Below are 72089 nucleotides of genomic sequence, written 5' to 3'. Positions count from 1 at the left end.
GCATACGATTGAAGCTATATGTAAAAATCACAAATATCTGTTTTTGCAGTCACAAATTGTTAGTCATTATTTTCATAAATATCTGTAGAAAGATCTCACAGTGTTGAAATATCATAGACTAGCTTGGGACTGATGAAATCTATAATTAAACATTCCTGAAAGGAGTATTTGTAGGTGTGATCCTGAAAGAGGGGAGAGTAGGTCAGGGAGAGTACAAAGTTAATTTCCTTTCAAAAGAGATGAAATAACTAGTTTACTTTTAAAATTATTATTGACACTAAAATTTAAGAAACCAAACAGTAAAAAATATATAGTCTGCTTTTTGAGGACCAATTTCAAAACAAATGAAAAATCTAAACTCTTTGCACTGAGGTTTTTCAGCTAGAACTAATAAGGCTTCCATCTATGTGCATATTTCATTTCATATTTTAGGATATTTAGGTTATATGCATCTCATCCCAAATTTTTATATCTTACAATTATAGTAATTATAAGTATATTGCATTACATATGATATATACTAACATATCTCTTAACACTCAAATAACTAGGCATCTCTTTTACTGGTGCTTATAATAATCAGTAGAACACAGAATTTTTACTGCTCCTTTGACTACTGGCTAAACTTAAAGTACTTTCTGACATTTGCCAAATGTGCAATTTTCCTGATTTTCATTTAGCATATAAGATAAAACTTAAATCATTACTTTCTTATGGCTATTCAACCTCTACTATTATACATTTTTATTTGAGACAAGCACTCTGGTTGTATCTGGCTTATGCCTCTCCAATGACTGCAGGGAAATGAACTTGAGCCTGTGCCAGTATCTTACTGGTATAATTTTTAAAAGGCAACACATTTGAGTAATAGGCACATAGCCATGAAACTAAACCTAATTAAAGCATTGTCAGTTACAAGTCCTTATTTGATATATAATGTCAGATAACACCAGATTTGCAAACTTGTCCAATGTCAGGCAGGTGTTAAATCATGAATTAATATTGACTGAGATTGAAAATGTAGTTTTTTATTGTCTCTAAGTGTTTATTTCTTAATTATGTAATAAAAAAGGTCTGTCTAATTTAGAAGCATATTTGTACTTTACAAGTTATAGAGATTGAAGTTACAATGATCAATAAATAAATAATTTACCTATAAAGAGAAGAATAAAATTTAAATATCTATCTACTTTGAAAAGTAAAATGGCCAATCAGTTAGTTCATATATAAATATATTTATTTATACATATAAGTATGAAATATTTTTATTTCCTTTGTTATGCTTAAGAAAAACATAATACAGATTTTAAAATATTCACTATAATATTAATTTAATTGACTTTGAAGTGTAATAATATTTTCACATTTTATATACTAGAGTTACCCATACTTATAAATTATTAGGAGAAATCAAAATAGCATTTAATGATATCAATTTTAAGAAAGACTACAACATTTACTGTTGGAGTAAAGATCAGTTTTACTTATTAGCTTAATCAAATTAAATATTTATAACTTTTTTCAAGTGTGACATCACATCATGATACTTTTTATAGTATGCATTTCCTCCTTTATTACTAATATGGTATATTTAGAAATTCTAATCCATACAATCATGTTTAGAAGATATGTGTACATATCATCAATGTAAACATACATAAAGCCTGTGAGTATATCAAATGATATTCTCTGGTGATTTCCATTAGATTCATGTCATAAAGAATAAGCCAACATAGGATCATACACACACACTAAAAGCTTTTATACTTTTGAACTAAAATAGTTCTGAAAAACAATTTTTTTTTGTTTTTTTGGGCCACACCCAGTGACGCTCAGAGGTTACTCCTGGCTATGCACTCAGAAATCACTCCTGATGTGAGGAACCATATCGAATATAAGATGTCAGGAATCAATCCCAGGTTATCATGGGTCAGCCACATGAAAGGCAAATGCCCTACTGCTGTGCTATCGCTCAGGCCTTGTAGTTCTAAAATATTAACTGAAATAGCTAATGTATAGTTACGTGAATGAACTCAATGCATCCATTTATGCATTCTTTCAAGGACTGTGATATGACAATGCATTAATGACATGAGAGTTTTATCCCTCCCCTCCACTTCATTATTAGAAACCAAATCTTCAAGTTGGAAGTATTTAGGGCTGGAATAAACTTGGAGATGGGGATCCAGCATTTATTAATAAGATTAAAACTCTTTCAAAAGAGACAAGGAAGATCTTTGCTTCTTTTCTTACGTACACTATGTGAGAAGACAAAAAGAAAGCAGCATATATTAAACAGAAAAGGCCCTAAACAGAAACTCGTCCATGCAGACACCTTTTTTTATTCAAATCCCCAGCCTCCATAAGCTGTAAAGTATAAATATCTAATGCAAAAAGTTTCATAACAATACTATTTTATGGACATATAAACTTAAGAAAGTGGGAATTATGAATAGTACTTGAAACATATCAGCATTAAAATAATTACTTTTTTACAATTCTACTTTCAGTAAAATATTAACTTGGATTAAGATAGAGATGTAACATTTCTTTTCAGCATAAATATATAGACAAGTATATAAATTTATTTAAAGTCATTTTGCTCTTAAGCTGTTATATTTGGTTTGGGGGGAAGGCAGGTATATTTCAAATGAGGAATTGTATATTTCAAGTGTATTTTAAGGAGGAATGGGGCATTTCTGGGTGTTTCTTACCCAAGTAACTCAATGAAAGAACCTCAGTAATCTGTGTTGCTCAGATCTTGTTTTATAAGAAATTTCCTCTGCCACTCTGGTAGTTTTGGGGTACCTCTGAGGCCACATCTATAGAGAAAATCTGGCTGGGTCTTTCATTATATACACCCACTGATGTAGGGACAATGTAGTATAGGATAATAAAACCTAATTAGCCATTCATGCAAAGAATTCACCTTATCCTCTGTACCATCTCTTCAGTCATTTTGTTTCTATTTTTTTTTTTTTTTTGGTTTTTGGGTCACACCAGGCAGTGCTCAGGGGTTATTCCTGGCTCCAGGCTCAGAAATTGCTCCTGGCAGGCACGGGGGACCATATGGGATGCCGGGATTTGAACCGATGACCTCCTGCATGAAAGGCAAACGCTTTACCTCCATGCTATCTCTCTGGCCCCCATTTTGTTTCTAGAGTAGTTTTTGTATAGTTCATAGACATTCTGTTTTATTTTCTAAATATTTTTTCTGTTTATTATTTGCTTGTTTATGTATCCATTCATATTAAATAATTTTACTTTCTAATTATTGCTAATATTATTCAGATTCAAAGATTTCTATTATTTGATGATTTATATCAGATTTATTAAATATAATTTTCATTTAAATCACATTTCATGAAGAAATGGCTGACTGTGGGGACTGCCAGGTGAAGTGCTGATTGCTTCACCTACAGAGTCTCTGCCCTGCTGTGCTTCTTCTGAGAAAACTGAGGACCTAAAGAGAACCATGTCCTATGCTTCTCTGTCTTTTCTGAATCCTTGAAGCTCTCCTCAGAGCCCTGCGAAGCAAACCCCCAAAAGTCTGCATTCTGAAGCTACTCAGCGAACAAGTGAGTGAATAAGGAATGGCTGACTTTACAAGCCCAGAAAGGGGAAGCCGCTGAATTCTGCTGAAACTCAGATGCCAGCACCCCTATCTGCCTGACTTCTGTGCTATGCACCATTTTCGGCCTGATTTCATCGTGTGTGTGGCTCATCTGCAGACGGCTTGCCTTCCCTGGAGCCTTCCATGGAGGTGAGCTTACACACCCAGAAAGGAAAAGCCGCTGAACTCTGCTGGAATTCAGATGCCAGGAACCCTATCTGCCTGTCTTCTGTGCTGTGCTCCATCTTCGGCCTAATTTCATCCTGTGTGTGGCCCATCTGCAGACGGCTCACCTTCCCTGGAGCCTTCCCTGGAGGTGAGTTTACAAGCCCAGAAAGGGTAGAGCCAGAGGAGCACGGCCGCTCCACTTCGCTTCCCATCCATGCACATCATTTAGCCAATGAATACAACCACAACACGTAGAAAAACCCACAATACAAGTGTGACAACAGGGAAACAATGCAGACCAGTGCCAGACATAGAGAATGACGATGGTAACTCTGATAACTTAAACATGACCAACCAACTAGTCAGTCTCTCAGATAAGAAGTTTGGAATTGAAATATGGAAGATGTTCAAAGAACTCAAAGAAAGTATAGAAGAGAACATTAAAAAGAATCAACAGAATATAAAGATAAAAATCAGAAAACTCCAAACTGAAATTTCAGGTCAAATAACAGGTTTGAAAAACTCAGTAGATGAATTGAAGGAAAACATGGTTGAGCTTTCCCATGGGTTAACAGCAGCTGAGAATAGAATTAGTGCACTGGAAGATGAGATGAATAACAATTCCATACAGCAGAAGAAATTGGAAAAAAGCCTTAAAGCAAACAATCAAACAATGGAAAAATTATTCAAAGAATGGGAACAGATGAAAATAGAAGTCTATGATATGCTCAACAAAAAAAACTTAAGAATCAGTGGAGTTCCAGAGAACCAGGAAGAAAATCTCCAGGAAGAATCAACGGTCAAGAACATCATTAAAGAGAAACTACCAGAGCTAATAAATACACGCAATCACATCCTGCATGCCCAAAGAGTACCAACTAAGAGACCCCAGAAAAAACACCCCAAGAGACATCCTAGTCACAATGACAAATCTCACAGATAGAGACAGAATTCTAAAAGCAGCAAGATCAAAAAGAGAAATTACATTCCAGGGAACATCCTTGAGATTTACTGCAGACCTGTTACCGGAAACACTCAAGGCCAGAAGGCAGGTGGGACATAGTGACAAAACTCAATAAAATAAATGCTTTGCCTAGAATACTGCACCCAGCAAAACTCAGTTTCAGATTTGAAGGAACAATACATGGTTTCACAGACAAACAACAGCTCAGAAACTTTACAGACTCAAAACCATTCTTAAAAAGAAATACTGAACGGCCTACTTTAAGACAAGACTGACCAACAGGCACACCAAACTTCAATATAAAGATGGCACTAATTCCAGGACAATTCTTTCTCTCAATGTCAATGGACTAAATGCACCAGTTAAGAGACACAGAGTGGCTAAATGGATCTAAAAACTCAATCCAACCTTCTGCTGCCTACAAGAAACACACCTGAATAGTCAGAAAAAACATAGACTCAAAACAAAAGGCTGTAGGAAAATCTTCCAAGCAAACAACACCCATAAAAAAGCTGGAGTGGCCATACTAATATCAGATGATGCAAACTTTATACTTAGGAAAGTTGTAAGGGACAAAGATGGACATTTTATATAATCAAGGGATACGTACAGCAAGAAGAAATCTCTCTCCTAAACATATATGCACCGAATGAGGGGCCAGCAAAATATTTAATACAATTGTTGACAAATCTGAAAAATAATATCAATAACAACACAATAATTGTGGGAGACCTCAACACGGCATTGTCAACACTTGACAGGTCAATCAGACTGAAACCCAACAAGAATATACTAGACCTGAAAAGAGAAATGGAAGAAAGAGGCCTAGAAGATATATACAGGATACTCCACCCCCAGAAGCCCGTACACACATATTTCTCTAATGTACAAGGGAAATTCTCCAGGATAGACTACATGCTAGGACATAAAACATACCTTCATAATGTCAAGAGGATAGAAATTTTGCAGGCTACCTTCACTGATCACAAGGCCCTGAAATTATATGTGAACCACAATGGGACACAGAAGAAAAAAATTGATACCTGAAAATTAAACAGCCTAATACTGAATAACCAATGGGTCTGAGATGAAATAAAAGAGGAAATCAATACCTTGCTAGAAACAAATGACAATGGAGACACAAACTATCAGAACCTATGGGATACAGCAAAAGTGGTACTGAGAGGAAAATTTAAAGCTTTGCAAGCACACATAAGGAAAGAAGAAGGGGCATACTTGAATAACTTAATGATGCATCTCATAGAATTACAAAGTACTAACAAAAGGACCCAAAAATAGGGAGAAGAAGGAAATAACAAAATTGAGAGCAGAAATCAATGAAGTGGAAACCCGAAAAACAATCCAAAAGATCAACGAAAGCAGAAGTTGATTCTTTGAAAAAATAAACAGATTGGGCCCGGAGAGATAGCACAGTGGCATTTGCCTTGCAAGCAGTCGATCCAGGACCTAAGGTGGTTGGTTCAAATCCTGGTATCCCATTTGGTCTCCTGTGCCTGCCAGGAGCTATTTCTGAGCAGACAGCCAGAAGTAACTCCTGAGCACCACCAGGTGTGGCCCAAACAACCCCCCAAAAATAAATAAATAAACAAGTTTGATAGACCACTGGCAACATTAACAAAGAAAGAGAGAGAGAGAGAAACTTGATAACTCGTATTAGGAATGAAAAAGGAGAGATCATTCCTGATATGCTAGAGATCCAAAGGGTAATCAAAAACTACTTTGAGAAACTCTATGCCACTAAAAATAAAAACCTGGAAGAAATGGATCAATTTTTGGACTCTTATAATCTTCCATGGTTGAATGAAGAGGATGTAACATAATTAACACACCCATCACTATTGAAGAAATTAAGACAGTAATCAAATGTCTACCCAAAACAAAAGTCCAAGCCCAGATGGATTTACTAATGATTTCTTTCAAACCTTTCAAGAGGAACTTCTACCAATCCTGGCAAGACTCTTTCATGAAATCAAATAACAGGAACACTTCCAAATAGCTTTTATGAAGCCAACATCACCTTGATTCCCAAACCAGACAGAGATGCTACGAAAAAATAAAATTACAGACCAATATCGCTGATGAAAACAGATGCAAAGATCCTCAACAAAATCCTGGCAAATAGGATTTAATGCCTCATTAAGAAAATCATCCACTATGATCAAGTAGTTTTCATCCCAGGAATGCAAGGATGGTTTAACATCCGTAAATCTATCAACATAATACACAACATCAACAACAAGAAATATAGAAGTCACAGGATCATATCAATAGAAGCAGAGAAAGCATTTGATAAGGTCCAACACCCATTCTTGATCAAAACTCTCAGCAAGATGGGAATGGAAGGAACCTTTCTCAATATAGTTAAGGCCATCTACCACAAGCCAGAGGCAAATATTGTCCTCAATGGAGAAAAACTGAAAGCCTTTCCTTTAAGTTTTGGCACAAGACAAGGCTGTCCTCTCTCAACACTCCTATTCAATATAGCACTGGAAGTACTCGCTATAGCATTTAGGCAAGAAAAAGATATCAAGGGAATCCAGATAGAAAAGGAAGAAGTCAAGCTCTCGCTGTTTGTAGATGACATGATACTCTACCTAGAAAACCCTAAAGTCTCTACGAAAAAGCTTCTAGAAACAATAGACTCATATAGCAATGTGGCAGGCTACAACATTAACACACAAAAATCAATGGCCTTTCTATACACCAATAGTAATAAGGAAGAATGGACATTAAGAAAACAACCCCATTCACAATAGTGCCACAAACTCAAATATCTTGGAATCAACTTGACTAAAAATGTGAAGGACCTATACAAAGAAAAGTATAAAACTCTGCTCCAAGAAATAAGAGAGGACACACGGAAATGGAAGCACATACCCTGCTCATGGATTGGCAGGATTAACATCATTAAAATGGCAATACTTCCCAAAGCATTGATAGATTTAATGCGATCCCTCTAAAGGTACCCATGACATTCTTCAAAGAAGTGGATCAGGCACTTTTAAAATTCATTTGGAACAATAAACACCCGAGAATAGCTAAAGCAATTATTTAGAAAAAGAATATGGGAGGAATTACTTTCTCCAACTTTAAACTGTACTACAAAGCAATAGTTATCAAAACAGCAATGGTATTGGAATAAAGACAGGCCCTCAGATCAGTGGAATAGGATTGAATACTCAGAGAATGTTCCCAGACATACAATCACCTAATTTTTTTTATAAAGAAGCAAGAAATCCTAAATGGAGCAAAGAAAGCCTCTTCAACAAGTGGTGTTGGCACAACTGGCTAGCCACTTGCAAAAAATTGAACTTAGACCTGCAGTTAACATCACGTATGAAGGTTAAATCCAAATGGAAGAAAGACCTTGATATAAGACACGAAACCATAAGATATATAGAACAACATGTAGGTAACACACTCCAAGACATTGAGACTAAAGGCATCTTCAAAGAGGAAACTGCACTCTCCAAGCAAGTGAAAGCAGAGATTAACAGATGGGAATATATTAAACTGAGAAGCTTCTGCACCCCAAATAGAAATAGTGCCCAGGATAAAGAGCCTCCCACTGAGTGGAAAAACTATTCACCCAATACCCATCAGAAAAGGGGCTAATCTCCAAAATATACAAGGCACTGATAGAAATTTACAAGAAAAAACATCTAATCCCATCAAAAAATGGGGAGAAGAAATGGACAGCCACTTTGAGAAAGAAGAAATACAAATGGCCAAAAGACACATGAAAAATGCTCCACATCACTAATCATCAGGGAAATGCAAATCAAAACCACTATGAAGTACCACCTCACGCCCTAGTGATTGGCACACATCACAAAGAATGTGAACAAGCAGTGTCAGCGGGAATGTGGAGAGAAAGGAACTCTTATTCACTGCTGGTGGGAATGCCATCTAGTTCAATCTTTATGGAAAGCAATATGGAGATTCCTCCAAAAACTGGAAATTGAGCTCCCATATGACCATATGACCCAGCTATACCACTCCTTGGAATATACCCTAGGAACACAAAAATAGAATACAAAAATCCCTTACTTACACCTATATTCACTTCAGCACTATTTACCATAGCAAGACTCTGGAAACAGCCAAGATACTCTTCAACAGATGAATGGCTGAAGAAACTGTGGTACATATACACAATGGAATATTATGAAGGAGAGATGAAGTCATGAAATTTTCCTATACATGGATGTACATAGAATCTATTATGCTGAGTGAAATTAGTCAGAGAGAGAGAGAGAAAGACTGAATTGCAGTATGGTCTCACTCATCTATGGGTTTTAAGAAAAATGAAAGACATTCTTGCAATAATAACTTTCAGACACAAAAGAGAAAAGAGCTGGAAGTTACAGGTCACCTCATGAAGCTCACCACTAACAGGGATGAGTTTAGTTAAAGAAATAACTACGTTTTGAACTATCCTAATAAAGAGAATGTGCGAGGGAAATAGAAAGCCTGTCTGGAGTACAGGCGGGGGTTGAGTAGGGAGGTTGGAGATTTGGGACATTGGTGATGGGAATGTTGCACTGGTGATGGGTTGTGTTCTTTACATGACTGAAACCAAAGCACAATCATGTATGTAATAAATTTGTTTAAATAAAAAAATTTAAAAAATCACATTTCATAAGAATAAAATTCTATGCATATTTTTCATATGTAAATACACTGGAATACCCTCAAGAAAAAGTGACAAACCATTTTCATCATACTCAAACAAAAAAAAATCTAGTACACCATGCAGAAATTCCTTCTACTTCTTTGTGCCACAATATGATTTTTGAGAAAAGTTATCATCGCTTCTATCAGTAGTTTATTATTATTTTATTGACTAGTGTTAATAGCATACAGAATTCAGTTTTTTGTTTAACCATTATATTAATCATTAAGTATTCTCTTTTTTAATTATTATTTGTGAGGCAATACTGATCTAAACATTATTGGATGCTGGCGAAGGAATAAGTAAAAATTAACTATGTATAAATTTGTAAATTGTTGTCTTAATGAAAAAAATAGAAAGGGATTGAGATAATGTGTGTTTTGATTTCTGCAACTGCAGGACATATATTAAACTAATTGTAGATTAAAAAAAGGACTAACTCATTAAACATATGGTTTACATACTTAGCAGGCAGGTTCTTTGTCTCCAGTAACTGAAGATTGGAAGAAGCAGGACAAAAGATCTAGATGAGATTATACCATTAAGAAGGGAATAGATATAAAGGAAACAAGTAAGAAACTCCCAAGCTGAATACAGAGAAAGTTGTCAAGGATTTCTCCTTCAAATTTTACTTTGCGACTAAGTCCGTGAGCAGGCATATTTTATATTTAACCCTTAAGCAAGGCATCCTTGTTAAATCCTGGCAACCTCTTGACCTTGTTAAGCCTGAGGCCTGCAGGATGTTATACTGGGACAGGCCCATTAGACAAGAAGGATCTCACTTGACCTTTAAGCAGGTCTGTCACTGAAATGTTACATTCATTTTTATTCTCAGGGCAAAACTATTTTTTTTTAGTCTAATTTTTCCCTGCCTATTTTCCCTGTCCCAAATTACTCTTTTTAGATAACTTTTCAAGATCTTGACTAATGGATTCATAAAATAGTAATTGAACCTTATTACATTCCCACCATATTTCTATGGAAGATCTAATTTCTCTGTCCTTTCATTATTTATTGCCACTGATTTTATGAAGTTACTTTGTTGTGAAGATAATGATCTAATGAACACATTTTTTGTGTGCTGATATGACACATTGAGATTGAACTAAGTTTTAGACAAATTACCACTTGTTTTAAAACTGCTTTGGAAGACTATATATTTACAACAGTATCTACTTTTTCTACATTTTAAAAATTAGGTAATAGAAGTCTTAAGGTTATGAGAAACATTGAAAACATATAATAAAGGCAAGTACTAAATGGCTTGGAAAAGTTTCTGGAAATGCGATGCTGTTGTTGAGAACTAAAAAGGATCATATTCCACCAAAAAATGAGTGAAAGAATTGTTTTATAGAGTGACAGAGGGGCATTTGCAATTCTGTTGCCCCAATATCATGGAATATACGTCCTTAATGAAATATTTATTTACATATGTATGGAGCTTTGTAAGCCAAGTGTTGAAAGCACGATTGGATTTCGTTTTGCTGTTTATAGCAAAGCTTGAAAATAAATGGTTCCGATGTCTTTAAAAAATGAACCTAAACTTCTTAGTTATGAAAATGCTCATCTTCTAAAATAGGCAAAAGATGTAAAGATTAACAAATCACCTCTGAGTCAAGTTCAAATTGAGGGCACTGTAATAAGGGTCTGAAATTTGAGTGTTCCTAATCAAAATTTTACTCATTTCTCAGAACCATCTAAGACTTTTACTTCTGAATGTCTTTAATTTAGTAAAAGGATTAGATGTATGCCCTGAGGTTCACTTAATCAAACAATAGGCTCTCAAGTATCTTTAATGATGTTATCCTTCAGCCATTTCAGAAGGGATACAAGAAGTTGATTTATCTCAAGAAAGTAAGAGAGTCTGCCATTTCCCTTAGTCTATCCCAATGTGATTGATAGGCGGTGAGTTAATAACATAGATACTTAAGATCGAATTCTTCCCCTTTGGGCAACAAAGAAAAATATTATTTTATTACTCATTTTCCATCAACTCTTTTGGACTACATATTTGCAATTCTTTTATATGCTAACTAGCTTCAATCTACATATTTCCTCTTTCTATTTTTATGTTTGTGTGTGTTTATACTCTATTTATACCTGTGAAAAGTTGGAAATAAAAAAAAGAATAAAAGTCATGCTGAAAACTTATTCTAGGCATTGCAATTGTGATAATAATTATGATTATTTGTCATTACAACTTATTTTGTGAAATAGAGTATAAAAATAATTCAAACTTACTAGGATTATCTATATAAACACCAAGCATGAGCTTTTAAAATACAAAGCAGTTTTCAACTATAAACATCAAATAATCCTGAGCAGCCATAATATGTCTTAATGTTATACATATAAAGCAATAATTTGGTCTTGAGAAATAACTATATTTTGTATTTTATATTACTATTTTCTTTTTAACAATATTGATTAATTTGAAAATAATAGTCATTTATCTGTATTCATTATCTTTAAAAATAAGTTAGGATTTTATTACTGATTGTGGTTTAGTTATTTTGCAGATTCAAGTAGCTTTATAACATTGTGCTTTAAATCCCTTTTGAATTTGGTCATATTGTTAAACAATTTACAATTGCCTTTTTTCACTCTGTCTCTGATGCTTTTAGAGTGATGTAAAAAAAGGCAGAAACTATGAAAAATAAATAAAGTACTTTATGAATAAGACATAATGTTCCTCATTTTGCAGCTTTACAGTGGCAATATACAGGGTTTTTAAAGAAGCCTTTATAGAAAAGAAGAAATCATATAATTTGTTGCTTCATAGATAAAATTAGAAAGTATCACATTTACTAAAATCTGTCAGAAAGAGAGGGGCAGACAAAAAATTTCCGTCTTTTATGTGGGATATAAAGAAACAAAGCAATGGTCAGGGACAACTGAATAGAAAGTCTGTCTACTAATGAGAGAATAGAAAGGTAGGCGGGATTTAAGTGGAAAGAAACAGGCATTTGGAAGTGACCATGGAGTTGACTGTATACTATATGCATAAAGTATATATACTGATATATGAGGCATTGTCACTTGTGATACAACAATAAAAATGAATTAGATACCAAAATTGTGAATACCATTTTTGTCTACATATACAAATTTTGAATGTATGTTTTGTTTTATAATTGATTGTTTATTTCTCTTATAAAAAGATATCTACTCAGTTACTAACTGAATAGTTATTGGGGCCAGAGACCTGGAGAGATTATGGCATTTAAGAGTCTTGCTTCACCTGTGCTAATATATGATCACTAGAACCCTCTATGTCCCCTGATCCCTGATAAGAGTAATCACTGAGAACAGAGCTAGGAGTCATGCCTGAGTACTGCTGATTGTGAAGCCAAAACAAACAAACAAATATATATATATAATATTTTAAGTTATATTGTTTCCATGCCATGGTATAAACAACTAAAACAAAAAGCCATCCAGAATTTTCATTTGTTTCACAATAATAGACATAAAATTTTATTTTATAAAAATTAAGCATTTATGGTGGCCGAAGCCATAGCACTGTGGTAGAGCATTTGCCTTGAATGCGGCTGATTCAGGACAGACCTTCATTTGATCCCATATGGTCTTCTAAGCCAGGAGCCATTTTTGAGCACATAGCCAAGAGAAACCTCTGAATGTCATTGGGTATGGACCAAAAACCAAGAAAAAAAATTACATTTATGGGGCCAGAGGAATAGTACAGTAATAGAGTGTTTGACTTGCATGTAGCTGACCCTAGAAGGACCTAAGTTTGATCCCTGGCATTTTATGTAGTACCCCAAAATAGCCAAGAGCAATTTCTGAGCACAGAGCCGGGAGTAATTCTTGAATGTCAACTAGTGTGGCCCAAAAATTAAAAAAAAAAAGTAGAGCTAGCTAGTAGAATAACTCATTGTAAGGAGTACAAGTCTCATATAAAGAAGACCCTGGGTTTTATCCCTAGCACTACACTTACTCCAAGCCACAGAAGTACTGGGTGTGGCTTTTCTGGCCCCAAAGTACTGCTAGTTGTCACTCTCCATGTCTCTTTATTCAATGATCTACTGTTGGGAGATGCTTTCTCTAATTAATTATAAAACCTCATAATATATATGATATGAGCAAAATGATGATTATATTAATAATTGTACAGATTACACAGAGAACTTATTGAAGAAAAAAAAGACAGTCGACACAGGGCCAGATAATAGCACAGAGATAGGACATTTGCCTCACACGTGTTCAACTCTGAACAAATCCCAGTTAGATTCTTGGCATCCTCATGTTCCCCTGTGCCTGCCAGGAGTGATTTTTGAGAGCAGAACAAAGAGTAACCCCTGAGTACTGTAGGGTGTGACCTAAAAATCAAAAAAAAGAAAAGAATAGAAAAATAGTTTACAGTTGTTCCATATTTTACAGCAGTAAGACAAATATAAAATAGATTCACATTAGAGAAATAAAATAATTCTAGAGCTCTAATACTGAATGATATTTAAGAAAAGGGACTGGAGCAGTGGTACAAGCGGTAGGACATTTGCCTTGCACATGCTAATCTAGGATGGACCACAGTTGTTTAATTCCCCGGTCTCCCATGTGGTTCCCCAAGCCAGGAGAGATTTCTGAGAGCATAGTCAGTAATAACCCCTGAGTGTCACAGGGTGTGTCTCAAAAAGCAAAATAAAAAAAAATTGCTTAACCAAAGCTTAAAAATATAATGAGCTTAAAAAGGATTTGAATATTAAAAAATCACTTAACTATATAATTGCATAATTTTTATTTAATTTTTATCTTAAATAGTATTTCACTTACACATAATAGAGTTTGTAAATAATGTTGACTTATATTTTAAACAGAGCTATGAAAATACTTGAAGTAGAATTTAGTGTACACTTATGTAACACTTTTTTAAACTTATTTCAACAATGTGAAGAATGTCACTTCATTCAAAGGATGCCTAGATTTGAAGAGATAGATTAAGAAGCAAATCACATGAGATTGAAAACACTTTATTCACAACTCAGCCCAGCACTGCTATGTGTGATTCCCATAAGAAATGTCTGTATTGAAGTTAGAAATACTGTACTGCAGAGAGGACACTTGGCTTTAAAGCTGCCAATCTGGGTTTAAACTTGACAATACAGTGAGTCCCCTGAGCAATACCATGAGTAATACTTGAGCGTAGAGCCAGGAGTATGCCTTGAGCACTGCCTGATGTGGCCCCAAAATATATAAAAATTGATATATATTTAAAGATTCCGAATGATTCCATGTACCAAATAATATATAAATGTCAAAAAATAGAACATGATATTTAAATGTGAACATTGAAAAAAATGATAAACTTTAAAATGTAATTAGCCCAAAGGAAAAATACATACATATATATAGATATACACATACAAATGTAGTATTTGTCATGATATTTACTGTCACTAAGAATGTGTTTACTCTTAAATAATATATACATAAAGTTTTATACACATTAAATTGCTACAATTATACAAAAGACTTAAAGTAAGAATTTTTTACTAGCAAATATATGAGAAAGATATATTTAATATATTTCTCTTATAGTTGAATGACACATTGTATTTAACATCCATACTTTTTTGTCAACATTAGAATTGATCTAAAACATGCATAGGTTGTGACTAATTTACTTTGAATAAAAAATTGTGTGGACAAAAAGATTAATCACTATCATAGATTTTGATTAACTTTATAGAAGAGAAAGTTTTTACATTGTCTCAATGCACTATTGACACTTGACAACATTTTTAGATGCAGTTTCATTACTATTTGAAATTTTCACACTACTATCATTAGTATAATATGATACCTAATATGGTGGTCTACTACCTAATTGAATAGATTGTCTTTGTGAGTAGTTATTCAAATATGCATAAACCAAGGAAAATGTATTTCAATATTATAGATGCATTGAAAAATATTAGGTACTTGCTTTCCCTGATTAAGTTTTAATTTTTGGGGGGTGTCAAAGTATAGTGTATAATATCATTTTTTTTACTGTAGAACATAAATTTTAAAAATTAAATCATAAGGGCCCGGAGAGATAGCACAGCGGCATTTGCCTTGCAAGCAGCCGATCCAGTACCAAAGGTGGTTGGTTCGAGTCTCGGTGTCCCATATGGTCCCCCGTGCCTGCCAGGAGCTATTTCTGAGCAGACAGCCAGGAGTAACCCCTGAGCAATGCAGGGTGTGGCCTAAAAACCAAAATAAATAAATAAATAAATAAATAAATAAATCATAAAATTTATACAAAATAATTAAAATCAAGAATTAATATTAAACTCACAAATCATTTTAGTGATTAAACAAAAATTCAAAACGTACAAATGTATATTTATATCTAAGTACATATATGTAAGTTTATATAGTTTAGAATAAGATTTAGAATAAATTACATACTTAAATGTACTTATATTTTTGTGTGATACTTTCTAGGAGAAGAATGTGCAGTGCTATATATATGCCTTTCAGTTCAGTTTTGTCCTAACTAGTTCTAAAAAGTGCCATGTTTCATAATAAGGACTAAAAGAGATCAAGATTAAATGATATGGGTCACAGATTATAAAACTGCCAACCATGATATCTGAGTTTAGTATGGTCACCTCTGATTCTGAGGCTGTTTCTGGATCAAAGGTGGTCTGAAAAAGTAGACACATGATTTCTTAACATCAAATTGAGACTGTCAAGAATTTGAACTACATATTTATAGTTAAAAAAAATAGATGATTGACATAAACTAGAACATTTTTACATTAAAAAAATATGTTCCTACAGATTCTTTTATTACTTTAACTTTGGCTGTGTCCTCTACAAAAAATTGCGCATCATTTTGAGTACTTTTATAGTTTAATTTAATAAGTCATCTCCACATTGATTTCTTTAGTACTCAAATATAATTAAAATCATTTTAATTTTATTTGCCATATTCTTGCAATTATGAATAATGGGCTTGATTTAGATTTTACTCTTTACCATATATGCAAAACTAATTACTCTTTTAATTTCTAATTGCATCCCTTTTCTTTCATCATTATTGATAGTATAAACATTGGAAGTTCAAATAATTAATGAATTATAAAACTATACTCTTGAATTTCTCTCCTCCTCATAAATTACTCTATTTAAAAAATGTTCTTAAGTATATCATCTGAATTTTTTAAACAATAAATATGTTACTTAATCCAGAGTACTTTTATTGCATGATCCTGTAAGTCCAATATACCTTTACATTTCAATCATGAGCTTCATTAATATTCCAATTTAGAAAATGTATACAAATTGTTAATAAAATAGTTAGGAATTCAATGTACTTTGTGATATACTCAGAAATCACTGCTCACTTTCTTTTTTGCTGATAAATCATACACAAAATTATATTATTACTTATATGTTTGTGTTATTCTGGAGCATATCTGGCAGTGTTAAGGGCTTCCTTTTGACAGCACTCAGAGATCACCATTGGTTTGCTCAGGGGACAATATATATCATTATCCAAGTGCACAGAAAGTATGTGCCTTATATTATGTATTATGTATCGAAATCCTCAACTCGAATTTTGACACGGATATAATATCAGTCATATACATAATGTGAAACAATTTTTATATAGATCTTTTAGGAATTATAATTATTTGAAAATTCCACAAGTCCCACTATAAACACATTTAAATGAAAGTTGGGGCCAGAGTGATAGCACAGCACTAGGGTGTTTGCTTTGCATGCGGCTGACCACGAAACTTGATTTAATCCCCAGCGTCCTATATGGTCCCCCCAAGTCAGGAGCGATTTCTGACTCATAGCCAGGAGTAACTCCTGAGCATCACTGATATGCACACCCCCAACAAAAATAAATAAATAAATAAATAAATAAATAAATAAATAAATAAATAAATGAAGGCTGTTGCAAGTCAGCCCCTGAAGAGGTTGACTGATGGAGGGATGGAGGATGAGTTCTTTCCCCTCCAGCTCGGATGCCATCCCATCCAGCGACGGTTCTGAGGTGAAATGGTGGCTAAACAGCTTGCAGATAGTCAGACTTGTGGAAATATTAGCTTTATTCGGTGGACAAGACTGAAGTCCAAAGTCTCAGTCTTAGTTCCAACAAAAAGCCCCTCGCCTTCCACAGACCCTTGTTTTTATCCCCCAGAATCAGGTACCACCCAATGGTGGAAGCAGAATCAGGTACCACCCTAGGGTGGGGGCCGAATGCCAGGTCACACCCTACGGTAGGGCACAATCACCGATCAGGGTAGGGTCAGTAACATAATAATCCCATAAAATATTTACATACACAACAGAAGGCTTCAAAAATTAGTGTTCTATCTTGTATCTTGTCTTCTTTGCTCAAAGCAATTTGACTGTCGTAAGGAGGGCTTATTTTTCATTTCATCATGTTTGATGCCATCTTGCAGTGGAAGTTATATCTGCAGAGGAATATAGAGGAAAATTTTATAAAATATTAAGAATTATATGTCAAATAAGCCATGAAACAACTTTTTTATTACATGCTGTGTGAATTTTCTTGAGAAAATTAAGTCCTAAGCAAGTTTAGACTATAATAAACCCACTCTGATTATAGTACAGCTTTGTGGTTTTAAGTTTATAATATTTAAGTTTAAATTAAGTTTATAATATTTAAGTAAGATTAATAATTAAATTTATGTTATTTTGTAACCATATCAAATATAATTGCTCAGACACCTTGCACTCAGTAGTTTGAAGATTATACAATCAGAAAAATTACCTGCTAATATTTAGCTACGTATATTCACATATATTTTTTTATTGTTTTGGGGCCACACTTGGTTCACAGGTTTCACAGGTTTCACAGGTTCAGGAAACACTGAGGGATGTGCAGATTCAAACCTAGGTCAGCTGCATGCAAGATAAATGCACTACCTACTATGCTATGGCTCTAGCCCTTAAGTATATTAATAATCATGATATGCTTTATTTCCTTTAAAAATTATATTAGACTATATTTCATTTATTGCATTGAGGAAAATATAGCAGAATGCATAGGATTTGTATCTTAAAAGTTCTTTTTCATTTTATGCCTCTATTGGAAACCAAACAGAAACAAAAATAAACAAATGAGACAGTTTCAAAAAGTTTTGACACAACAAAAAAGAAATGCAATGAAAGACACATTATTTAATGGAAGAAACTATTTGAACGTATTTTATCTGAGTTAGTATCCAATGCATACAAAGCACTCACAAAGATAAACATTGAAATCTAAAAACTCCATAAAAATGAGAATGTGAATCAACAAATATTTTTTGAACAAAGACAAACTAGTGCCAGTAGGCATAAAAGAAAATGCTTATGTCACTTATTAGAAAATTCACTTAGACAACAATGAGACATCATGTAACAATGGTGATAACAGCATACATCATAAAAAGGTCTAAAAACATTACTTTAGCAAGTATGTGGCGAAAAGCAACTTGCATGCACTGCTAATATAAGTATTGGATGATCCCACATGGTGAAAATATGTATATCCTAAAATATCAAAGAATAGAGCTCCTACATTAACCAAAAATCCTACTTGCTATCCACCTAAAAGATACAAAAGCATTCAGTAAAAATATATACGCATCCCAATTTTTTGCAACATTTGATGTAATAGACAAAATATGCAAATTAGCCAGGTGGCCAATATATGTGATTAATAAATGTTTGGTAAATATGCATAACAACACTATATGGTTATACCAAATGATGCAATCATTTGATTCAATAACTTTGTGAACCTGGATAATCTTGTTAAATGAAAATAGAAAGCCTAGGACAAATGCCAGATGTTCTCTCTAATAGATTATATATAGAATAACATGTATACAAAATGGAGACTATTAAAGTTGGTAAATAAAAATTCCAGGGAACAGAAGTAAGGAAGGAGGTGAACAGTAAATGACGTCACATAAAATTCAAGATCTGGGACCTTGGGTTTTGTTGTGTTGTACAGATGACTTGTTTATTTATTTTTAAATTAACAATTTTTCCAAACACAGACACAAACTACAATAACTAGACATCAGAAAATATCAGTCAAGGAGTAGTTTGAAGAGTGGGAGGAAACCAGATATCATTGTTTTTTAAATGAGTTAAGGTGCTGGAATTGGAGTTGCAAATAATATATATCAACCACTCACTAGACTTGGTCTCTTCCACTTTGTTTCAGAGCTCTGTTCAGAATACTAAACTACAGGAAGCTAACTGTCTTTTATGATTTGGTCACATAAAGATCAATAATCATCCCGAGTAGTTTTGCAATTTTTTCCAAAGCACATTAGTTAGAAAGTATTGTCTTCATTTAATATCATGTCAAATACTATTTGAAATTAACAGCAAAATCACTCACTTTTACTTTAATAATTAATGTCATATATAATAAAAATGATAAAAAGTACATCTGTCCTTTTATCTAAAATTTAAGATTTTTTTTAAATTTTTGAGCCATATCTGGTGGCACTGAGGGGTTACTCCTTGCTTTGTGCTAATAGTTTTCTCCTGGCAGGCCTCATTATCATGGCCCCATATTATTTCCAACATGCATCAACTGAGGAGGATAACCAGACCAATCCACCAAGCCAGAGCTCACTATTAAATAGGATTAGCCAGTGTCCCGCTGGTCAGATAACTAACCACCAACAGTAGGATAAGGAAAGAACTCAGCTATGTTAAAAGAAAATTACAAAAACCCAGGAAGTTTCCCAGTAGCATCAGTTTTATCTAATCTGCTAAACATTTTAGAACAATAATCTTATCAGAGTTTAAGAATCTAAAAGCTACATTTTAAACAGAGAATCAGTACATTTAGTTGAACCTGATAGCTGAAAGAAAAGAATTCATGGGAATAAAAGGAAGGAGCTAAGGAATACAGTTGATTAAGCTGTAGAATAAAGCTGAAAAGTTTATCAGTGATAAAAATGAATTAGACACGAAACAATGAGAATATAACACATACTATTGACATTTGTATAAAGAAAAACTACAGAAGCAAAGGCATTTTTGAAAGATAAATAAAAAACAAAAACAGAAAACAGAAGGGAATGGGGCTGGAGCGATAACCTAGTGGTAAGACATTTGCCTTGCATGCTGTTGACCCAGGTCGGACCTGGGTTTAATCCTCAGTATCCCATATAAGTCCCCCACATCCAGGAGCGATTTTTGAGCATATAGTCAGGAGTAACCCCTGAGCGTCACTGGATGTAGCTCCCCCAAAAAACAAAAGCAAACAAACAGACAAAAAAAAGGGAGGGGGGAAGAAGGAGGCTAGCTGAAGAAATAATAGGTAACAAAAAGCTTAACTTGCAGAGGGATAGGGGAACTGTGATTCAAGAAGCCCAAACAATGCTGATCAAAGTAAACTCAAAGAGACACAAATATACATTGTAATCAAAGTAACAAGGATTGAGTTTTTGGTAGAGAAGTTGTGTTATTTTTAAAATTGCTAGAGAGAACCATATGAGAAGAATATAGAGAAATAACTAAACTGACAACTATCATAACAATGGTCGTGAGTGAGAGAAATAGAATGCCTGTCTAGGCAGGGGTGGTGGAGGAAGGAGAGGGGGGTATTGGTGTTGGGAATGTTGAACTGGTGAAGGGGGGTGTTTATTTTTATAACTGAAATCCAACTACAACCATGTTTGTAATCATAATGCTTAAATAAATTAATTTTAAAAAATCACAGCAGATTTCTCTAATGAGACTTTAAAACTAAAGAATATAATGACTTATTCAAAGTTTTTTTGTTGTTGTTGTTGTTGTTTTTGAGTCACATCCATCAGTGCTCAAGGGATTACTTCTGGCTCTGAGCTCAGAAAATCACTCCTGGAAGGCTTGGGGACCATATGGGATGCCAGGATTCGAACCACCGTTGGTCCTGGATCAGCTGCAGGCAAGGCAAACACCCTACTACTGTGCTATCTCTCTGGCCCAATTATTCAAAGGATTAAATGTAAAGAATTTGTAACCCAGAAGGCTCTAACCAGCGAGATTATAACAAAATAGATAAAGGGATAAACTCATAGATCAACTACAGCTTAAAGACAAACTTAGATTTCAAATCACCTTTGACAAGAAAACAGGAAGGCCTCACATAAAACTTAAAGATCAAATGGCTAAAGTAACAAAAATCCTGACAGATACATGGCAACAAATCCCTCTATATTAATAATTTACCTAAATGTCAAAGGAAACTCTCTCATAAAATGAACAGAGTAGCTGAGTGGATCAGAAAATAAAAATCCAACTCATGATAAAAATGGCTCAGAGTGAAAGGCTAGACAACAATGAGGGAGCTAATGGCAGTCTAACAAGTAAAGACAGGCATGCTGATATCAGGCCAATAGAATTCAAACTAAAGACTCTAGAAGAGACACAAATAAATATTACTTTCTGGATAAGTAACCAATTCATTAAAAGGACTTAACTTTCATACATGTTTATAACCAGATCCAGGTGGAGCAAAGTTTGTAAAGCAACTGCTAATAGATGTGAAGAGATAAAAATGTATGGTTGCATAAGAGTAGTGGGGGATTTTCACACACCAATCTCAATATTGGATAGTTTAACCAGTAAGAGCATCAGTTAAGAAGCAAGAATCTTGGGCCCGGAGAGATAGCACAGCGGTGTTTGCCTTGCAAGCAGCGGATCCAGGACCAAAGGTGGTTGGTTCGAATCCCGGTGTCCCATATGGTCCCCTGTGCCTGCCAGGAGCTATTTCTGAGCAGACAGCCAGGAGTAACCCCTGAGCACCGCCGGGTATGGCCAAAAACCAAAAAATAAAAAAAAATAAAAAAAATAAACAAAAAAAAAAAAAAAGAAGCAAGAATCGTAAAGGAGGAATTGGAAGAAATGGAAATAATATCCAGGATGCAGAACCAGGAGTAATCCCTGAGCTTCTCCAGGTGTTGACCCTTCAACGAGAAAAGACCCTTCAACGAGAAAAAATTAGCCTCGTATAAATAAATACATATATTCCTTCATTCCCCAAACTTTTCTTTCCCTCATTGAATCAGCTTGTTTCTCTTATGCAAAATGTGTTTATTTAGGCTAAGACAGTGACACATTGGAGAGCAGAAACAGAATAAAGAAAACCAGATGAATATAAATAAGTTGTAAAAAATACAAGATATCTATGAAAAGCAAGTAAATAAAAATATCTTTGTCATAAATATCCCAAATATTATAATTACTAAAATGTCAAAGAATTTTTCAGGATTTAATTATATATATAACGCTCATTAGATTTTTAATTTATTTTCAAAAATTTAATAAAAGAAAGAGGAAATGGTGCTTCAGATTTTATATGACAGTTTTGTGTTCTTATTCTAATATATACACTCCAAAATGCTTTTCAGATTGTTTTAATCAATTATAATTCATTCCATAAATTATAGCATCATCATGCTCTGAGAAAATATTTTATGGTGATTAAAATATGCTTAGTTCCATGATACAATATAATGTGAAAGAATCAAAAAAGTAAAGAGAAATAAAAATATGTGACTTTATAACTATAAAGACATATCTTGATATTGATTTAATTAGTATCTAGTAAATGTTCCAATAATATATGTTTCCAAATATAAATTTTCATACAACAAAATATTTCCCTAAATGAGTCGTTTTTATTTGGGAGCTACAACCAGTTATGCTCAGGACTTATTACTAGTTCTATATGTTCGGAGATCATTCCTGGTAAAACTCAGTGAATCAATTGTGAAGCCAGAGATCAAACTTTGGTAGAATCAAATGCAAAGCAAGATTTCCTAGGCATTGTATAAACTCTGATCTCCTAAATAAAATTTTGGATCAATGATTAATAATCTAATATTAAATATCCTAAAATTTTTCTCCATCATCTTCACTTAAGGAGAAATTAATTTCAATTGTTATCTAACCTTTTTCTTCTTCCTGTGAATATTGAACAGAGCTAAGAGGAAATAATACATGAAATTGGAGTCTAAAAAACTAGTATACTTGTTCAAATATCAGATGAAATTTTAACTGAGCATATGAAGTCATAGTTAGCATTATCACCAACAATAGATATTCAAGATAGCTAGGAAAGGAAAGCAAAGGGCATTTTATTAAGACAGATACTCATCCATCAAGTGAGTTGTGCTTGCCCTTCTCCAATTGATAAAAAAAAATTTTGTTCTAAAATCAAAAACATCCTAATGAACAGTAGAATTTCATGAAAAATTAAGTGGTTGAAATAGTTGGAGTGATGAAAATTATTTCCCACTGTGTCAAATCTTTGGAGACCTGCAAAAGATGTCTAAATATGAGTGATATAAAAAAAAACAACACTGCAACTCTATAACAAGTATATTAAGGCAATGTTTGAAGCAGGGAAAGATAGAGAAATATATAATTTTGGATTCAGAGAAAATAATATAAATCAGAATAAGATTGCTTATGAATTTTTGAAATATAGGACATGTGGGTATTACCATGAAATTAATAATAAGATCTCAGAATTCAGTTGCAAAGAAAATAGAAAGATGAAATGAATATTAGAGCTAAACCAACTACATCAGTGAAAGTTTTATTATAGAACTGATAAAATTTGGGAAAACAAGGGACTAAAATATATGCATATAAATAAAAGCATTAAGGAAGAGAAATATCTTGGGATAATTTAGTTGAATATAAAAGAATATGAATTAGATCATCACACAAGAAAACCAATAATTATGAAGAGCCAAGAAGATGAAAGATAAGGATTTCTGGTAATTTTGGAGTAGAGACTTTTTAACAAATAACAGAAAAAAATTAACAATTACCTTCAAAGCACAGAAAGTCTTAAACCATTTTGCTAAATATCCTCAGGACAATTACTTATGTTCAACTCAATAACGCCTTCAGAGATTCAGATGTGTAACTTTCTCCACCATTTAAAGCTAAACCTGGAAGTGTTCAGAGAGGATTTGTGATGCTGCATCTCAAATTCAGTGTCTCACACTCATAGAAAATGTGATCCACAATTTGAGTTATCTTCTTTTATCTATAATTATACAATTAACAAAATTTTGAAACTAAAAAGGATGCCAAACATCATGAATTCTTAGAGAAAATCACATTTATTGTATGATCTATTGTGAAATTGATAAAAAAATAAATAACGGGAAGAGATAATTTATGGTAAATAAAAAAGTAATGAGAAGTAACTTCAGGACTCTAGCAAATCTAGTTCTTCTATATATAATTGTAAGGTTTATTTCTTAATGGCACAGAATATAATGTGTAAAGAAGCTGATAATATAAAAATAAAAATATTAGTCTAAAATTCTTAAATTTAAAAGCTATTATAATTTTGAAAAATATGCCTTAAATCTAAATAAATTGAATGAGAAAACTATTACATTTTCTTTTAGATAAATTAGCACCTTCAAGGGCCAGATCAATAGTGTAGTGGGTAGAGCATTTGCCTTGCACCTAGCCAACAGGAGTTCAACATTGGCATCCTAGATATTCCCCTGTGCATGGCCACAAGGTATCCCTGAGCTTAGAGTCCACAGTATGCCCTGGGCACAGTTGGATGTAATTACAAAACAAACAAAAAAGCAATATATTAAACTTTAAATTTTAACATTAATTTAATTTAAATACATAGAATAACATTATAAGTTTACATTATCCTGATTCCCCCGCCCCCCTTGGGAAATTCTAAGCTGCCTGCAGGACAACAATGGGACTCTTTAGAGATTCCAGCTAAATTTGCTGGTGGTCCAAAACAAGAGTATAATGATGCAATGTTTCAGGGGCCGGCGAGGTGGCGCTAGAGGTAAGGTGTCTGCCTTGCAAGCACTAACCAAGGAAGGAACCTCAGTTAGATCCCCAGCGTCCCATATGGTCCCCCCACGCCAGGGGCAATTTCTGAGTGCTTAGCCAGGAGTAAACCCTGAGCGTCAAAGGGGTGTGGCCTGAAAAAAACAAACAAAAAAGATGCAGTGTTTCTTGGTTCTCTGGGACTGGGGATTTCCTGAGCCACTTTAACAAGGTGTTTTTCTTCCTTTTTTTTTTTTTTTTAATTTTTTGTTTGTTTTTGGGTCACACGGGGAGACACTAAGGGGTTACTCCTGGCTCTGCACTCAGAAATAGCCCCTGTTAGGCTCTAGGACCATATAGATATAGGATGCCTGGATTCAAACCACCGACCATCCTGGCCATGTACAGGACAAATGCCCTACTGCTGGACTATCTTGCTGGCCCCTCCTGAGCCACTTTAATACTGCTCAGAGACCTCCAACTTTGCAAGTCAAGCAAACATGGACCAACATGGACCCATATGCTCAGGGTCCATGTGATGCTGTTGAGGCAACGAAGATTACAGTATTTAACCTTATTGCTTTGCATATAATTAACATTTTTTTCTCCTTTAACCCAAATATGGTACCCTGAGAGCCATTAGAAGTATCTTTTGAACAGAGCCAGGACTAAGCCCTGATCATTGCCGCCAACCACACCCTCTATCCCCTAAAACAAACATGTGGTTCTAGAAACTGAACAGGATCAGAAGAATATAAGACAATTATATTAATCCCTACACTAATACTTTGGTTTAAGAGAGTTTCTTAACGATTGAAAAAAAATAAACCATACTTATTACTTATTTGTTAATTTAATAAAATGTAATTATTCTTACCTTTTACTTCTTTGTTATTTTGTGTTTCTGCTAAGTAGATGGTTTTGAATAAAGTATTAGAAAATACTACAAATAGAATTATTTTATGAATAGAAAATACTTAAAATTGAGTAAGCAAGCAATGATACTGTGTCTTGCATTTAACTTATCTGATTTGATCCAAAGGCATTAATAGTCAAAACTATCGAACTGTAGAGAACTTCAGAGCAACTGAAAAGCAGCACATACATTTGGACATAAATGTTTAACCTGTCCGATGGACCACGGATTATGGAGAAGAGTCCCATGATTTCTTGACTAATACTTAAAAGTGTGCTATACAATAAAAATAAAATAAATTAACTGATTTTTAAGTGTACATGGTTTTTCATGAAAATTTTGTTTCTTTATCACATATACTATACTTTTGCACACAGTATTACATATACACATTATCACATGTAATATTTTTACCTTGCCTTTAATTTATATTTTATCAATTTAATTATTAAACATAAAAATAGAAATGCATTCTTTTTACTACTCATATAATTTACTTGGATATTATACAAACAAATTAAAGTAATAAATATAGTTATATATGTCTTGTCACACAATATGAGTCAAGGTATTTGTGTAAATTATTTTTCCCAGAGAACCTCAATTAATTTTTTTATCTTGACTTTTCATTTTACTTAATGTAATAATACTCTGTCAATTATGACTTATTTTTAGTAGTATAATGTATTGTTAAGTATTTATTTGGGGTGGGGTCAAACCAGCTGTGCCAGGATATTAGGTCAGGTCCCACTCCTTATTTAACCTGGATAACCTGGCCAGATGGTTCAATGCAAGACCTATGAATGTTGTGCTTGATATTTTTTCACAGATTTTTCTACACAAGAAAATAGATGAATCTTTCATCAAACATAAGAAAACTTTAGAAATTCTTGTGTTTAAAGATAAATAACGTTTCTGTGCAAACAATAGTAGTTTTAATTGAGGTGGTGTTACTTTTGTTTATATTTGAAAATAGATTTTTAAATAGAGATAATTAGATATGGTCTTATTAGCCAGTATTAAAAAAAACATTCTCTTCAAAGGTATAGTATAACACAGAAATCATTCCTTTCTTTGAATCTCCAATTCAATTTTTTTTGCTATATAAATTCAATGCAGTTGTCTTCATGTACATTTCTAAGTTAATTATACATTATTATACATATTTTTTTAGAATTTGTATATGCAGAGTTTTAATTTTGAAAAATTACTATATTTATATTTATTACTCATGAAATATACAAATGTATATCTATAATAGTTTCCAATACAGAAAGATCACTATCTTTGTATCAAAATTGAAATAGTTCCATTCTTCTTTTTGTATTATTGCAATGAGCAGGTCTTCACTGACCTATGGGGTGGTGAAAGCATTGGACACAGTTTCTAGCCTTGAAAGCATGAACTCTACTGATGGCTGTCCCTAGCCCCAAGAGGAAATTATAAGTGAAAACAATTTCACAGACTCTCAGTTTTGTAAATCAATGCCCTTTATAGATAAAATAATCAAAATATGCTTATGCTATGCAAATACTTATACTTGCTTGTCTTACTTTTTATTTTAAAGTAGATGAATACACTGAATATCAAACTAATATCTAGATGTTGAACAACCTCTGTTTTTAAAACATTGTTATTTAGATAAAAAATTAAAGAAATCTAATATTTTTCTCATTGCTTCATATCATTTTATGCATAAAAACAAACACTGGACAAAACAATTGTTGCCTCAGGCTTTCTAAAAATGTTTACATGTTAGTGGCTAAAAAATAGACAAAAAATAAATATTTTTCCTCTGAAAAAACTATGGGGCAGTATGGAGTTGATATTTAATATAAAAAGTTATTTTTATTTAATTTTATTTTTTTTTGTTTTTTGGGCCACACCCAGTGACTCTCAGGAGTTACTCTTGAGTATGTGCTCAAAAATAGCTCCTGGCTTGGGATCATATAGGACAAAGGGGATCAAACCCAGGTTCATCCTGGGTTAGCCACTTGCAAGGCAAATGCCCTGCCGCTGAACTGTAAAATTTAAATGAAAACAATAAATATGTGGCACATCCATTTTGTGTTTTCTTTTCAAATTCCTCACCACTAGCCATGATTTTTTCATATAATGCTAAATTTGTGAATTTGACTAGCATTTTGTATACTTTTAATCATTTACTATGACTTACCTGGCAGAAGGAAAATTGTCTTATATACATTAGTGATTCATTTGTGCTGAGATTTCAGGATAAGTATTAAAATATAATGTATTTGGCACATTTAGGCTTTATGTTTCTTAAATAGAAATGATATACTAAATTTTAGCTTTTTTAAACACAAATGATTATATTTAATATTAAATTCAATGCATTCCAATTTTACATTTTTATTTAAAAATATAATTTAGTTATATACAATATCTTATGTACATGAGCTAACATATATTGTTATTCTAGATAGAATATCACAATAGGAAGAACTGTTGAAGAATAGAAGTGATTATAGCTATAGTTTATGCATGATAAAATATTCAATAGCTAATAAGGATTTTCTAAACAAAGCCATTATAAAAATATTCTAAAATAGTTGTTTAATGTTAATTCTCTAAATGTTAAATTATAATTACATAGTTATAATCATATCTAATTATATAGATTTTTAAATCTAGCTATTTGGCTACAAGACTCACATGCCCTACACCTGTACACAAACACAAACATACACACAGACCTGTAGGTATGAAACTGAGTGAAACACATTTACAGCAGATCTGTGATATTTCGAATCAAAAGATTTCTCAGCTCTGTGTGTGAGAACTGGTAAGTGGAACTCCCTGTAGGCTTTATTAGCTGAATTCATGTCTGATTCGACTCCTTTGCGGTTTTCTTCCGCTGTGGAGTTGCTTAGATGTGGTGCTCATTTACATAATCAAAGATTCCTATAGCTCAGTTATACCCTCAGAACAGCTCTGCAGGGATGTGCTTGAAGTACAGAATAAATGAAAAGAGAAGTAAATAACAGAAGAAAAACAACATAATCTCTCCTAAATTCTGCTTTTAACATTAATTGGAATGGACGTGCACATTCACACACCAGTGTTTCTCTTCCATGCCTTGAAGAGCATTTTTTTTTTTTTTGGTAAAAATACACTGGTAGAAAGTAGACTTGATTTCAGAACCTAGTTTCTTAAAAGGATAGATTTAGCTCCTCACGCCATTATTTTCTGAGTATAGCTGATCTCCAAATAGCAGTTTCTTACTTGATCCCCAGAGAAAATTTTGAACAAATCTGCCTTTATTTTACAGCCGAAAAAATTAAATTTCAAGTCAGTTATGCAAATTGGTAGTGGTCCCATATCAAACAAATGACAAATCTAAGTGGTGTTATTTAATTATTCTTATTTTAGCTAATTTAGCATTATGTCTCTAAATTTTTAATAGCATAGTATAATAATTCTATTTTTACATAGAAAAGGAGAAAGTTTTACAAAGTTTTATGGGATTTTCAGTTGATAAAATATCAAGATATCATAATTAAAATATTTGGCAACTGTCTCGTCTATATCCTATTTTTTCTCTCACTTAAAAAGGATGTATTTTTATATTAAGAGACACATTTTTACTGCTAATATTTTTATACATCAGTATTTCATTATATTAAATTCAATAGTACTTATGAAAAACCAAAATCCTTCCCACAAATGAAACAACCTAGTAATGTCTATTGACCTTTATGCAATATAAGAAAAAAATAAAATAAAAATAATGGGCAAGAGGGGAGTTGAATGGAATGAATAATCCAAGTATAAAAATAGACTATCCTTCCTGCTTCATCATCTTCATAAATACCAAATGGATTGCAAGAGGACATATTTTCTGCTTCAGTCCAGAAAGAATAACAGAATAATACAAATCTCAGATTTGCTTTAATTGAGAGATTGAAGAACTTCACAATACTATAGAAAAATATGATTTAGTCATTGTTTTCATATAAAGACAATGGATAAGAGGATCATTGACTCCCAATATTTTACTTTCCCAGCAAGAAAAGATACTTGAAAAGAAACAACCTGTCATGTTGCTGATTTTGTTTCAGAAAAGTTGAGATTGATGTCAGCACACTATGTGCCATTATTTCAACCAGCTGCAATGCCTTTTGAAAACCCAGAATTTGTCTATTTTTTTGTAAGTCCTAAGCTTTATTCTATTAACCTTTAATGAAATCAATAAATCATCAACTCCTGGAATTATTATCACAAAGAAACTCTTGTGTAACTAAAGCTATTATGAGTCTATGAATTACTCTCGTTGGCATAAAGAAATACAACTCTGTTTTTATATATCACTAGCATCTGAATATTTAATGCAAGCAAGAGAGGATAATTTATCAATAAGCCATCTGGGTCTCAAAGATGATAGCATATACAGATGCTTATAAGGTCTTCTCTGTTTCAAATTTTCAAAATCATGATCTGTAAAATAAAAATCCACGAATTGTAAAAGCACCCCAGGCAATGTGTTTCTAAACCCCACTCATCTGGGTCTGAAGAAAAAAGGTAGCAAGAAGAAAATATAAAACCAAGCCAGTCAAGAAAGAATGATAATGACTTCCTTGGCCTTTTGCCTGATGTTCTCTACCTCAGCCAAAAAACAAAAACTCATCTTTTTTATTAAAACCAATTCTCAGCTGTTTGAGTGATAGCACAGAAGTAGGGCATTTGCCTTGCAAGTGGTCGATCTAGGCAAGACCTTGGTTCTATTCCTGAAGTCCCATTTGGTCCCCCAGGCCAGGAGCGATTTCTGGGCACATAGCCAAGAGTCCCCTGAGTGTCACAGGGTGTGGCCCCCAAAAATTCTATTTAAAAAACTTGAGAAAATATTTGATACTAGGGATTGCTCATTTAATATCGAGATACATTTGCATGGTCTTGCTACAGTAAATGTCTTAATATTAAGACTATAGAGGTTTTAATTATAATATAATTTTCTGTGATATATTTATAAATAAGTATAATAATGTTTTCTTTGTTTAGCTTATAAATTAAAGAATATTTAATCGTAAAAGTATAATACAGTGAAAGCTCTTTATAAACGGAATTTAGTATAATACCATGTACATCCTCACATTTAATTAAAAGTTTAGAAGAAAACAGGCCAAAAAACCTAATCGATATTAAGTTTTTTTTCATTTTCATTTGTCTTAAAACTAAAACTTCCACTAGGTATTGAATTTCCCTTTAATTTCTGATGCTTGTGAAGTAACTTTGGCAAGTCAGTAATAGTATTTTGAAATATACAATTTTTATTTTTGGAAAAGATTTCCCTTGGCTTCTGTGTTAGATATTATACTTTAAACCTAAATAATTTCTTAGTTAAAATTTTAAGTATGAATTTTAAACATGTCTCCTTGACAGCTGCCATGGTGCTTAATTTTTATTGCAACCACTGCAAATTAAACAAAGATTATGGGGAAATTAAAGACAAAGTCATGTATTAAAATTACCCTATTACAAAGTATTAATAATAGTATGGTATTGAAAGTGTTTCTTAAAAGTAACACTCCAATAACCATACCCAAACAAAGAAATCCACCAAAAATAGATAGGTAAATAAAAATAATAATAATAATAAATGAAGATAAAAATATAATATATAAAAAAATAAACAATGTTTTGTGCTTTTTTTTTTCCCTCCTGCCCTAGTTTGAGTGTGGTTATTGAAGTTGTTGTCCCCAGTTATACGTATTTTTCTTCTCTTCTTTTCTTTTCTTTCTTTATGTGCTATGCCATGTTTCTTATCTTAAGACCATGGCGGGGTTTTGTTGTTGTTGTTGTGGTGGTGGTGGTGGTGGTGGTGCTTATCGTTATTTTTGGAGTCCTCACTGGATATTTGACACTTCTTTTTGTACTGGTGGAGTCTCCCACCTTCTTTTTCTCCTTCGTCTCTCAAATCGATACTGAGAGCCTCTATAAGGATTCCGCCCATTTTCGGCGTATTAGACTTTTACCCCAGTTTATTACTTTTCTCTTCTTCAAACAAAACCACGTAACTTGAACTAGCTAGTCCTGCCTCCCAGTTAGAGAGGGAAAAAAGGGAGGCACCAAGACCAAACAGGTGCAAGACTACTAAGTCTTACTAAGGCTAGGTACAGAGGGGACCACATATTCTAGCAGCCCTGGGGGTGAGGGAAGAGAATATGGGAGGTAGGACAAAAACGGAGGTGTAGGGAGGACAATTTGGTGATGGGAATCCCCCCTGATTTTATGTAAATATGTACCTAAAATATTATTGTCAACAATATGTAAGCCACTATGATCAAAATAAAAATTATATTAAAAAAAGTAACCACAGAAGTGAACGTTTTTTTCTAATTTATCATCAGTATATGAGAATCCAAGTATAAATAAAAAACAATATGTTTGATAAGTTTATTATAAAGTTTAAACCTCATGTAAGGATGAAAGAAGCTTTTGGAATAAACACTTATTAAGAATATTAGATCTGAAGATTTTCTAAATTTTTCTAATATATTAGAGACAGAGAAGCACAGTTAGTCCCAGTTTGATAAATCAATCACATCACACAATCAAATCTTAGCTGGATCTTTTTATTTTCTTTTGGGGCCACACCTGGTGATGCTCAGGGGTTACTCCTGGCTATGCATTCAGAAATCACTCCTGGATAGGGACCATATGGGATACTAGGGATCGAACCACGGTCCTTCCTAGATCAGCACGTGCAAGGCCAATGCCCTGCTGCTTGTGCCACCACTTGGGCCCCTTTATTTTTTTTTAATTTTTGCTTTCAAATATGATCTTGGCGGGAAATATTTTTTACTAATACTAGCTAATATCAATCCTAACCAAGATGTCTTATTTATATTTTATCTAATTTTAAAGACAACTGAACCATCTAAATTTATATTATTGCTTCAATTTGTTACTTATTTTCATTAAATGCCACAGTATTTAATCTCTATATAAGAAAGGAGCCCTTACTTGAATTCTCTACCATATAACTGGTAGCTCAAACTATTTCTGAACTTAGAGAGCATAATTATTGAATGCTAAATGAGCAGCAGCAATCAAGTATTTATCACTTCTAGGAACTCAAAATCCATGCTTTTCAGATACAATGTTTTGCTATCTAATCAAACTAATGATTTATATTGGTTTTCAAGGATGTTAGCGACAAATATTTTTGCAATAATATATACATTGTTTTATATTATTTATGTTTTATTTTTAAATTAAACAAAATGTGTTTCCTGGAGATCCATCCAGGGATTCTCAGCCAATCAAATCAGCGGTTCACAGGAAGCCCTAGAGGATAAAAAGAAACTCATGTCCTACAGTGATTGGGATTGACAAATCTATCTTATTGGGCCTTCAGAACTACATTAGGCAATGCTTGGGGAACCATGTGGTGCTAGGGATTAAAACTTGGTGAATTGGTTTTTACCACTATTAATATCACACTCTATATTTATTAAATAGGTCTATTTTCCAAAAATTTACAATATAAAAATAATTACTTTATAAATGCCTATGATAATAATTAAAGAATAATAAAACAGTTTAGAAAATCCATTCACTCCTTACTGAAATAATGTAAAAGAAAAACTACAGGTATTCAAATTGAAGTGGCAGCAAAAAAAAAGAGTGTAAAACTTGGGCTGAAATTGGAATTTCTTAAAGAGAGAACCAAAACAATTGATTTGCATTGTCTTTCCAGGGAGTAAGAAAATACTTTGTTTTATGAAAATTTATGAATAGGAACTTAAACTGCTGTCGGAAAATGGAATATTTAAATCAGTGTACATTATGTAAATAAATAAATATTGCAAACTTGACTGGACATGTTTATTAGAGCAAAATGACATCGTCTGATCTATATATTCAACATTTATTATTTCATAAGTATGAAATAAATTATTTTTAATTTAATTTCTTGTATTATACTTTATTAACAGTAATTTATCTAGGGGCTGAAGAGACAGTACACAGTGTTGGATGCTAGTGTTGATAGTAAGTAGAGGGTGATGAAAAGAATAAAAGTAATACTTATAAAAATAAAGCTACTACCAAAATGGAAATTGTCTATTATTTTGCATTCTTACTAATTGACTATGAGGATTATCATCTCTGTCAAAGAAAGATATTTCAGTGTTTTGCATTTTCCCACCATTATGAAAGATAGAAAACATATCTGTAATGTAAGGTAATGTCTTTGCGAGTTTTAATAATCAATGATATGAAAATATTTTACAAATTTGTTATTCATATCATTATATATAGTCATAATTTATGCATGATGCTATTCAAAAGTTTTTATACAAGAGAGATAAAATAAAAATATCCTTATGTCTAAAAAAAATACCTTATATTAATGTTAACTAAATTGGGATATTTATTCAAAGAAGTTATAATCATTGCTAAAATGATCACTTTAGACATGACCAGTAGATTAGTAGCAAATTTTAGGATAAAACTATTATACATAAAATTACTATTGGATAGCCTTAATACATGATATAGGAAATATCTATTGTGATATATTGTGATTACAAAAATATATGTTTACAGGAGTAAGTTTATTTACAAAGTGGCAGGAGTTATATTGCAAATGATTGTCATGTTCTCTCTTAAAAATGTAGAATTTATAGAATATATATTTGGCAACTAATTAAACTGTAATAGTTATAAATAAAATTATATATAATACCAAGATAATAAACAACATGGAGGAAGCAAATATAAAATATTCCTATGAGGCCAAAATTTTAAAAATTCCTATAGAACCAATGATGAATAAAAATAGTTTTAAAAATATCCCATTATATACAGAATTTGCTCTCTAAAATTCTTCCACTGGCTTTACTCATGAAACAGGTTCCCATCTTAGATAATACTATTTTTAAGTAAATAAAGTTATATAAAAGCTAAACACCATATTCTATAATACTAATTCAACATTATACCTAGATTTAAACAAGAAACTAAAAGTGTAAGTGACATTAAGTTATACTGAACTATACTGTAAATCACACAACACAATGATATAAAACATATTTCAAAATTAAAAATAGTTAAGAAAATAAAAATCAATATGTATTTTTACTTGTTTAAAAACAGGTTACTGGGGGGGACCGGTTTCTGTTATTTGAGCAACATTATAATTACTGATATAATATTTTTTAGAAAATAAATTTTAGCTCTTAAAAGAAAAGACAAAAATCATGTTTAACTAGTAATAAATTACTTTGAAATGAGAAAAACCTATAGACTCATTTTTATAAAAGTTATATTTATAAAGTAAATTAATAAAAAATATTTATAAATTTTACAATCAATATTAAAAACACTTAAGTATTTTTATTTATGCTCTTAAGGTCCACACCCATGCCCAGGGGTTACTCCTGGCTCTGTTCTTCAAAATCACTCCTAGCAGGCTCAGGGGATCATATGGGATGCTGGGAATCAAACCCAGGTATGTCCAGGTAGATTGCGTGCAAAGCAAATGCACTGCCACTGTTTTATAGCTGTTGCCACTGTACTTTTTTTTATTATGGCCTAATTAAATTACAAATATGTCACAATAATATTTAAGGTACATAGTGACTATAAATCAAGGGCATTCCCACTATCAGTGATGTCCTCCCTCCATCCCAACTGTATATATATATATATTTTTTCCCAAGTCCCCCAGCTATTTTTTTGATTATTTAACTGAAGCCCAACTACAAAGATGTTATAATTACAGTGTTTAAACAAACACTATTGTTAAAAAATAAATTAAAAATAAATCTTCAATCCATTTTTTCAACTTCTTTTTCTTCTTCCTCTTTCTGAGATCAGACGAGATCGGGCAAGTTCAGGGTGGTGTGGCTGTAGACTCTTCTTCCTCTTTCTATTTTTTCTCTTATTTTTTTTCCTCATCCTTTTCTTTTCTTCCTCCTCTTCTTTTTCTTTCTCTTCTTCATTTTCTTCTTCCTCTTCTTTCCTTCTTCCTCTTTTGTCTTTATCTTCTCTTTTCCTTCTTCACTTTCTCTTCTTCGTCCTACTCTTCTTCCTCCTTTCCTCTTCTTTTTCTTCTTAATATTCTTTGCCCTCTTCTTACCCTCTTCCTCCTTCTCTTTTTTAGAAGAAAAGGATGAATCCTTTCCATCTCCCTCCTCTTATTATTTTTCACAATACTTTTCTTACTCCTCTTCGCCTTATTCTTACTCTTCCTTGCCTTATTTTTCTTACACTTCTTCGCCTTATTCCTCTTAAAATTCTTCTTTCTCCTCTTCCTGTTCTGACTTTCTCCAACTCCTCTTATTTTTCTTGTTCTGGGTTTCTGGGACTTCAGTGATTCCTATGTTGTTTCTGTTGTGTTGAGTTTCTCAAAGACTTCTATTTTCATCGGTTCACATTCTTTGAATAGTTTAGACATTGATCATTTGCTTTAAAATTCTCTTCCAATCTCTTTTGTTGTATGGAGTTGTTCTGGATCTCATCCTCTGGCTCACTGATCCAGTTTGCCTTTGATGTTAGTCCAGTGGAGAGGTTTTTCCATTTAGGTTTTCAATTCATAAGCCAAATTTTTCAGATCTGTTATTTCGGTGTGAAAATTTCTAGTTTCAGTCGTCAAATCCTCCTGAGGCTTATTTGTGCTCCAGTCAAGTCTATCAATGTCTTTTTTTAATTTTGAGATCCCTGAACATCTTCCATAATTCTACTCTAAACATCGTATTTGAGAGGATACCTAACTGTTTGGTGCTTTTTGGATTATCAGAGCAGCTATCTTGATTCTTTAAACAGGGGGTTGTACTGCAAAATTTCCCCATTGTTAAGGTTGTAGATTTCTGTTTATAATGTGGAGAAGTGGGGTTCAGAAGTTAAAAGATAAGCGGGGCTGCAGAGCGAAGCGGAGCTCCCGCAGAAAGAAGACAGAGAGCAGGGCAGAAGTCCTTTCTAATGACTCTGGGTGCCCAATCACACGGCAAGAATCAGCCCCACTTTAGTTGGGTGGGAACATCTTACCAGGTGTGGGTCCTGGAGAGATTATGATACTAGTTGTCTCTGGGCTAGCTCCCGCAGAAAGAAGCCACTGTACTTTTTAAATAAAAATAGAATTCTACTTTTTTTTCCTGCAGGTTATTAAAATGGGCAATAACAATAACATAACCCCCAAAATTAATTTGTGCTTCTCTTTTTTTTTCTTGCATAGGCATAGTAAATATTGGGGAAATTAGAAAGGAAATTCTCTTGGCCTAAGAGTGGTTCTCAAACTATGGCCCACGGGCCAAATATTGTATTTGTATCTGTTTTGTTTCTTCATTGCAAAATAAGATATATGCAGTGTGCATAAGAATTCGTTCATAAGTTTTGTTTTTACTATAGTCAGACCCTCCAATGGTCTGAGGGACAGTGAACTGGCCCCCTGTTTAAAAAGTTTGAGGACCCCTAGTAAGAGATATAGGGTTTCTCTGCCCCTGTAGTATACTGTCATGAGAATATCTACAGGCTCCATATATGTAATTTTACTCTCCCCTTGGTCCTTTGGTGGTGTCTGTTGTTTTTTTTTCCTCTCAGGGTATTTTGCTACTTTGGAGCAGTTTGAAGAAGCCAGATCTCATAGTTTCCATTCCCACCACCTCACCAGGACCTTTCTCATCATTTTTTCAAATTAGCCTTGCCTTCTCCTTCAACTCTGGCCTGTACCAGAGCATCTGAGTGGAGAGGACTGTGAAACAATAGTTTTATATCAACTTTGACAAAGCATGGGTTTGTAAAAAAAAGAAAATGGGTGGGTTGGTTGGTTGGATGTTGGTATGAAATCACATACAGAGTACTTAGTGTAATAGGGGTTTCCAGAAAATTTTTAATATACATTTCTTTATGGTTATATTTTTTTCTGTATTTCCATACAAATATTAGCATGTAGGATACAGGGATCTTTTTCAACACCTTGAAATTTTATCGGTATTTCCAAAGTAACATTTCAATATTATTCTTTTTCTCTTTAAAATTAATCTTGGAAAAATTGTTATTATATTTATTATAATATGATATTTTAATATAATTTATAATAAACTAACAATATATAATGAATGCATTATGTTATTTATAAACATATTGATTATATATAACATATAATGAATACATATATTATAATCTATAATATATATAATCTATAATTTATGTATTATATACATAATACATATTTTGTGACCAGTTTTATAAATAAATATATTTATTGTAACATATATTAAATATCTGATATAAATAATATAAAATATTATGATATATTTATTATATTATATAGTATAATTATATTTTGATCATTCTAAAAAGAAAAAGGAAATACAGATGTTCCATGAAATAATATTAAGAAGTTTCTCACTTTGGTCTCGAAAGTACTCAGGGGGATTGTTTTGTGTTCCTGTCACAAGGGGGTATCAGTACCCAATCCTGCATGCTTCCTCAGGTACCCACTTAGATTACCTCTGGTGAACCATGGCATCTCTGGGACTGGCTCAAGAACTATATAAATAAACATTTCTCATCCTTCATGTTCAGTTCTATTCTCCAGTGGAAACTGTCTTATAACTAACAGGTAACTGCCATATCACTAATATTCAAAATATTTATAAACTCTCTCAATTAAAAATAAAGGTGTGGGCCCGGAGAGATAGGACAGCGGTGTTTGCCTTGCAAGCGGCCGATCCAGGACCAAAGGTGGTTGGTTCGAATCCTGGTGTCCCATATGGTCCCCCATGCCTGCCAGGAGGTATTTCTGAGCAGATAGCCAGAAGTAACCCCTAAGCACAGCCGGGTGTGGCCCAAAATAAATAAATAAATAAATAAAAAAAAATAAATAAATAAATAAATAAATAAAAATAAAGGTGTACCACTTAGAGGATTTTCTGAGGATACTCTGCTGCTAGGAATCAACCCGAATTTCTCCATGCCATGCTGGTTCACTGGCCTTTTCACTTATTTCCTCCGCCCCAGTCCTAGCTATTCTTTGAGCATCTGACAGTAATTTCACATTTTTATATTTTCTTCATCTTAATTTTCTAGCCATAGATAGATCAGTACCTTTCATTTTAAACATTGTTGATTTGATTATTTTTTAACATTTTTTTTTAGGACAAACCTATAACTCTCAGGGGTTACTCCTGGCTATGATCTCAGAAATTACTCCTGGCTTGGGGGACCATATGGGCCCCTGGGTATCTAACTGCAGTCTGTCCTAGGTTAGCATGTGCAAGGAAAACGTCCTACCACTTGTGCAACCAATCTGGCCCTGTTGATTTTATTTTATATTGCCTTTGTTGCTTATTAAATATAAGCAATTAACTACTATGATTTTTAAGCACTCAGAAAAGATGCATCCATTTCATTATTAAAACAAATTGCCATCACAGTAACAGTAGACATATTTGCCTGTATTAGTAGAGTTAACTGTTAAAGCACAGTTATGCTCTTGTAAGACTTTCTCCTTCTGCAAAGAACACTTTTGTGTCTGCTACTATTGAAGAATAAAAATGTGCCCCAACTTACCTGACTACTTTTACATTAGTTTCCGGGGTGTGTATTGTGGATTTTGTGCCACCCAGATCTTGCTGGCATGTCTGTGGTTTTCAGTGACTAACAAGAGATATGGTAAGTAGTAGACATGATCTAAAGAGTTTTCTATGGGTTCGAAAGGTACTCTAACGGGTTTCCTCTATACCCTCTGATCACACAATCACTGAAAAGGCTGATATTTTGAAATAATATATTGTGGTCTTCAATGTAAATTTTCAAGTGTGGGGACCACACCTCATAATGCTGCTGGAACATCCCAGGCTCATTGGTGTTTGAGATGGAACCTGCAGAGTGTGCAAATGCAGCTCAGAGAGCTGTCTTTCTTGGAAAATAAAGAGAATGTCCCAAAGTTAAGCTGAAGTCCAGAGAAAATGTTGAAGAGGAAGATGGATTTAGAAGAAAGATTTTGAATAAGTCTCTTAACCCCCCATATTTTATTTTTACTTTTTGGTTTAACGATATAATATTTGATTGATTGATTGATTGATTGTGTGTGAGTGTGTGTGTGTGTTTAGGCCCTAAACAGTAGACTCATGTCATATTACTGTTTTTATACTCAAGAGTCACACCAAGTATGATCCAGTGTCCTGGGGATTGAAAACTGGTTGACCAGGTACAAGGCTGTGTCTTACCCTCTGTACTTTTTCTTAGGCCTTTGAATATACATTTTGGACAATATATTCTTAACCCTTGTTTACATGTATTTGTCCTTAGAGATGTTTTCCTCAAGTCATGATCATTCTTTTGATATTTTATTTACATATTTGTTGAATTGTCTTATTTAATTATACTACTAGTACTGATAGTGTTGATGATAGGCTCTTTCTATTGCTAAGGTGACCTTTATGATTTAGGGAAGTTCCTGTTGCCCTCTTCATGAGCAATCTTTCTATGAGTCATAGATAATGAGTCATAGAACCTTTCAGGGATTCTACATACTGTTTCATGCCATGATCTACTGGACTTTGCCAAGGTGGGTGATGGGGATCAAGGGGACCTTGAGGCATTGGTGGAGGGACCCTGGCATTGCTGTTGTGTGGGGAGCAGGAACTTGGCATCTCAGAAGATGTTTTTCACTATTGCCTACAGTACTGGCAACCTGGAGCCTAAGGGAAAATGAGGAGACTGGGCAAGAGTTAGGTAAAGTACTCGATTTCCTGGTGGGTGTTTGACTCTCCCTAGTACATAAAATATTGTATTTTTTCCCAGGGTATTTTGCTACATCTGGATCAGTTCAAGGAAGCCAACCCTCACAATTATCATTCCCATTGCCTACCAGCATACTTCTCATCACTTTACTAGTAAGCTTTGCCTTTATTTTCAAACGCAGCCTATCCCACATCATCTCAGTGGAAAGCAATACCCCGAAATAGGAGGTGACATCACCCCTGCTAAACTATGGCCTCAGGAAGAAAATGGTATTGTTGGTTGGTTGGTTAGTTTGGGGTCACATCCACCATACTCATTGTCATAGCAGTCTCTTCTCCAAAGAATTTTTACAGGCACTTCTGTATGGCTTTATTTTCCTGTATTTTCATACATATATTATCATGCAGGACAGAAGAAATTTTTTCTTAACCATCTCAGGTTTTATCTTTATTTCCAATGTAAGAGGTAAGGTAAGTACTAAACAGGGTCCAAAGAGTTTTCTAGGGATTGGGGAGATAGTACCAACTATGACCTCTCTACCTCCTGTCTCCCCATCACTGGAGAGGTTCAAAATTTGAAAGACTATCTTCTTATGTTTTTAATTGTGGAGTTCTAATTTGGGGACCACACTCCATATTGCTTGAGGGAGCAATCCCAATCCCACTGGTGTTTGTAATGATACCAGCAGAGTGTGCACTGCGACCCAGGGAGCAGTCTCCTGGCCATATGGGGAAATGAAGAGAATGTTGTAAAGTTGAATTCCCTTGAAAATATTGAAGATGTATTTAGAAGACAGATTTTAACTTAATTTCTTAACACCACCATATTTTTATTTTTAATCATTTATGTCATGATACAATTATTTGATTATTATGTGTGCGAGTGCGAGCATGCATGCATGTACGTGTGTGTGTGTGTGTGTGTGTGTGTGTTTAGGTCCTAACCAGCACACTCAGGTCATATTCCTGTTTTTACACTCAGGAGTCACACCAAGTGTGATCTAGCATCCTGTGGCTTGAAACCTGGTTGATGAGGTACAAGGCTATACTTTTTACCTCTGATATAACATTTTGGAACAACACAATCTTAATCCTCTTTGATTTGTGTTTGTCCTTAGTGATGTTTTCCTTGAGTTAAGCTCATTCTTTCCATATTTTATCAACACTTTTGTTGAATGTCTTGCTAATTATATTACTATTACTGATGGGGATAATGATGAGCAAGATGAAGATAAGTCCTGTCTATAGCTAAGGTGACCTTTATGACATAGGAGATGTCCATGAGCAGGATTCCTGAGCAATCTTTCTGTGAGTCATAGATGATGAGTCATACAACCTATCAGGGGAGTCAACATCCTGTTTCAGGGCATTCATAGCCTAGTGAGCTTTGCTAAGAGGTTTGGTGGGGGTTCTGTAAAGGACTTTGAGGCATTGGTGGTGGGATCCCGACACTGCTGTTGTGGCTGGAGCAGAAACTTTGCCTCTGAGAAGATGTTGTTCTCTGTTGCCTACAGTTTTGGGGAGCCTGGCCTAAGAAAAAAAGAGGAGATTGGGCAGGAGTTAAGGAAAGTAGTGGACTTCCTGGGGGGGGGAATGTTTTGAATCACCGTACTACATGAAATATTGTATTTTTCCCAGGGTATTTTGCTACTTTGGGTCAGTTCGAGGAATCCAGCCCTCAAAGTTACCATTCCAGCCATCTACCAGGATCCTTCTCACGATTTTATGAGTAAGCTTTGCCTTCACTTTAGACCTCAGCCTATATCCAATCTTCTCCGTGGAAAGAAGTTCCCTGAAATGGGAGTTTTAGATCATCCCTACCAAACTATGGGTTTTGTCAGAAAATGGTATTCTTGTTTAGGTTGGTTGCTTGGCGTCACATCCAGTGTACTTATTTTTAAAACAGTCTCTTCTCCAGAGAATTTTAACATATATTTCTCTATGGTTTTATTATATATTATTTTTACAAAAATACTAGCATACAGGATAGAGAAATTTTTTTCTTAAACAGCTCATATTTTTACCTTTATTCACAATGTATCATTTCAATGAAATAATTATATTTTCCATTCAGAATTAACCTTAGAAAAAATTACTATTATATTTATTATAATATATTATTACCATGATATAACATAATTTATTTCTTATGAATATATTTATTATATAAAATATATATTCATTTATTTATAAATGTATTTATCTTATATAATATACAGAATTATATCATGTATTATAATATACAATGTGTAAATATATAATATTAAAATATGATGAATAAATATATTTATTGTTATATAGTATAATACAATATATAATATAATGTAGACAATTAGTTCAAATATAAATTTTACATTATAAATATTATTTTTAAATTTCTAAGATTGTAATGAAACAGGAAAATACAGATGTTCCATGAGTATAACGTTAAGACATTCCTCACTCTGGTCTCAAGAGACATCAGGGGGGCTTTTATGTGTTCCTATCCAAAGGGGTCAATTCCCAATCCTGCATACTTCCTCAGGTGCTCAATGGTCTTATCTCTGGAACTGGCTGAACAAACTCACTGCTATTCTTCAGTGGACTAACCTTCAAATGGGTAACTGCCATTTCACTAGTATTCAAAGTATGTGTATATTCTCATAATTTAAAATATTGGGATACCTTTGGGACATTATTATATTTTCTGCTATTAGGAATCACACCCATGCTGCCTCCATGCATGCTAGATCACTGCCCTTCTGGCTATTTCCTTAGCTACAGCATTTCTTTGCAATGCAGCAGTAATTTTGCATTGTTATTTTTTTTTCATCTTCATTTCCACTCACATTACAGATCAGTACCTTACCTTTTGAACATTGCTGAGTTGATTCTTATTTATCCGTTGTTGCTTTTTCAGTGTAAACAATTCATTCTCATGAAGATTTTTAATCACTCAGTAAAAATGTAGCCATTATATTTTTAAACAAAATGCCATCATAGTAACAGTGGATCTATTTTTATGTGTTATTAGAAATTAAGCGCTAAAGCACTGATGGGCTCTTGCAAGACTTCCTCCCTCTGCTAATAAAAGTTTCCTGGGTTCAGAAGGATAGAACAGGTAGGGCATTTGCCTTGCATATGGATAAAACAGGAGGGACAGTTGTTTGATCCCCTGGTGTCCCATATGGTTACCCAAGCAAGGAGCAATTTCTGAGAGCATAGCCAAGAGTAACCACTGAGTGTCACCAGGTGTGACTCAAAAATCCAAATATAATATATATATATATTATATATATGTATATATCAAAAAACAAAACCAAATAAAACAAAGCAAAATTTAAAGTTTTTTGTCTGCTACTTTTGGATAGTAAAAATGTGCCTCAACTTAACCGACTTCCTTTGCATCTGTTTCAGGGGTGTATCTTGTAGTTTTGAGCATATGATTGCATATGTGTAGTTTTCAGTGACTACCCAAGGGATAAGGTAAGTAATAGAAATGGTCTGAAGAATTTTGTAGGGTTGAATAGATAGTCCAAAGGGTGAACTGCACCTGCCCATCCCCCTATCACTGGAGAAGCTCCTCTTAGAATATCTTCTTTTGGTCTTTGTCAGAAAGTTCTAGTTTACTGACAACAGCCTATGGTACCATTTCTGATTTCATTGATGTCTGGGATAGAAGTAGCAGAATACGCACTGCAGCCAAGATAGCTGTCTTCCTGCCCTGTTCTGAACTGAAGTAAATGTGCCAAAGTTGAATTCCCAAGGAAAATGTGGAAGATGAAGATGAATTTAGAAGGAATTTTTTATTTTAGGCTCTTGACATATGTTTTATTGTTACTCTTTGATTTATGATAGAGTAGTGTGTGTGTGTGTGTGTGTGTGTGTGTGTGTGTGTGTGTATGGGCTAACCAGCAGACTCAAGTTAGATTCCTGTTTCTACACTTAGAAGTCACACCAATTGCAATTCAGAGTTCTTGGGATTGAAACGTCATTGACCAGGTACAAGGCTAGTGTCTTATTAAACTCTGTACTTTTTCTTGAACCTTTAGATAAAACATTTTGGACAATACAATCTTAACCCTTAACCCTTTTTACTTGTATTTGCCCTTAGAGATGTTTTCCTCAAGTCATGGTCATTTTTCCAATATTTTATCAACATATATGTTGAATTGTCTTATTTAATTATACTACTAGTACCGATGATGATGAGGTGGAGGAGGAGGAGGAAGAAGAGTATAAGCTCTTTCTGTAGCTAATGTAACTTTTATGACTTAGAAAATGTCCAGGTGACCTCTTCATGAGCAATATTTCTATGAGTCATACATGATGAGTCACATAACCTTTCAGCGAGTCTACATAGTGTTTCAAGGCATGGTATACTGGACTTTGCCAAGGTGGGTGGTGGGGACCTTGAGGTTTTGGTGGGGGGACCCTGACATTGCTGTTTTGTGAGGAGCAGGAACTTTGTATCTCAGAAGATGCTGTTCACTGTTGCCTACAGTATTGGAGACGCTGGAGCCTTGGAAAAATGTGGATACTGGGCAATCATTAAGGAAAGTACTAGATTTCCCGGTGGGGTGTTTGAATCTCCCTACTACATGAAATACTGTATTTTTCCCAGGGTATTTCACTACTTTGGATCAGTTACAAAAAGCCAGCCCTCACAGTTAACAATCACCAGGATCCTTCTCACCATTTTATGAGTAAGCTTTGTTTTCTTACACTGCAGACTATACCCGATTATGTAGGAGGAAAGAAGTACCCGGAAATGGAAGTCTTAGATCACCCCTGCCAAACTCTGGGTTTTGGCATAAATGGTATTTTTGGTTTGGTTGGTTGATTTGTGGTCACATCCAGTGTACTCGTTTTCATAGCAGTCTCTTCTCCAGAAAATTTTTAACAGACATATTATTTTTTCTGTATTTTCATACAAATATTATCATGCAGGATAGAGAAATTTTTTTTCTTAAACATCTTGGGTTTTTACCTTTATTTGCAAAGTGTCATTCTAATAATATAATTCTTTTGTTCTTTCAAATTAAACCTTAGAAAAAATTATTATATTTATTATAATAGGTTATTATAATATAACACATGTATATTTATTTAGTGTAATAAATATATGTATTATAAATATATATTTATAAATATCATATAGAATAGATGAATAATATGAATCTTAGATTATGATATATATATATATATCTTTATGAACACAATAAATATATTTATAATATAGTATAATAAATTTTATAATAAAATTTAATTATTATAATATATTCATTATTATGAATATTATTTTTTTATTTCTATGGTTGTAATGAAACAGAGAAATAAATATTTTTCCATCAGTATAATGTTAAGAAGTTTCTCACTCTTGCCTCGAGAGATCAGGGGGACTGCCATGTGTTTTTTGCAAAAGTTGTCAATCCCCAATCTTGTGTACTTCCTCAGTACCCAATGATCGGATCTCTGGTGAAAGCAAGAATCTTTGTGACTGGCTGAAGAAACTCATCTCTATTCTTCAGTTGATAACCTTCAAGTGGGTAATTGCCATATCACTAGTATTCAAAGTATTTGTATAGTCTCATAATTAAAATAACTGGTGTACCTTTGGGGCATTTTTCTACTGTTGGGAATAACACCCAGGCTGAAAGGCCATGCCATGATGGCTGAAAGGCCCATCTGGCTCTTTCCACAGCACCATCATTTCCATGCACATCTGGTAGTAATTTTGCATTTTTATTTTTTTCTTCATTCACTTCCAGTCATTTACAGATCAAGATCTTACTTTTTAAACATTGTTGATTTGATTCTTATTTTGCCTTTGTTTCTTTGTAAATGTAAGCAATTCACTACCACAAAAATATTTAAACACTCTGTAAAGATGCATTCATTTATTTTTAAAACAAAATGTAATCATTGTAACAGTGGATCTATTTTTATGTGTTAGTAGAAATTAAGCGTCAAAGCACTGATGGACTCTTGCAAGACTTCCACCCACTGCTTTCTGTGGAGTCAGAGTGATAGTACAGGTAGGGCACTTGCCTTGTACAAGGCTGACCCAGGACGGACCTTGGCCGGATCCCTAGTATCCCATATGGTCCCCCGAGGCAGGAAATATTTCTGACCACATAGCCATTATTAACCCCTGAGCATCACCGGGGGTGGCCCCAAAACTAAACTAAACACACACACACACACACACACACACACACACACACACACACCAGTTCGTTATCTGCTACTGTTGGATAATTAAAATGTGCCCCCAACTTAAACGAATCCTTTTGCATTTTTTTCAGGGGTTTATTTTGTGGGGGTTTTATTTGACACCTGGTCTTGATTGTATATCTGGTTTCCAGTGACTACCAAAGCGATAAGATAAGTAAAAGAATTGGTCAGAAGAATTTTGTAGGGGTTGGATAGATAATCGAAAGGGTGAACTGTACCCTTCCCTCTCCTTATCACTGAAGAGGCTCCTCTTAGAAAGAATGTCTTCTTGTGTACTTTGTTAGGAATTTTTAGTTTGGTGACCACGCCCCCATGTTGCCTAGGGACCATTCCCTATTTTATGATGTCTAGGATGTAACCAGCTGAGAAGGCATTTCTTCTCAGAAAACTGTCTCCTGGCCTTGTTGACTGAAGTGATGGTAGCAAAGTTGAATTCCTGGGAAAATGTTGATGATAGAGATGAATTTACCATATTTGCCTACTGGGCGTATAAGACGACCTCCTAATTTTGCAGTTAAAACATAGGTTTAGGCCTATATTCGCTGTGTCAGACAGAACACTCCTGTGCTGCAACTGTATGTACCACAGTGAGCCAATCACAATAAGCAAAGGTTCAAAGGTTATACTGTAATAGACTTCCTTTCTGACTCTGGCCAATCTGAGCAGTCTTTTTACAGTGTAGATTCGGGTCCAGAATATTGTCTAATTTGCAAGCATCAAAAGCCTGCTTGGATTGGCTGAGTTAGAGAGGCGGTCTGAGCATCCTTCAGAGTAAGCCAAGAGTAACCCAAGAGTAAGCCAAGAAGAGTAAGCCTAGAGTAACCCCTGGGTGTCACCAGGTGTGACTCAAAAACAAAATATAATATACATATATATTTTGATATATATATATCAAAAAACAAAACATAACAAAAAAAACAAAAAATAATTTTTTTTCTGCTACTGTTAGATAATAAAAATGTGCCCCAACGTAACCGACTCCCTTTGCATCTGTTTCAGGTGTGTATAGTGTACTTTTGAGCATCTGATTGCATATGTGTAGTTTTTAGTGACTACCCAAGGGATAAGGTAAGTAATAGAAATGGTCTGAAGAATTTTGTAGGGGTTGAATAGATAGTCCAAAGGGTGAACTGCACCCGCCCATCCCCCTATCACTGGAGAAGCTCCTCTTAGAATATCTTCTTTTGGTCTTTGTCAGGGAGTTCTAGTTTACTGACCACAGCCTATGGTACCATTCCTGGTTTCATTGATGTCTGGGATAGAACTAGCAGAAAATGCAGTGCAGCCAAGATAGCTGTCTTCCTGCCCTGTTCTGAACTGAAGTAAATGTCCTAAAGTTGAATTCCCAAAGAAAATGTGGAAGATGAAGATGAATTTAGAAGGAATTTTTTATTTTAGGCTATTGACCTATGTTTTAATTTTACTCTTTGATTTATGATAGAGTATTGTGTGTGTGTATGTGTGTGTGTTTGTGTGTGTGTGTGTGTGTGTGTGTGTGTGCCTACGGGCTAACCAGCAGACTCAAGTTAGATTCCTGTTTTTATACTTAGAAGTCACACCAATTGCAATTCAGAGTTCTTGGGATTGAAACGTCATTGACCAGGTACAAGGCTAGTGTCTTATTACCCTCTGTACTTTTTCTTGAACCTTTAGATAAAACACTTTGGACAATACAATCTTAACCCTTAAACCTTTTTACTTGTATTTGTCTTTAGAGGAGTTTTCCTCAAGTCATGGTCATTTTTCCAATATTTTATCAACATATATGTTGAATTATTTTATTTAATTATACTACTAGTAATGATGATGATGTGGAGGAAGAGGAAGAAGAGGATAAGCTCTTTCTGGAGCTAAGGTGACTTTTATGACTTAGAAAAGTCCTGGTTACCTCTTCATGAGCAATCTTTCTATGAGTCGTACATGATGAGTCATAGAACCTTTCAGCGAGTTTACATAGTATTTCAAGGCATGGACTACTGGACTTTGCCAAGGTGGGTGATGGGGACCTTGAGGTTTTGGTGGGGGGACCATGACATTGTTGTTTTGTGGGGAGCAGGAACTTTGTATCTCAGAAGATGTTGTTCATTGTTGCCTACAGTATTGGAGACCCTGGAGCCTTGGAAAAATGTGGATACTGGGCAAGCATTAAGGAAAGTACTGGATTTCCTGGTGGGGGGTGTTTGAATTTCCATACTACATGTAATACTGTATTTTTTCCCAGGGTATTTCACTACTTTTGATCAGTTAGAAGAAGGCAGCCTTCACAGTTAATAGTCACCAGGATCCTTCTCACCATTTTATGAGTAAGCTTTGCTTTCTTACACTGCAGCCTATACCCAATTATGTCAGAGGAAAGAAGTACCCGGAAATGGAAGTCTTAGATCATCCCTGCCAAACTCTGGGTTTTGGCATAAATGGTATTTTTGGTTTGGTTGGTTGATTTGTGGTCACATCCAGTGTACTCGTTTTCATAGCAGTCTCTTCTCCAGAAAATTTTTAACAGACATATTATTTTTTCTGTATTTTCATACAAATATTATCATGCAGGATAGAGAAATTTTTTTCTTAAACATCTCGGGATTTTACCTTTATTTGCAAAGTGTCATTCTAATAATATAATTCTTTTGTTCTTTAAAATTTAACCTTAGAAAAATTATTATATTTATTATAATAGGTTAATATAATAGAGCACTTGTATATTTATTATGTGTACTAAATGTATATATTATAAATATATACTTATAAATATCATATAGAATAGAGGAATAATATGAATCTTAGATTATGAAATATATAAATATATATCATTATGAAACAATAAATATATTTATTATATAGATTAAAAGTTTATAATAAAATCTAGTTATTATAATATATTCATTATTATGAATATTATTTTTTAGTTATCTTGTTGTAATGAAACAGAGAAATAAATACTTTTCCATTAGTATAATGTTAAGAAGTTTCTCACTCTGGTTTAGAGAGATCAGGGGGACTGCCATGTGTCTCTTGCAAAGGTTGTCAAACCCCAATCTTGTGTACTTCCTCAGTACCCAATGATCGGATCTCTGGTAAATGCAAGATTCTTTGTGACTAGCTGAAGAAGCTCATCTCTATTCTTCAGTTTAAAACCTTCAAGTGGGTAACTGCCATATCACTAATACTCAAAGTATTTGTATATTCACATAATTAAAATAACTGGGATACCTTTTGGGCATTTTTCTGTTGTTGGGAATAACACCCAGGCTGCCTCCATGCCATGTTGGCTGAAAGGCCCATCTGGCTCTTTCCACAGCCCCATCATTTCCATGCACATATGGTAGTAATTTTTCTTTTTTATTTTTTTTCTTCATTCACTTCCAGTCATTTACAGATCAATATCTTACCTTTTAAACATTGTTGATTTGATTCTTATTTTGCCTTTGTTTCTTTGTAAATGTAAGCAATTCACTACCACAAAAATATTTAAACACTCTGTAAAGATGCATTCATTTATTTTTAAAACAAAATGCCATCATTGTAACAGTGGATCTATTTTTATGTGTTAGTAGAAATTAAGCGCCAAAGCACTGATGGACTCTTGCAAGACTTCCACCCACTGCTTTCTGTGGAGTCAGAGCGATAGCACAGGTAGGGCATTTGCCTTGTACAAGGCTGACTCTGGACGGACCTGGGCCAGATCCTTGGTATCCTATATGTTCCCCCGAGGCAGGAAATATATCTGAGCACATAGCCATTATTAACCCCTGAGCATTACCGGGTGTGGTCCAAAACGAAACCAAATACACACACACACACACACACACACACACACACACACACACACACACACACACACACACACCAGTTCGTTATCTGCTACTGCTGGATAATTAAAATGAGCCCCCAACTTAATCGAATACTTTTGCATTTTTTTCAGGGTTTTATCTTGTGGGTTTTTTTTTTTTTGACACCTGGTCTTGATTGCATATCTGATTTTCAGTGACTACCAAAGCGATAAGATAAGTTATAGAAATTGTCAAAAGAATTTTGTAGGGGTTGGGTAGATAATCCAAAGGGTAAACTGTACCCTTCCCTCCCCTTATCACTGAAGAGTCTCCTCTTAGAAAGAATGTCTTCTTGTAGAAATTGTTAGAAATTTCTAGTTTGGTGACCATGCCCCCATGTTGCCTAGAGACCATTCCCAGTTTCATTGATGTCTAGGATGCAACCAGCTGAGCATGCATTTCAGCTCAGAAAACTGTCTCCTGGTCTTGTTAACTGAAGTGATGGTAGCAAAGTTGAATTCCTGGAAAAATGTTGATGATAAAGATGAATTTACCGTATTTGCCGACCAGGCGTATAAGACGACCCCCTAATTTTGCAGTTAAAACATAGGTTTAGGCCTATATTCGCTGTTTTGGACAGAACCTTCCTGTGCTGCAACTGTATTTACCACAGTGAGCCAATCACAACAAGCAAAGTTTCAAAGGTTATACTGTCATAGACTTCCTCTCTGACTCTGGCTAATCTGAGGAGGAGTTTTACAGTGTAGATTCGGGTTCAGAACATTGTCTAATTTGCATGCATAAAAAGCCTGCTTGGATTGGCTGAGTTAGACAGGCGGTCCGAGCAGCCTTGCAGTGTGATTGGTGCAGGATCGAGTTGGAAAATTTGTTTTGTGCCAATATTCGGACAATTTTTATTTAGTGGCATATTGAAACATTTTTCTGGATATACTGGGCATATAAGACGATCCCCGATTTTCGGTTGACTTTTTTTGTTGTTTCAAAAGTCGTCTTATATGCCGGAAAATACGGTAGAAGGAATTTTTTAATTTAGGATCTTAACTAATTTATATTGCTATGATTTGATTTAATGATACTATATTTTATTTTATTTTACTTTATAGTTTTGTGTGTGTGTGTGTGTGTGTGTGTGTGTGTGTGTTATCCATACCCAGTAGTCTCAGGTGTTATTTCTCTTTTTACATTCAGGAATCACCACAGCAAGTGGGATCCAGCATCCTGGGGATCCTGGGGATACCTAGTTGACCAGGTACAAGTTCCCTCTGTACTTTTTATTTGGCCTCTCATATAACATTTTGGGCAATACAATCTTAATCTCGAGTCATGATCATTTTTTCAATATTTTATCAATATTTTATCAACATTATTTTTGAATAATCCTACTTAATTACACTACAAGTACTGATGATGATGATGTTTGTGATAATAATGATGATGATGATGATAAGCTCTTACTGTAGCTTAAGGTGACCTTTATGAGTCAGGAAAATTCCTTGTGCCCTCTTCACAAGCAATCTTTCTATGAGTCATAGAACCTTTCAGGAGAGTCTACATACTGTTTCAGGGCATGGCATACTGGACTTTGCCAAGGTGGATGGTGAGGACTGGGGGACTTTGAGGCATTGGTGGAGGGAAACTGACACTAATGTTGTGTGTGGAGCAGGAACTTGACATCTGAGAAGATGTTGATCCCTGTCGCCTACAGTATTGGAGACCCTGGAGCCTACAGAAAAATGAGAAGAAGGGGCAATATAAGGAAAGTAGTGGCTTTCCTGGTGGGGTGTTGGTGATCACCCTACTACATTAAATATTATTTTGGTTTTCTTTTGGGACATTTTGCTACTATGGAGCATTTTGAAGGAGCCAGCCTCACAGTTACCATTCCACCACCTTGCCAGAATCCTCATCATTTTGCGAAGTAGCCTCACCTTCTCCTTCAGCTGCAGCCTGTACCAGAGCATCTCAGTGGGACAAGGACCCTGAAACCGGAGATTTATATCCCCTTTGCCAAAATATGGTTTTAGAGAGAAAATGGTTGGTGAGTTGATTTGGAATCCCATCCAGTATTCCATCCAGTATTCATTGTCATAGCCGTCTCTTCTCCAGAGAATTTTTAACAGATGTTTCTTTATTTTTCCTGTATTTTCATACAAATATTAACATGTAGAATGCAGGTATTTTTTTTAAACATCTTAGAGGGTTGTTTTTTTTTTTTTTTGATTGCTTGTTTTTGGGCCTCACCAGGTGATGCCCGGGGGTTAGTCCTGACTATGAGCTCAGAAATAGCTCCTGGATTGGGGACCATATGGGATACCGAGGGGATTGAACTGCAGTTGTCCTAGGCTAGTAAAGGGAAGGCAAATGCCTTACTGCTTGTGCCACTGCTCTGGCCTCATCTTAGAATTTTTTTCTTTATTACCTATGTATAATTTAATTGCTATTATTGTTTTTTTCAAATTAAATCTTGGAAAAGAGACTATATATTTGTTTTTTTTTTTTAAAGAGGGAAACAAAGATACTTCATGAGTATAATGTTAAGAAGTTTCTCACTCTGGTCTTGAAAGAGCTCAGGGGGATGTTTTGTGCTGGCACAACGGGGGTGTCAATCCCCAATCCTGCATGCTTTCTCAGGTACTCTTACACTCTGAGGTGTAGGTCCTAATTTTTTTTACTTAATTACCCAGCAATTCTGAGGTATTACTCCTGGTGTGTTCAGGGGATCATAAGTTATATCAGGTATCTAATCTGGTTAGACAGCATGCAAGTTAAAGGCTCTGCCTGCTGGGCTGTCACTCCAGTTCCTCTTAGAGGAAGTTTAAAACCTCACAGATCTGGATATTAGTAATGTACATATAACATACATGCACATACATGAAAAGCATATTAGATTCTTTATAGAGGCGGTAGACTCTTCTACCTCTCTCCCTACAGCAAACCCCTTTCCTTTTCTTCTCTGCAGGTTATTAAAATGGGCATCATCCTCTACTAGACTGTCTCCATGGTCATTCTCTATAGGCTCTTCATGTCTATAGAGTCTGTATTGGGAAGTTTCTTCTCTCATCTGTAACACTGCCCCTGACCATATCGTCCAGACACAAAAGTTGGCCTTGAGTCATGGGAAAGAAAGACTAGTGGATCACCTAGTGCAAGAAGCATCCAAATACAATGACTCCCACTCCCCATACATTTGCTATGAAACACTGAACCAAGAAAGTAGAGTGCATTATTTATATGACTGCACTTAAACAGTGCCAAAGCTGAGGGGTGGGTGTTGGGGATAGGGTAATAAATGAAATATTTGGAAATCTGCTCAATAAACATGTTGTAAAGAATGTTGTGAAAAAATGATTTATTTATTGTCATATGGAAATAAAGATGGAGATGTTATATTTTAGCAAGAGTTTCAACATTTCTTTTTGTAATACTTCATCTCATATCTGAAGGGGACTCTGGTTGAAAAATCTTATAAAAAGTAATCAATTAGGTGCCAAAGGGATAGCATAATGGTAGGCACTTGCCTTGCATGTGGCCCACTTGGGATGGAACCAGGTTCAGTTTTCAGCATCCCTTATGGTCTACCAAGAGCCTGCCAGTGGTGAATTCTGAGCACAGACACTTTTTAAATAAAACTAGAATTCTACTTTCCTATCCAATAAAATGATTTGAAGTTCAATGTATAAACCAATACTTTATGGAAATCAATGCTATATAAATAAAATTAAATAACACTTTAACTTTCACAATCTAGGTATTTATTTCACTATGAACTTATTTCAACATCATCTTGTTATAATAAACACTATTTAGGTACTAGAGATATAGAGCAGGGGTAAAATATTTAGACTTGTTCAATCACTGGCACCACATAATGTCAATCTAACAGCACTGCCAGGTGTAATCTGTTCACACAGAGAAAGGATTATTCCCTGAGCATCTTTTTATTGCATTTGGTGTTTAATTCTGATCATTTTTTTATTTCTACTTAATATTCATACGACTGTCTGGTCTTGGTACTCTCCATCATTTTTCTCTCAATTTGTTAGGTGGAACAAGATGGTTCAAATTATTTGCTTCTGTTTGAAAAGAAAAAAAAATAAAATGGTGCAAAAATCAAACAAGCAAAAAAATGGGAGGAGTCCTTTAGAGGCTATAAATATCAATTTAAGAGAAGAAAGGGAAAAAAGAAGAAAAACATGACAACAATACTAAAAATTTTTTTTTAAAAATCAAACAAAAAACTTGAAAAGCACCACAGCAATAAAGAACATCAACCAAAGAATAACCATGCTGCTGAAATAAAAACAAAACAAACTCAAAAAAAAAAAAAGAAACCCAGGAGAAATTAAAACAAGCAACAAACAATAACAATAACATAAACCTAAACCTAAAAATAAATTTGTGCTTCTCTTTTTTTCTTGCATAAGCATAGTAAATATTGGGGAAATTAGAAAGGAAATTCTCTTGGCCTAAAAGAAATACAGGGTTTCTCTGCCCCTGAAGTGTACTGTCATGAGAATATCCACAGACTCCATACATGTTATTTTACTCTCCCCTTGGTACTTTGGTGGTGTCTGGAAACTTTCTGCTCTATCGTGGATGATAAAATCATAGCTCTGTAGCTAGAGATCTTGGTATTTGCACAGGTCAAAAGATTGAGCCTAGGATGGAGTCTTTCTTTATAGTTCTAGGAGTTCTGTTCATCATTGTTGCTTAATTAGTCTTCTGTAGATGGCGATCTTGGTTTTTGCCCCAATTCCAGGATGAAGCTTAGGATAGAGTCTTTCCTTAGGTTTCCAGAAGATCTACTCAGCTGCAGTTGTCTCAGTCAGACCTCTGGAGTTAGAGATCTTGGTTGTTGTACAGATCATAGGCCTAGACTAGGTTTTTTTTTTATTGGTATCTGGCTAAGTTCTGCCCAGTTATGGTTTTCACAGTCAGTCTTCTGTAGATATTGAAGTTGGTTTTGTACCAATCAAAGGATTAGATGTCTTCTTATTTAATCTTATTGTTAGGAGGTGAGTTAAGACACCCTGCTCTTAGACCTAGTAGTTGCCATTCACTCATTATGAGGATGTCATAACAGAACCTGTGTGTGTTGGTGTCAGAGAAGTATTAAGAATGTCCCAGAATTGGGGCCGGAGAGATAGCATGGAGGTGAGGTGTTTGCCTTTCATGCAGGAGGTCATTGGTTCGAATCCCGGCACCCCATATGGTCCCCTTGCCTGCCAGGAGCAATTTCTGAGCCTGGAGCCAGAAATAAACCCTGAGCACTGCCGGGTGTAACACAAAAACTACAAAAAAAAAAAAAAAAAAAGAATGTCCCAGAAAATGTTTAGTTCCTGGAGCTGTTGTAGAGGACTGTATCAGTTCTATGTCTGAGCTCTAGGGTTCAGGGTTTGATGGTCATTGTCTAATCACATGGAGTCTAAATTGGGACCACATGGCATATGTTCAAAGTGAGAGGTGCCCCTGTATTGTAAAGTATATGATTTACAATCCCTAGTAGATAAGAGCTTGTTTCTATATGTAAAATTTCCCCTTTTTTTATACCTTTGCAAGAAGAAAAGGTGGTATATTTTATTGCTGGTGCTTTTAGGGGTGAGAGTGTCAGACTCCTTCATCTCTGTGCCCTGCTTTTGACCTGAGCAATTATCCCAGGCAAGACTTTTTCTTGTAGGTTTTTATATCAAGCAGAACCAAAACAGGTGGAGTTAAGGAATAAAAAAAAACAGAAACAAGAATATATGTACATACATATAAAGGAAAAATAAATAAAAATATGTTTAAAAATATTAAGTGAACAAACTGATGGAGGAGACTACTTACATTTGGGGATAAACAGATTAAGAGGTAGTAGTATATAGGTTTTAAACTTATAGAGGAAATATAGGGTTCCCCATTGTCTTTTGGGATTTTCTTGTTGGGGGTGGAATCCAGAGTACATTCTCATCACACACCCTGGTCTTGTTGAGATTGAGAAACAATTTGTGGCAGAAAGGGCTCAGGTAGAGTTCTTGCACTAGGGTTGCACAGCGGTAGGCCTTCTACGTGGCTGACCCAGAAAAGACAGGCTCAATTCTTGGTATCCCATATGGCCCCTGGACCCAGTATCAAACAACAGCCCACATTTGGAGGGATTGAGAAGGAGGGCCACAGAGCATGAGTCAGCAGGGGTGTTGGCTGTATGTTTTTGAATGGTCCTATTTAACTTTATTTCTATTACTGATGGGGATGATGATGAAAAAAATGATGTAAAGCCCTTGCTGTAGCTAAGGTGACCTTTAATACTTAGGAAAAGTCCTTGTTCCTCTTCATGAGCAATATTTCTATGAGTCATAAATGATGAGTCATACAATCTTGCAGGGGAATCAACATAGTGTTTCAGGTCATGACCTACTGAGCTTTGCCAAGGGTGTTGGTGGGGGTCTGTAAAGGACTTTGGGCAATTGTGAAGTGATCCTTACACTGTTGTTGTGTGTGGAGCAGAACTTTAAGTCTATGATGTTGATTGCTGTTGCCTACAATATTGGAGAGCCTGGGAGCCTAAGATAGACAGGGCAAGAGTTAAGGAAAGTAGTGAATTTCCTGGTGGGGTGTTTGCAATCTCCCCACTAAATAGAATATTATTTTTTTCCCTCAGGGTATTTTGCTACTTTGGACCAGTTTGAAGATGCTAGCCCTTAAAGTTACCATTCCCACCACCTCCCCAGGACCTTTCTCATCATTTTTTCGAATTAGCCTTGCCTTCTACTTCAACTCTGGCCTGTTACAGAGCATCTGAGTGGAGAGGACTTTGAAAAGATAGTTTTATATCAACTTTGACAAAGCATGGGTTTGTAAAAAAAAATGGCTGGTTTGGTTGGTTGGTTGATTGGTTGGTTGGTTGGTTGGTTGGTTGGTATGGAATCACATACAGAGTACTTAGTGTAATAGGGGTTTCCAGAAAATTTTTAATATACGTTTCTATATGGTTTTATTTTTTTCAGTATTTTCATAGAAATATTAGCATGTAGGATACAGGGATCTTTTTCAACACCTTGAAATTTTATCGTTATTTCCAAAGTAACATTTCAATATTATTCTTTTTCTCTTTAAAATTAATCTTGGAAAAATTGTTATTATATTTATTATCATATGATATTCTGATATGATTTATAAAAATTAACCATATATAATGAATGTATTATGTTATTTATAAACATATTGATTATATACAACATATAACATATACATATATTATAATCTAAAATCTATAAATGTATAATACAAATTTTATAACCAGTTTTATAAATAAACATATATTGCAACCTATATTAAAATATATGATATAAATAATATAAATATTATGATATATTTATAATAGTATATACTATAATTATATTTTGATCGTTCTAAAAAGAAGAAGGAAATACAGATGTTCCATGAGAATAATATTAAGAAGTTTCTCACTTTGGTCTCCAAAGAGCTCAGGGAGATTGTTTTGTGTTCCTGGCACAAGGCGGGAATCAGTACCCAATCCTGCATGCTTCCTCAGGTACCCACTTAGATTAGCTCTGGTGAACCATAACATCTCTGGGACTGGCTCAAGAAATGTGTAAATAAAAATTTCTCATTCTTCATGTTCAGTTCTATTCTCCAGTGGAAACAGGTAACTGTCTTCTAACTAACAGGCAACTGCCATTTCACTATAGATATTCAAAATATTTGTAAACACTCTCAATTAAAAAAATAAAAAAGGTGTACCCCTTAGAGGATTTTCTGAGGATACTCTGCTGCTAGGAATCACACCTAGACTTCCTCCATGCCATGCTGGTTCACTGGCCTTTCCACTTATTTCCTCCACCCCGGTCCTAGCTATTCTTTGAGCATCTGGCAGTAATTTCACATTTTTATATTTTCTTCATCTTCATTTTCTAGCCATATATAGATCAGTACCTTTCCTTTAAAATATTGTTGATTTGATTTTTTTTAAATTCTTGTTTTTTTTTTTTGTTTTTTTTTGTTTTTTTTTTGGGCCACACCCTGTGACGCTCAGGGGTTACTCCTGGCTATGCGCTCAGAAGTTGCTCCTGGCTTCTTGGGGGACCATATGGGACGCCGGGGGATCGAACCGCGGTCCATCCTAGGCTAGCGCAGGCAAGGCACGCACCTTACCTCCAGCGCCACCGCCCGGCCCCTAAATTCTTGTTTTGTTTTGTTTTTTTAAGACACATGTATAACTCTCAGGGTTTACTCCTGGCTATGAACTCAGAAATAACTCCTGGCTTGGGGACCATATGGGCCCCTGGGGTATCTAAGTGCAGTCTGTCCTAGGTTAGCATGTGCAAGCAAAATGACCTACGGCCTGTTAATTTTATTTTTTATTGCCTTTGTTTCTTATTAAATGTAAGCAATTAACTATTATGATTTTTTTTATTTAAACACCTTGATTACATATATGATTGTGTTTGGGTTTCAGTCATATAAAGAACACCCCCCATCTCCAGTGCAACATTCCCATCACCAATTTCCCAAGTTTCCCTCCTCCCCACCTGACCCTTGCCTGTACTCTAAACAGGCACTCCATTTCCCTCATACATTCTCATAATTAGGATAGTTCAAAATGTAGTTATTTCTATAACTAAACTCATAACTCTTTGTGGTGAGCTTCCTGAGGTGAGCTGGAACTTCCAGCTCTTTTCTCTTTTGTGTCTGAAAATTATTATTGCAAGAATGTCTTTCGTTTTTCTTAAAACCCATAAATGAGTGAGACCATTCTGCGTTTTTATCTCTCTCTGACTTATTTCATTTAGCAAAATAGATTCCGTGTACATCCATGTATAGGAACATTTTACGACTTCATCTCTCCTGACAGCTGCATAATATTCCATTGTGTATATGTACTACAGTTTCTTTAGCCATTTGTCTATTGAAGGGCATCTTGGTTGTTTCCATAGTCTTGCTATGGTAAATAGTGCTGCAATGAATATAGGTGTAAGGAAGGGTTTTTTGTATTGTATTTTTATGTTCCTAGGGTATATTCCTAGTAGTGGTATAGCTCGATTGTATGGGAGCTCGATTTCCAGTTTTTGGAGGAATCTCCATATCGCTTTCCATAAAGGTTGAACTAGACAGCATTCCCACCAGCAGTGGATAAGAGTTCCTTTCTCTCCACATCCCCGCCAACACTGTTTATTCTCATTCGTTGTGATGTGTGCCATTCTCTGGGGTGTGAGGTGGTATCTCATTGTTGTTTTGATTTGCATCTCCCTGATAATTATTAATGTGGAGCATTTTTTCATGTGTCTTTTGGCCATTTGTATTTCTTCTTTGTCAAAGTGTCTGTTCATTTCTTCTCCCCATTTTTTTTTTGATGGGATTAGATGTTTTTTTCTTGTAAATTTCTATCAGTGCCTTGTATATTTTGGAGATTAGCCCCTTATCTGATGGGTATTGGGTGAATAGTTTCTCCCACTCAGTGAGTGGCTCTTGTAGCCTGGGCACTATTTCCTTTGAGGTGCAGAAGCTTCTCAGTTTAATATATTCCCATCTGTTAATCTCTGCTTTCACTTGCTTGGAGAGTGCAGTTTCCTCCTTGAAGATGCCTGTAGTCTCAATGTCCTGGAGTGTTTTGCCTATGTGTTGTTCAATATATCTTATAGTTTTGGGTCTGATATCGAGGTCTTTAATCCATTGGATTTTACCTTCATACATGATGTTAGCTGGGGCTATAAATTCAATTTTTGCAAGTGGCTATCCAATTGTGCCAACACCACTTGTTGAAGAGCCTTTCCATGCTCCTTTAGGATTTCCTGCTCCTTTATCAAAAATTAGTGATTGTATGTCTGGGGAACATTTTCTGAGTATTCAAGCCTATTCCACTGATCTGTGGGCCTGTCCTTATTCCAATACCATGCTGTTTTGATAACTATTGCTTTGTAGTAAAGTTTAAAGTTGGGAAAAGTTATTCCTACCATATTCTTTTCCCCAATGATTGCTTTAGCTATTTTAGGGTGTTTATTGTTCCAAACGAATTTCAAAAGTGCCTGATCCACTTCTTTGAAGATTGTCATGGGTATCTTTAGAGGGATAGCATTAAATCTGTATAATGCCTTGGGGAGTATTGCCATTTTGATGATGTTAATCCTGCCAATCCATGAGCAGGTTATGCGTTTCCATTTCCACGTGTCCTCTCTTATTTCTTGGAGCAGAGTTTTATAGTTTTCTTTGTATAGGTCCTTCACATTTTTAGTCAAGTTGATTCCAGAAAAGATGCATCCATTTCATTATTAAAACAAAATGGCATTACAGTATCAATAGACATATTTGCCTGTATTAGTAGAGTTAACCATTAAAGCACAGTTATGCTCTTGTAAGACTTTCTCCTTCTGCAAAGAACACTTTTGTGTCTGCTACTATTGGAGAATAAAAATGTGCCTCAACCTACCTGACTACTTTTACAATTGTTTCCGGGGTGTGTATTGTGGATTTTGTGCAACCCAGATCTTGCTTGCATGTCTGTGGTTTTCAGTGACTACCAAGAGATATTGTAAGTAGTAGACATAATCTAAAGTGTTTTCTATGGGTTGGGAAGGTAGTCCAACGGGTGTCCTCTATGCCCTCTGATCACACAATCACTGAAGAGGCTGATATTTTGAAATAATATATTGTGGTCTTCAATGTAAAGTTCAAGTATGGGGACCACACCTCGTAATGCTGCTGTAACATCCCAGTTTCATTGGTGACTGGGATGGAACCAGCAGGGTGTGCAAATCCAGCTCAGAGAGCTGTCTTTCTTGGAAAATAAAGAGAATGTCCCAAAGTTAAATTGAGGTCCAGAGAAAATTTTGAAAGGAAGATGGATTTAAAAGAAAGATTTTGGGGCCAGAGAGATGGCATGGAGGTAATGCATTTGCCTTTCATGCAGAAGGTCATAGGTTCGAATCCCGGTGTCCCATATGGTACTTCGTGCCTGCCAGGAAAAATTTCTGAGCATGTAGCCAGGAGTAACTCCTGAGCACTGCCGGGTGTGACCCAAAAACCACAAACAAACAAAAAAAATTAAAAAAAAAGAAAGAATTTGATTAAGTCTCTTAACCCCTCTTATTTTATTTTTACTTTTCGTTTTAACGATATTATATTTGATTTGATTGTGTGTGTGTGTGTGTGTGTGTGTGTGTGTGTTTAGGCCCTAAACAGCAGACTCAAGTCAGATTACTGTTTTTATACTCAAGAGTCACACCAAGTAAGATCCAGTGTTCTGGGGATTGAAAACTGGTTGACCAGGTACAAGGCTAGTGTCTTGCCCTCTGTACTTTTTCTTGGGCCTTTGAAAATACATGTTGGACAATACAATCTTAACCCTTGTTTACATGTATTTGTCCTTAGAGATGTTTTCCTCAAGTCATGATCATTCTTTTGATATTTTATTAACATATATGTTGAATTGTCTTATTTAATTATACTACTAGTACTGATAATGTCGATGATAGGCTCTTTGTATTGCTAAGGTGACCTTTATGAGTTAGGGAAGTTCCTGTTGCCCTCGTCATGAGCAATCTTTCTATGTGTCATAGATGAGGATTCATAGAACCTTTCAGGGATTCTACATACTGTTTCATGCCACGATCTACTGGAGTTTTACAACGTGGGTGGTGGGGACCAGGGGGATCTTTAGGCATTCGTGGGGGGACACTGACATTGCTGTTGTGTGGTGAGCAGGAACTTGGCATCTCAGAAGATGTTTTTCACTGTTGCCTACAATATTGGAGACCTGGAGGCTAAGGGAAAATGAGGAGGCTGGGCAAGAGTTAAGGAAAGTACTGGATTTCCTGGTGGGGTGTTTGAATCTCCCTAGTGCATGAAGTATTGTATTTTTTCCCAGGGTATTTTGCTATATCTGGATCAGTTCAAAGAAGCCAGCCCTCGCAGTTATCATTCCCACTGCCTACCAGCATACTCCTCATGACTTTACTAGTAAGCTTTGCCTTTATTTTCAACCGCAGCCTATCCCACATCATCTCAGTGGAAAGCAATACCCTGAAGTAGGAGGTGACATTACCCCTGCTAAACTATGGCCTTAGGAAGAAAATGGTATTGTTGGTTGGTTGGTTGTTTTGGGGTCACATCCAGCATACTCATTGTCATAGAGTTCTCTTCTCTAAAGAATTTTTACAGACACTTCTATATGGTTTTATATTCCTGTATTTTCATACATATATTATCATGCAGGATAGAAGAAATTTTTTCTTAAACATCTCAGGTTTTATATTTATTCCAAATGTATCATTTCAACAATATAATTCTTTTGTTCTTTTAAATTTAACCTTAGAAGAGATTATTGCATTTATTATAATACATATTTGCCTATATATTTATTTATACATATTTACATTTATGTATTCATAAATATATTTATCACATATAATATATAATATGTATCATAAATTATATAAAACATATGATATAAATATGATTAATAATATGTTTCTTATAATATAGTAAATTAAAATATATACTATGATATAGAAACGGTTATTATAATTATATTACAAAGATTACTTTTATATACTCATGGTGGCAGCAAAACAGGAAAATCAAGATGTTCCATGAGCATAATGTTAAGAACTTTCTTACTCTGGTCTTAAGAGAGATCATGAGGGCTGTTATGTGTTCCTAGCCCAAAGAGGGTCAATCCCAATCCTGCATACTTCCTCAGGTACCCAGTGGCATATCTCTGATGAACCCTGGAATTCCTTGGACTGGCTGAAGAAGCAAATAAACAAAAATTTGTGCTAATTTCTATTCTTCCATGAACTAACCTTCAAACAAGGAACTGCCATTTCATTAGTATTCAAAATATTTGTATATTCTCTCAACTAAGAAAAATTATGTCCTCCTTGGACAGTTTTCTGGGGACACTCTTCTGCTAGGAATCACACCCAGATTGCCTCCATGTCATGCTGGTTCACTGTCTTTTCTCGATTTTTCCTCAACCCCAGTCCCAGCACCTCTTAGCGCATCTGGCAGTAAACTCACATTTTTATACTTTTTCTTTATCTTCATTTTTCCAGCCATATATAGATCAGTATCTTGTCTTTTAAACATTGTTGATTTGATTCTTATTTTACCTATGTCGCTTATTAAACAAGTTATTCAATATTATGCAGATTTTTAAGCTCTCAGAAAATTGTATCAATTTTATTAAGAAAAATAAAATGTCATCAAAGTAACAGCAGAAATATCTTCATGAGTTAGTGGAAATTAACCACCAAATCACAGATGCACTCTTGCAAGATTTTCTGCCTCCACAAAGAACAATTTTATGTTGCTACTATTGGAGAATAAAGATATGCCTCCAACTTACCCAACACTTTTGCAGTTGTTTTAGGGGTGCAACTTGTGCTTTTTGTGTCACACAGGTCTTACTTGCATATCTGTGGTTTTTGGTGACTATTAAAGAGGTAAGGTAAGTAATAAACAGGGTCCAAAGAGTTTTCTAGGGATTGGGGAGATAGTACCAACTGTGTCCACTGTACCACCTCTCTCCCCATCACTGGAGAGGTTCAAAATTTGAAAGAATATCTTCTTATTTTCTTAATTGTGGACTGCAAGTTTGGGGACCACACTTTATATTGCTGAGGGAGCAATCCCAATCTCATTGGTGTTTGTAATGATACCAGCAGATTGTGCACTAAAGACCCAGGGAGCAGTCTCCTGGCCATATGGGGAAATGAAGAGAATGTTGTAAAGTTGAATTCCCTTGAAAATATTGAAGATGTATTTAGAAGACATATTTTAACTTAATTTCTTAACACCCACCATAGTTTTATTTTTAATCGTTTATGTAATGATACAAGTATTTGATTTTTTTGTGTGTGCGTGCAAGCATACCTGCATGTATGTGTGTGCGTGTGTATGCGCACTAATGCATATGTGTGTGTGTGTGTGTGTGTATGTTTAGGTCCTAAGCAGCACATTCAGGTCATATTCCTGTTTTTACATTCAGGTGTCACACCAAGAGCGATCTAGCATCCTGTGGTTTGAAACCTGTTTGATGAGGAACAAGGCTAGTGTCCTCCCTCTGTACTTTGAACTCTGATATAACATTTTGAACAATACAATCTTAATCCTCTTTGATTTGTGTTTGTCCTTAGTGATGTTTTCCTTGAGTTAAGCTCATTCTTTCCATATTTTATCAACACTTTTGTTGAATGTCTCGTTAATTATATTACTATTACTGATGTGGATAATGATGAGCAAGATGAAGATAAGTCCTCTCTATAGCTAAGGTGACCTTTATGACATAGGAGATGTCCTTGAGCACTATTCCTGAGCAATCTTTCTGTGAGTCATAGATGATGAGTTATACAACCTATCAGGGGAGTCAACATCCTGTTTCAGGGCATTTATGGCCTACTGAGCTTTGCTAAGAGGTTTGGTGGGGGATCTGTAAAGGAATTTGAGTCATTGGTGGAGGGATCCTGACACTGCTGTTGTAGCTGGAGCAGGAATTTTGCCTCTTAGAAGATGTTGTTCTCTGTTGCCTACAGTTTTGGAGACCCTGGTCTAAGAAAAAAAGAAATGATTGGGCAAAAGTTAAGGAAAGTACTGGACTTCCTGGGGGGATGTTTTGAATCTCCGTACTACATGAGATATTGTATTTTTCCCAGGGTATTTTGCTACTTTGCTCAGTTCGAGGATTCCAGCCCTCAAAGATACCATTCCTGCCATCTACCAGGATCCTTCTCACGATTTTATGAGTAAGCTTTGCCTTCACTTTAGACTTCAGCCTATATCCGATCATCTCGGTGGAAAGAAGTTCCCTGAAATGGGAGTTTTAGATCATCCCTACCAAACTATGGGTTTTGGCAGAAAATGGTATTCTTGTTTAGGTTGGTTGCTTGGCGTCACATCCAGTGTACTTATTTTTAAAGCAATCTCTTCTCCAGAGAATTTTAAACAGATATTTCTCTATTGTTTTATTTATACATTATTTTTACAAAAATACTAGCATACAGGATAGTGAATTTTTTTCTTAAACAGCTTATATTTTTACCTTTATTCTTAATGTATCATTTCAATAAAATAATTATTTTTTCCATTCAGAATTAACCTTAGAAAAAATTACTATTATATTTATTATAATATATTATTACCATGATATAACATAATTTATTTCTTATATATAATGAATAAATTTATTATATAACATATATATTCATTTATTTATAAATGTATTTATCTTATATCTTATATAATATACAGAAATATATCATGTATTATAATATACAATGTGTAAATATATAATATTAAAATATGATGAACAAATATATTTATTGTTATATAGTATAGTAAAATATATAATATAATATAGACAATTAGTTCAAATATAAATTTTACATTATAAATATTATTTTTAAATATCTATGATTGTAATGAAACAGGAAAATACAGATATTCCATGAGTATAACGTTAAGACATTCCTCACTCTGGTCTCAAAAGACATCGGGGGGGTTTTTATGTGTTCCTATCACAAAGGAGTCAATTCCAAATCCTGCACACTTCCTCAGGTGCACAATGGTCTTATCTCTGGAACTGGCTGAACAAAATCACTGCTATTCAGTGGACTAACCTTCAAATGGGTAACTGCCATTTCACTAGTATTCAAAGTATTTGTATATTCTCAATATTTAAAATATTGGGGTACATTTCGGACATTATTAATTTTTCTGCTGTTGGGAATCACACCCAGGCTGCCTCCATGCTTGCTAGATCAGTGGCCCTTCTGGCTATTTCCTTAGTCGCAGCATTTCTTTGCACTGTAGCAGTAATTTTGCATTGTTATTTTTTTTCATCTTCATTTCCACTCACATTACAGATCAGTACCTTACCTTTTGAACATTGCTGAGTTGTTTCTTATTTATCCTTTGTTGCTTTTTAAGTGTAAACAATTCATTATCATGAAGCTTTTTAATCACTCAGTAAAGATGTAGCCATTATATTTTTAAACAAAATGCCATCATAGTAACAGTGGATCTATTTTTATGTGTTATTAGAAATTAAGCGCTAAAGCACAGATGGGCTCTTGCAAGACTTCCTCCCTCTGCTAAGAAAAGTTTCCAGGGTTCAGAGCCATAGAACAGGTAGGGCATTTGCCTTGCATATGGATAAAACAGGAGGGATAGTGGTTTGATCCCCTGGTGTCCCATATGGTTACCCAAGCAAGGAGAAATTTCTGAGAGCATAGCCAAGAGTAACTCCTGAGTGTCACCAGGTGTGACTCAAAAACCAAACATAATATATGTATATATTTTGATATATATATATCAAATAACAAAACAAAACAAAACAAAAAAAACAAAAAATAAAGTTTTGTGTCATGCAACTGTTGGATAATAAAAATGTGCCCCAACTTAACCAACTCTTTTTGCATCTGTTTCAGGGGTGTATCTTGTAGTTTTGAGCAGATGATTGCATATGTGTAGTTTTCAGTGACTACCAAAGGGATAAGGTAAGTAATAGAAAAAGTCTGAAGAATTTTGTAGGGGGTGAATAGATAGTCCAAAGAGTGAACTGCACCCGCCCATCCCCCTATCACTGGAGAAGCTCCTCTTAGAATATCTTCTTTTTGTCTTTTTCAGGGAGTTCTAGTTTACTGACCACAGCCTATGGTACCATTGCTGGTTTCATTGATGTCTGGGATAGAACTAGCAGAACATGCACTGCAGCCAAGATAGCTGTGTTCCTGCCCTATTCTGAACTGAAGTAAATGTCCCAAAGGTGAATTCCCAAGAAAATGTAAAAGATGAAGATGAATTTAGAAGGAATTTTTATTTTAGGCTCTTGACCTATGTTTTATAGTTACTCTTTGATTTATGATAGAGTATTGTGTGTGTGTGTGTGTGTGTTTGTGTGTGTCTACAGGCTAACCAGCATATTCAAGTAAGATTCCTGTTTCTACAATTAGAAGTCACACCAATTGCAATTCAGAGTTCTTGGGATTGAAACGTCATTGACCAGGTACAAGGCTAGTGTCTTATTACCCTCTGTACTTTTCTTGAACTTTTAGATAAAACATTTTGGACAATACAATCTTAACCCTTAACCCTTTTTACTTGTATTTGTCCTTAGAAATGTTTTCCTCAAGTCATGGTCATTTTTCCAATATTTTATCAACATATATGTTGAATTGTCTTATTTAATTATACTACTGGTACTGATGATGATGAGGAGGAGGAGAAGAGGGAGGAGGAAGAAGAAGAGGATAAGCTCTTTCTGTAGCTAAGGTGATTTTTATGACTTAGAAAAAGTCCTGGTGACCTCTTCATGAGCAATCTTTCTATGAGTCGTACATGATGAGTCATAGAACCTTTCAGTGTTTCAAGGCATGGTCCGCTGGACTTTGCCAAGGTGGGTGGGGGGACTTTGAGGTTTTTGTGGGGGAACCCTGACATTGCTGTTTTGTGGGGAACAGGAACTTTGTATCTCAGAAGATGTTGTTCATTGTTGCCTACAGTATTGGAGATCCTGGAGCCTTGGGAAATTGTGGATACTGGGCAAGCATTAAGGAAAGTACTGGATTTCCCGGTGGGGTGTTTGAATCTCCCTACTACATGAAATATTGTATTTTTTCCCAGGGTATTTTACTACTTTGGATCAGTTAGAAGAAGCCAGCCCTCACAGTTAACAATCACCAGGACACTTCTCACCTTTTTATGAGTAAGCTTTGCTTTCTTACACTGCAGCCTATACCCGATTATGTCAGAGGAAAGAAGTACCCGAAATGGAAGTCTTAGATCACCCCTTCCAAACTCTGGGCTTTGGCATAAATGGTATTTTTGGTTTGGTTGGTTGATTTGTGGTCACATCTAGTGTACTCGTTTTCATAGCAGTCTATTCTCCAGAAAAATTTTAACAGACATTTTTCTATGGTTTTATTTTTTTTGTATTTTCATAAAAATATTATCATGCATGATAGAGAAATATTTTTCTTAAACATCTCAGGTTTTTACCTTTATTTGCAATGTGTCATTCCAATAATATAATTACTTTGTTCTTTCAAATTTAACACTTGAAAAAATTATTATATTTATCATAATAAGTTATTATAATATAACACATGTATATTTATTATGTGTTATAAATATATGTATTATAAATATATTTATACATATTATATAGAATATATAAATAATATGAATCTTAGATTATAAAATATATGAATATATGATATCATTATGAACACAATAAATATATTTATTAACTAGTATAATAAATTTTATAATAAAATTTTGTTATTATAATATATTCATTATTATGAATATTACTTTTTTATTGCCCTGGTTGTAATGAAACAGAGAAATAAATATTTTTCCATCAGTATAATGTTAAGAAGTTTCTCACTCTGGTCTCGAGAGATCAGGGGGACTGCCATGTGTTTCTTGCAAAGGTTGTCAATCCCCAATCTTGTGTACTTCCTCAGTACCCAATGATAGGATCTCTGGTGAACTCAAGAATCTTTGTGACTGGCTGAAGAAGCTCATCTCTATTCTTCAGTTGATAACCTTCAAGTGGGTAACTGCCATATCAGTAGTATTCAAAGTTTTTGTATAGTCTCATAATTAAAATAACTGGGGTTCCTTTGGGGCATTTTTCTGCTGTTGGGAATAACACCCAGGCTGCCTCCATGCCATGCTTGCTGAAAGGCCCATCAGGCTCTTTTCACAGAACCATTATTTCCATGCACATCTGATAGTAATTTTGCATTTTTATTATATTACTTCATCTTAATTTCCAGTCATATTACAGATCAGTACCTTACCTTTTTTTTTTTTTTTTTTTTTTTTTTTTTTTTTTATCTTTATTTAAACACCGTGATTACAAACATGATTATAGTTGTATGATTACAGTCATGTAAAGAGCACCCCCCCTTCACCGGTGTAACATTCCCACCACCAATTTCCCAGATCTCCCTCCTCCCCACCCCCCTACACCTGTACTCGAGACAGGCTTTCTACTTCCCTCATTCATTCACATTTTATGATAGTTTTCAGTGTAGTCATCTCTGCAACTGCACTCATCACTCTATGTGATGAGCTGCATGTCCTGAGCTGCACCTACCAGCCCTCATCTCTCTTGTCTCTGAGATATTGTTAAAAATGTCCTTCATTTTTCTTAAAGCCCATAGATGAGTGAAACCATTCTGCGTCTTTCTCTCTCCCTCTGACTTACTTCACTCAGCATAATAGATTCCATGTACATCCATGTATTGGAAAATTTCATGACTTCATCTCTCCTGATGGCTGCATAGTATTCCATTGTGTATATGTACCACAGTTTCTTCAGCCACTCATCTGTTGAAGGGCATCTTGGTTGTTTCCAGAGTCTGGCTATTGTAAATAGCGCTGCAATGAATATAGGAGTAAGGAAGGGTTTTTTGTATTGTATTTTTGTGTTTCTTGGGTATATTCCTAGGAGTGGTATAGCTGGATCGTATGGAAGCTCAATTTCCAGTTTGTGAAGGAATCTCCATATCGCTTTCCATAAAGGTTGTACTAGACGGCATTCCCACCAGCAGTGAAAAAGAGTTCCTTTCTCTCCACATCCCCGCCAGCACTGCTTGTTTTCCTTTCTTGTGATGTGTGCCAATCTCAGTGGCGTGAGGTGGTACCTCATAGTAGTTTTGATTTGCATCTCCCTGACGATTAGTGATGTTGAACATCTTTTCATGTGCCTTTTGGCCATTTGCCTTTCTTCTTTTTCAAAGTGTCTGTTCATTTCTTCTCCCCATTTTTTGATGGGGTTAGTTGTTTTTTTCTTGTATAGTTCTGTCAGTACCTTGTAAATTTTGGATATTAGCCCTTTATCTGATGTGTATTGGGTGAATAATTTCTCCCACTCAGTGGGTGGCCTTTGTATTCTGGGCGCTATTTCCTTTGAGATGCAGAAGTACCTTACCTTTTAAACATTGTTTTTTTATTCTTATTTTGCCTTATTTTGCCTTTGTTTCTTTGTAAATGTAAGCGATTCACTACCATAAAAATATTCAATCATTCTGTAAAGATGCATTCATTTATTTTTAAAACAAAACGCCATCATTGTAACAGTGAATCTATTTTTATATGTTAGTAGACATTAAGCGCCAAAGCACTGATGGGCTCTTGCAAGACTTCCTCCCACTGCTTTCTGTGGAGTCAGAGCGATAGCATAGGTAGGGCACTTGCCTTGTACAAGGCTGACCCAGGACGAACCTGGGCCGAATCCCTGGTATCCTATATGGTCCCCCGAGGCAGGAAATATTTCTGAGCACATAGCCATTATTAATCCCTGAGCATCACTGGGTGTGGCCCCAAACAAAACCAAACAAACACACACACACGCGCATGCACACACACACACACACACACACACACACACACACACACACGCCCGCGCGCGCGCGCGCACACACACACACACACACACACACACACACACACACACACACACACACACACCCCAGTTCCTTGTCTGCTACTGTTAGATAATAAAAATGTGCCCCCAACTTAAGCGAATACTTTTGCATTTTTTTCAGGGGTTTATCTTTTTTTTTTTTTTTTTGACACCTGGTCTTGATTGCATATCTGGTTTTCAGTGACACCAAAGCGATAAGGTAAGTAATAGAAATGGTCAGAAGAATTTTGTAGGGGTTGGATAGATAATCCAAAGGGTGAACTGTACCCTTCCCTCCCCTTATCACTGAAGAGGCTCCTCTTAGAAAGAATGTCTTCTTGTGGACTTTGTTAGGAATTTCTAGTTTGGTAACCATGCCCCCATGTTGCCTAGGGACCATTCCCTGTTTCATTGATGTCTAGGATGCAACCAGCTGAGCATGCATTTCAGCTAAGAAAACTGTCTCCTGGCCTTGTTAACTGAAGTGATGGTAGCAAAGTTGAATTCCTGGGAAAATGTTGATGATAAAGATGAATTTACCGTATTTGCCGACCGGGCGTATAAGACGACCCCCTAATTTTGCAGTTAAAACATAGGTTTAGGCCTATATTCACTGTGTTAGACAGAAGGTCCCTGTGCTGCAACTGTATGTACCACAGTGAGCCAATCACAACAAGCAAAGGTCCAAAGGTTATACTGTAATAAACGTCCTCTCTGACTCTGGCCAATCTGAGCAGGCGTTTTACAGTGTAGATTCGGGTCCAGAACATTGTCTAATTTGCATGCATAAATAGCCT

This window comes from Suncus etruscus, chromosome 8 (genome assembly GCF_024139225.1).
Source record: "Suncus etruscus isolate mSunEtr1 chromosome 8, mSunEtr1.pri.cur, whole genome shotgun sequence".
NCBI lineage: Eukaryota > Metazoa > Chordata > Mammalia > Eulipotyphla > Soricidae > Suncus > Suncus etruscus.
This window is presented reverse-complemented; position numbering follows the sequence as displayed.